The sequence below is a fragment of the Misgurnus anguillicaudatus genome, chromosome 8, assembly GCF_027580225.2.
Source record: "Misgurnus anguillicaudatus chromosome 8, ASM2758022v2, whole genome shotgun sequence".
In the NCBI taxonomy this organism is placed as follows: domain Eukaryota; kingdom Metazoa; phylum Chordata; class Actinopteri; order Cypriniformes; family Cobitidae; genus Misgurnus; species Misgurnus anguillicaudatus.
Window position 1 is genome coordinate 18,446,162 of NC_073344.2, and position 62,072 is coordinate 18,508,233.

Consider the following 62,072-nt stretch of genomic DNA (forward strand, 5'->3'; position numbering starts at 1 on the left):
CGCACCTGATAGTTTCACATGCACACGCAATAGATTGAGGTGCCAACGCGAAACTAAACGTGTTAGTTTCACATGCGCACATGAAACTTTTGCTTTAATGTGCACACGCGATAGTTTCACGTGCACACGCGATAGATTGAGGTGCAAACACGAAACTAAACGCGTTAGTTTCACGTGCACACGCGATAGTTTCACGTGCGCACGCGATAGATTAAGGTGCAAACGTGAAACTAAACGCGTTAGTTTCACGCGCACATGCGATAGATTGAGGTGCAAACGTGAAACTAAACGCGTTAGTTTCACATGCACACGCGATATTTTCACATGCGCACGTGATAGATTGAGGTGCAAACGGGAAACTAAACGCGTTATTTTCATGTGCACACGCGACAGATTGAGGTGCAAACGCGAAACTAAACTTTATTTAATTTTTTCTCCATGTCCCCTTAGGGGCTCCATAGTATTGCAGTTCTGTAGCTCTGTTTAAGTTTTTTGTACGGCTAACAAATGTGTTATTTGCAGCTTAATTGATTAAAAGGGCGATAGAGATGGTACTGGATCAGTATCAATAGATTCTCAAGGTTGTGGTATCCCTTCTGTGTGGTATCAAACATGAAAAAGTAGTATCGGCCCAGCCCTAGTTTAAATTAACGCGTGTCCATGTTAATGCCGAAAGGCATGGTCAGTTCATCACATGTTTTTAAATCATTTGCAATACCACATAATTTTTTATTTATGTACTATAATGAATTAAAACCTATATTTATGCATGGTTGGGTGTTATAGACGGCCTTTAATGCCATTAAACCATTCAGTAAGACACTGACATTGGACTCAAATTACTGATTGTCATCACTTGTTGACTGGTGGCTAAAAAATCCCCCAAAATAATCACCCACCAATCTAGTTTTATATATAAGACTGTAGAAGGCTGATTATAAGCAATAACACAACATATGCTAATCTCTGATTGGCCAATTAATATGGAATCTCACAAAACCTGCCAGAGATATATTTATATAATATGTGTGTCATGTTTCAACCCAAAATTATAAATTATATTTTGCATAATGAATTCATATAGTAAAACCTGTTTATATGGCAACGTAGCACCCCATTAGTGTTACAGCGAAAAAGAAAATTAAATTGAATGAAATAATTAATTTATTTAAAAAGTCATTGTGTCATTTCTTTTACCCATGAATTATCACAAGACACAAGGATTGGCTTCAGGGCATAGCTTCACACAAACATGGCTTTTACATGGCTTTAGTAAGAAAACAGCGTTGTGATTGTGTATGAAGAGGGCATTGGATGTGGATCTCGCGCATTAAGCTTTCATAAAGCATTCATCTGTCTCTCAGCCGCACCGATTGTATCAATCATGAATTATTTCATACTGAGCAAAGAAAGGGAATATACCATACTAACCTAGATACCATCCTTCCTCTTTCTCTTTTGCAGAAATTGGTATTCAGTTCACACCTCAAATAAATCGCTGAGACAAGGATGTAGGGCTAGCGCACACCCAAGTCTCAAGAGAGGCCAATAACCTTCGCACCCCCAAATAACACACACACACACACATACATACATACATACATACAAATTAAATCCCATTTGTGACATTTTCATTTATTTCAGTATTGGTTCACCCTGATGCAGTGTATGTTTTTGATCTAATTTAGCCCTCTCTATCCCGCTTTTCAAAACTAGATATGAGCACTGGCAGGGAGGGCTTGTGGTCACCATGGAAACTGGATATATAGTTGTCTTCAGGACATCGTCCGTCTACATACCTGTGAATACATGCTGGACTGTTTATGGTGAGGACAGGCGTGATAATGATCTTTTTTTTTTAAAGAAGGGATCATATCTGTGATGTAATTTGCAGGTAAACAAGCCCACAGAGCTCTTGTATTAAAAGTGATGAATGTTTTTATACTTTCAAAGTGATCATCTTGGTCACTTAGTACTTTGAGCCTGAATTACAATTTGGGACACAAAAGGTCCCATAAATCTTTATACTAAATCAACGTTTGAAAATAAACATTTTCACCGGCTATGTAAAAGTAAGAGACCATCTACCACACTTCACAGGATCTTCTAGAAAATACTTTAGAAATATATATCTATGCTTATTTATTCAGAAATATTCGGCATCATCTGCTATGAAATTGTCAATCTTACTGAAGTGTTGAATTGACCTGAAGTTTTCGGTAGTTTCCTCTATCTTAAGGTTTGCAGGGAGAGGTACGTTTCCGTTCACCGTGGTTCTTGCTTCGGTTTGGGCTGCCGATCTGCATGTGCAGTTTTTTTGATATGTGATAAACATGGCCATTGCAAGAATGATACACAGATACAGCGTGATGCGTACCTTCTGTTACTTTTAAACACACAACGTTGTTTTGTGAATACATTTTGCCATAACAGAACATGAAAGAATGGTAAATTTAAAGATTTTGGTCTCTTCTAATAAGGTCATTCTTACTGGTGAATTTGAAACAAGAATATTTCTAGAGATAATCTTCATGTCTATATAAAAATAAATCAAGTTAGAATCACACACTATGTGAATTTGGAGAGTGGGTATGTTTGCAGGAATGTAACTTATATACGTTATACCAACAGCCCTCCCTATATCATATAGTCTTATAGCACACTATCACTCATCAATGCAGTTACCCAAGGCCAGTTTATTAGGTGCACCAGTAAACAGGGTGTATTGTATCTAATGATAAACTTTAAGGTGGGCTCTGGACAGTGGCTAGCTAACGTAGGCAGTGACAGACCATCCCCTTGATTTTCCATACACATGTGCGCTTTAATGTCTGGTAAGTTTTCGGCCTTCAAGCTTTACAATAAATTCTATTCTTGTCACTAACAACTACGTGCCAGATCTGTTCTGGCTTGATCCTGGCCCTGGGACCCACCAATGCAGGGTTGTTTACAGAGGAGAAAAAGGGCAAGAGGTGTAGGCAGTGGTACATCCTCAAGATCCTGTTTCTTAATGATGTAACATGACCTCTGTTTTCCAGTGATCTCTCCCGCATAAAGTCACCAGGGTAGGCCCTTTGGTCAGATGCCTGTAAAATGATTCTCCAATGCACATTAGTCTCTGTTTCCTCCGGTGTCCTTGACTGAACTTGGCCTACTTTACCTTCTTGGACTCATGACTCGGGGGCCTCAGTGGCCCTTATCAAAAGTGTTGGAATGTCCCCTGTCCCCTTTGGGTCTTTGTGAGTTTTCTGAAGCCACATGATTCTCGTGGCTAACGCCTGGGCTACTTCCTAATGGAAAAAGGCAGTTCTGACCTAGCAGCCTCTGGGCGGCTTCCAGGTGGTTGGTGCCCCCCTGGTAAGCGCTGAGCCGAGGCTTGGAGCTCAGCAGGCGCTCCGAAGGGGCGCTTTCACGCAAATGCTCCTCATCGTCTGTGTCGGCGTCGATGTACTTGCTGATGGAGGCGTCGTGGAAAGTAAAGACTGCAGGGGTGCGTGCCTTCTTCTCAGGTGTTTTAGTTGGAGTCCTGCTGCTGGCAGTTGTGTAGACTGACACCTCTGGACTTAAGATGGAGTGGTCTGAAAGAATTGAGCTGTCGGACTGAGGACCACCTGATAGGCTGGTCTCCCCACAACTGCGATGATTAACCTTGACTGAATGGATTTTCTGAGAACTTCCAAGTGTATTTTGTTGGCGTAAACCGTCTATGTTAAGAGGTTTAGCACCAGAACATGGTGGTGCGAGCATGGTCTCGTGTTCCATGGTGGTTTGCAGACTTGGGTTAGCACTGACTCGACCAGAGAGGCCAGAACCAGGGCTGTGGGAGAAACGAGAGCTCTCTAGGAAAGACAAGCCACCTGCTGGATTGTAGGGAAATCGTGGGTTCTCTTGAAAGTCTGTTGCACAGCTTATATAGCTCTCAATGCTGGAAAGACTTTTCATGTCCACCACTCCTTCGCGACCCCCATTCAACGGGTCTCCTCCTTGACCCGGCAAGGCTCCAAGCTCAATTTCATCCCTTCTGTGTCCTGCTCGGGATGTATTTTTGTCTTTGGTGTTTAGGTTGGGCTGTGACTGAGTCTTAGCCATCTGGTTGTACATTTCTTCTAGTTTCTGTGCATTAAGCCTCTGTGGACTAGAAGACCTTGGCTTGTTTGGGGAACCTTGCTCTGGGTTAAAGGAACGATTAGAGCTGGTCTCAGATGTTGCCCGTTTGGATGACCATTTCCACCGACTGGGTGAGAGGTGGTTGTCATTGGACCTCTCGCCCTTGTCCATCACCACCACATCTAGAAGATCTGCCCCTCGAGAAAATGCTTCTCTAACATTCATAGACACTATACTGCCATTACGCTTGGCTCGTTCTAGAGCCTCGCGTCTCTTGATGGCTTTTTCCTGTCTTTTCTGTTCTTTGTAGAATTCGGAGAAGTTGTTAACGATAATGGGAATGGGTAGGGCGATCACTAATACTCCTGCTATGCAACAAAGACCACCAACTATTTTACCCAGTAGCGTCTTGGGGTATATATCACCATATCCCACAGTGGTCATGGTAATAGTGGCCCACCAGAAAGAGGCAGGGATGCTCTTGAACTTGGTGTCATCCTCATCCTTTTCAGCAAAGAAAACTAGACTGGAAAATATCATGATCCCCATTGCCAAGAAGAGGATAAGCAGGCCTAGCTCATTGTAACTCCGTCGCAGTGTGAAACCCAGAGACTGCAACCCAGTGGAGTGACGTGCCAATTTGAGGATTCGCAGAATTCGCATGATTCGAAAGATTTGCACCACTCGTCGTACATTCTGGAACTGCAGCACACTCTTGTTGGACTCTGTCAGGAAAATGGTGACGTAATACGGTAAAATTGCCAGAAGGTCGATGACGTTAAGGGGACCTTTAAAGAATTTCCACTTGTTTGGTGATGAAAGGAAACGAAGAAGATATTCCATAGTAAACCAAGCGATGCACACTGCCTCCACGTGGGCTAGCTGTGGATTATCAGTAGTCTGACCAAATTCATCTGTGTCTTGCAGCTCCGGGAGGGTGTTCAGGGACAAAGCAATAGTGGAGAGCACAATGAATAGGATAGAGATGATGGCCAAGATCTGAAAGACAAAAATCAAACAAAGTCCATTATTAAAAATAAAACCTGCAAATTAAGGAATGCTGAGGCAGGACCTCATTAAATTTTGGTATTGTGAAAGTTTGATTGTTTCTTCTACTAGATGGAAAACGCAGCTCTGAGCCCTGTTGCATGAACATACATAAGTGAGGGTTTCCCTGAGACAGGAAAAAGGGATTTCTTTAAGAGTGTTGCAACAAACGTCTTAACTGTCATCCTTACCCAAGTATTTATACCAAGTATTTTACGGTAGTCTCTGTCAAAACACGGTATTGGAGAAGTGGTTGCAATAGTTACAAAATCTTACACTGTAAAAAAATCAACGCACAACAGATGGTGGATTTGTGTACAATGAAACATCACAAATAACAAATTGTAAAGTACAGCATGTATAAAGCCTTAAAGTAATCCAAATTTTTAAAGCACTTTGGATTGACTGACGATCAAACTGATATTCTCCTAACTAGTGCCTATCACTTTTTCCAAGGGATTATTGCGTTCATTAGAAATGCGCATTGGTACTTCCTTTTCTTAAATAACCATAAAATCAGCCATTGCATGTGACATTAAAGGAATAGTCTACTCATTTTCAATATTAAAATATGTTATTACCTTAACTAAGAATTGTTGATACATCCCTCTATCATCTGTGTGCGTGCACGTAAGCGCTGGAGCGCGCTGCGACGCTTCGATAGCATTTAGCTTAGCCCCATTTATTCAATGGTACCAATCAGAGATAAAGTTAGAAGCGACCAAACATATCAACGTTTTTCCTATTTAAGACGAGTAGTTATACGAGCAAGTTTGGTGGTACAAAATAATACGTATCGCTTTTCTAAGCGGATTTAAAAGTGGAACTATAATTTACGGCGTAATAGCACTTTTGGGAGTACTTCGACTCAGCGCACTAACACCCTCCCTCTCCGATTATGAGAGGGAGAAGGGGAGCGGACTTTTCAGGCGAGTCGAAGTACTCCCAAAAGTGCTATTACGCCATAAAATATAGTTCCTCTTTTAAATCTGCTTAGAAAAGCGCTACGTTTTATTTTGTACCACCAAACTTGCTTGTATAACTACTCGTCTTAAATAGGAAAAACGTTGATGTGTTTGGTCACTTCTAACTTTATCTCTGATTGGTACCATTGAATGAATGGGGCTAAGCTAAATGCTATCGAAGTGTCGCAGCGCGCTCCAGTGCTTATGTGCACACACACAGATGATAGAGGGATGTATCAACAATTCTTAGTTAAGGTAATAACATAGTTTAATATTGAAAATGAGTAGACTATTCCTTTAAGGGACCTGCTATGGTCCTTAACATTTTAAAGGTAAAATGGGTACTAAAGACTTTGTAGCAACGCATAGCAGAACTTAAGGGAAAACTTTAGCATTTAAAGGTGAAGTGTGTAAATTTTAGCAGCATCTAGTGGTGAGGTTGCGAATTGCAAACAATGGCTCAGTCCACTGCTCACCCCCTTGCTTTTGAAACGCATAGAGAAGCTATGGTAGCCGCCACTGGAAAAACATGTCATCAACGGAGACAACTTAGTAAAAACGTTTGTCCGTTAAGGGCTTCTGTAGAAACATGGCAACTTCCACGTAAGGGGACCCTCGGTGTATGTAGATAAAAACCTCTCATTCTAAGGTAATAAAACCATAACGGTTCATTATAAAAAGGTCATTATACACCCCTGATAATATAGTTTTGTATATTATTTAGCATTTCGGTCAAGAGATACTTTTAAAAATTACACACTACACCTTTAAGGGAAAATATTTATTAACAGCATAATGGTTCCTTAATGTAACGTGCAAACCAAAGCCTTTACGCCCGTGGCTGGCGAAAGGTTTTTAATTGTTTTCTATGGAGGCGTTTCGTTTTTTTACAAAAGCCAGCTCATCAATGTCACTTCTCACTCGCCTGTCCTGGGGCGGGACAAATATCACAACCACCAACTGGTGTTCAATGACTGATAAAGCAGAAGTATCATAGCAATTAAAGCGCTCAGCTGAAAAAAGCTGACAAGCGCCTACAGTCGGCGTCTGCCTGGCATTTTCAGATGCTCTTAAATGCTTTGGTGTGCACGCCCCCTTAGTGAACGCTTAGGTTTTTTCTTGCAACCCATGTCTCATTAAAGATACCATTAATCTTATCTCTAAACTATATCTAAGGGCTTTTACGCAACAGGGCACTAGTACTTAGATCTAGACAGTATGCATGTTGGAATAGGCTTTATGCACATCTGCTCTACTTCCTGAACTTCAGCCAGCTCCTTGTTTCCTGTCTGCCATTATTGGTCAAACTGATTAATCCAGGAGTGCCTGACCTCAGTAGTCACAACAACAATAATCAGACACACCTGGATCAATCAGTCCGTCCAATAATGGCAGACAGGAATCAAGGAGCTGGCTGAAGTTCAGGAAGTAGTGCAGCTGGGCATAAAGCCTATTGGATATAAATCTTCCACAGAGGAATTTTTGCTTTGATTAAGCCTGACTAGCACTTATAGAGAAAATTAAAAAAGAGCAATGACAAGATAGCACTAATTTTACCCTAAACCAAAGAAACCAAACTGCAAATTGTCTTCTACGCGAGTAGGTGAATAACTGAACAACATGTTGAATGGCAAGATATTGTGACATAATGGCTTACTCATAGGTCAAAAGCATTGTAAATTAGTAAATGAGCAATATATTACTTATATGTGCATGCCAATGTAGATCAAGACATAACCAGTTAACAAGAATATTGGTTTATAAAGCAAATGCCACCAAATAACGGATAATTTTGTTGGTCACCAACAGCCTCGTGGCATTTTCGTCCCTTCTGTTTCATCCTGCTAATCTCTATTTGTTAATATTATCAAATAAATGTCTTTTCTATGGATAGCATTGAAAATCATTTGTGAATCAGCGCGTTCACAGGTGTATCCCTGTGTGTATTAAGGTGTCTAAGAGGAGATGATACCCTCCAGTCATGTGAGTCACGAGGGAAAAGTTAGAGGTGTTAAGCAGATTATATATCGCCCGTAACCAATAAACAGCAAAGATTAGGCCTTTATTTATAAGCTTGCCAAAGCTTATTATTTCACATGGGTATCAGTAGCCACAATCTCTAATTCACATTAGGGCTTTCATCCCCCTCCTAGTTGTTCTTTACAGTCTCATTAAAAAGACTTGGCTGGCTTTTTGTAATGTTATTGACATGTATTGATTTACATTTTATGTTGGTTTAAATGATCTTTTGGTCATGAAGACTCCTCTATAATCGCCAATAAGCAATTAGTGTAGCAAACCATTATAAGAAATCCCTTTAGAAAACCAAACAACAAAAGCTTTATCTAGAGAGCAAATGCTTCTCGTATTTTACCCAATTGTCTCACCTAGAAAGATTGTCCATTGCCCTGCAGAGATTAGAAAGAGGTATACGTTAAAATTTATAGCTTTACACCCTTACAACTGTCTCATTTGTGTCTGTTCTCAAGGCTTTTTACGAGAAACATCCGAGACAGACTTGATGCTTTGAAGAACCAACTGAGCACGCCATTAAGTCTCTCGAGCCAGAAAAAAAGCACCTTTCAAGCAATAACATCCTTTCTATGTGCTTTACTACAGCACTGAGCAGAGCAGACAAAGTGATTCTGAACCCTGGAGGTAAGAAAGACTCCTTTATAGGCCGAACATTTGTGTAAGTGTGTGCGCGTGCATTAAAATGCATTCTTAATGTGCAAAACTGAAAAGGGCAGCTACAAAAGACAGTCCAAGAGATTGACAATGTTCAGACGTTAAACTGGGAATTGCATTTTAAGAGGGCTTAGCGCCAATTCCCCATGCGCAATCAATTGAGCCATTGACCAAGTGATAATCTGTAAATAAGGCTCATGCTGAGCAAAGCGTAACAGGGTCAGCTCCCTGCGTGGAGACGGCAAAGGATGCTCCGGGAGAAATCCCAGGATTTCTGCGTCATCACAGGTGAGTGGCTCATTATCACATCCAGTAGGGTGCTCATACAAATTATGCTCTACTGGGACGCATGCACCAGATATACTAATATGCATAAACACAAACACACACACACCAAAATCTGCTGGGCACAGCATGGCATCCTCTAAAAGGCTATTCAAACCTGGCATCCCGAAAGAAAAATCACAAATGAGATTTTTTTAATAGCCGAGTTGTTTCTCTTATTAAAAGAGCAAATAGAAAGTTTTGCTCAAGTCATCTGCTTCCAGTACCAGACAGAAATGTACTCACAAACCGTGTCACAATTTTTTCAAATTTCAAAGTGGTACATATACACTGTCGAAATGTTATTGTCACTGGGGTGGTACCCACAGATGTTTCTTTTTATACCTTTCGGAGTACAAAATTATGCCCTAAGGACCTATTGTGTATCTTTAAAGGCGGAGTCCACGATGTTTGAAAGCCAATGTTGATATTTGAAATCACCTAAACAAACACGCCCCTACCCCAATAGAATCTGGACCTTCTGTTGATAGACTCGCCCCACACATACGCAACCCGGCAAGTATGTCGGTTAGTAGACACGCTCCTTACTGCTGATTGGCTATAAGTGTGTTTTGGTAGTCGGCCCGTCTCCTTTTCCAAACATCGTGGACTCCGCCTTTAAAGGGACACTTCACCCATTTGCATAAAGTTTTGTATAGTTAGAGACCTAGTCATGTTTTTGAATGGTCGTGCATTATTTCCTCAGTTACGGCTGAGACAGGAGAAATACAGATTTCAGTGTTGCACTTCCTTCTTTCAATGATGTAAAAATCATCATATTGCATCATTGAAAGAAGGAAGTGCTAAATCTTTGTTGAAGGAGTGAGACTACAAACACCCCTTTTCTTGGTCAAATAGGCACCAAATTCTAAATGTATCTTACATATCAACTACAAATATAACACACTTTCAATAATGATTAATGTTTTTATGGGTGAAATGCTCCTTTAAGGACCAGTTAAAGGAAAACATCACACTTTTTCAATATTTTACTATGTTCTTACTTCAACTTAGACAAATAAATACATACCTTTTTTTCAATTTGTGCACTTTTAATCTTTGTACAGTGCCTCGTAAATGTGTTAGCATTTAGCCTAGCCCCATTCATTCCTATGGATCCAAAAAGGGATGAATTTAAAAGCCACTAAACACTTTCATGTTTTTTTCTATTTAAAGACTGTTACATGAGTAGTTACATGTATGGTGGCACAAAATAAAACTTTTGTTTGAAATCATAGGAATGAATGGGGCTAGGCTAAATGCTAACACATTTAAGAAGTGCTGTACTAAGATTAAAAGTGCATGTATTGAAAAAAGACAGGTATGTATTAATTCATCTAAGTTGAGGTAAGAACATAGTAAAATATTGAAAAACGGTGGTGTTTTCCTTTAAATGTTAAGGGTACAAAACATTAAACTGTACCTTTAAAGATGCAGTGTGTCATTTTTAGAAGGATCTTTTGACAGAAATGGAAAATAATATACAAAACTATATTATCAGGGGTGTATAAAAACCTTTCATAATGAACGTTATGTGTTTGTTATCTTATAATAAGATGTTTTTATCTACATACACAGAGGGTCCCCTTACATGGAAGTCGCCTTTTTGGGCACCCATGTTTCTACAGAAGCCCTCAACAGACAAACTTTTTTTACTAAGTTGTCTCCGACAATGACATGTTTGTCTGGTGGTGGCTACAGTAGTTTCTCTATGTGTTTCAAAAGCAAGAGGTGAGCAGTGGACTGAGCCGTTGGTTGCAATTCACCAGCTCACCACTAGATGCAGCTAAATTACACACTGCACCTTTAAAGGAACACTTCACTTTTTTGAAAATATTTGCTACTTTTCCAGCTCCACTAGAGTTAAATAATTGATTTTTACCGTTTTGGAATCCATTCAACCAATCTCCGGGTCTGGCGTTAACACTTTTAGCATAGCTTAGCATAATCCATTGAATCTGATTAGACCATTAGCATCATGCTCAAAAATGACCAAAGAGTTTTGATATTTTTATTTTTTGATATTTAAAACTTGATGTAATTACAGAAGAGTCAAGTTTTAAATAGGAAAAATTTCAAAACTCTTTGGTCATTTTTGAGTGTGATGCTAATGGTCTAATCATATTCAATGGATTATGCTAAGCTATGCCAAAAGTGGTACCGAATGGATTCCAAAACAGTAAAAACTTATTGTTTAACTCTAGGGGAGCTGGAAAATTAGTTTTTTTTTTCAAAAAAAGTGGAGTGTCCCTTTAAAGCTCACAATAGGTCCTCAAGGTACAGTAATGTACCCGAAAAGATTTTTCTGACGTATAGGAAAAATAAACAAGGGAGATGAAATATCAGGGCAATTCTTTCTTCAAGATTGCAGTAAAATTAAATAGGGAAAACTGCTAAATAACCCACTATATAAAAAGCAAACATGTAACCGTATTATATGACCCTCTTGTGATTGGAAGAGAGGTGTCCCGTGTTGGTGATTACTCTCAAGGATCGTTATCAGCACTGCTGCTGATCCCATTGGAGAAAAATACAGATATATTATCAAAACTCGATATATGGCACTACTCTGCTTTACAGTTTTTCCCTGAGATCAGATAACATCATGTATGTCTTCTTTACTCATACTATGCACTCTTAAAAGTAAAGGTCCTTCCAACTATGCCATAGATAAGAAAAAACATTTTTTGTCTGTAAGGTTCCACAAAAAACCTTTTACATCCGAAGAACCTTTCAGTTTACAAAAGGCTCTTTTAAGTAAAAAAGGTTGAAAAAAGAACTTTTGACTGAATGGTTCTTTGAGGAACCAAAAAAGCTTCTTCTATGGCATTGCTGTAAAAAACCTTTGAAGCAATTTTAATATTGTATGTCAACTATTGTCACCTTTGCTTGCATTTCTCCATTCTAGATAAATCTATGACAAATACTGAAATATAATTATATAAGTCTGAGCTATGAAAGCGTAACCTTGGTCTGGGTTAAAGCATTCATAATAACTGAGGGTTTTAGAGGTCTTATTGAGTATTTCTGTCTGTGTAATAGAGAAACAGGATAATCGTGTGCATCATAAGTACATACAGGTATACGCCATTTTTATCATACACTTCCTTTGACCTTAACTTCTGACATTCATCCATTGCTGCAGTATTGTCATGGCAACCATTCAAGCTCGATCGGAGACAATCACTTGAAAAGGTTTGTTGTAAAAGTCTCTTATAATCAGCTCAAACATCATTTTCAGTTGGCTACTTACAAACATAAGAGGTCAAAAAGTTAATTGAAAAAATGATGAAAATGTCTTCTAGTAAAGCTTTGGTAGATTTCCATGCTGTGTAGCTTGTAGCTTACATACAGCTTGTAGTATACAGTAATGTATGCAGTACTCACTGTTAGTGGAAGATGTGATGGGGCAAAAAAAAAAAAAAAAACGGGATGGATTTTATCAATATGTCAAGGCTGCAGCTTTCACAACATGTACCGTTGACGTTAATACTGTAGTTTATTTGAATCATTTGAGATATCCCAAATAAAGCACAAACCTTACAGATGGTTATTAGTGATGGCTCACTAGTGACTATCTTTACATTTGCTCCTACACCAAAAAAATGAAAATTCTGTCATCATTTTCTCATGTTGCTACAAACCCGTATAAATTTCTTTGTTCGGATGAACGCAAAGGAAGATATTTTGAGGATTGTCTGTAAACAAACCGTTTATGCACCCCATTCACTAGTATTATTTTTTTCCTACATTGGAAGTGAATGGGGCTTATGAACGGTTTGTTTACAAACATTCCTCAAAATATTTTCCTTCACTCAAATAATGTATACAGGTTTGTAACAACATGAGAGTGAGCTATCCCTTTAAAGGAATATTCCATTTTCTTAAAAGAAAAATCCAGATAATTTACTCACCACCATGTCATCCAAAATGTTGATGTCTTTCTTTGTTCAGTCGAGAAGAAATTATGTTTTTTGAGGAAAACATTGCAGAATTTTTCTCATTTTAATGGACTTTAATAGAGCCCAACATTTAATACTTAACTCAACACGTAACAGTTTTTTTCAACGGAGTTTCAAATGACTATAAACAATTCCAAACAAGGCATAAGGGTCTTATCTAGCGAAACGATTGTCATTTTTGACAAGAAAAATAAAAAATATCCACTTTTAAACCACAACTTCTCGTCCAGAGCCGGCCGTGATGCGCCAGCGTGACCCCGCGCAATACGCCATGACGTCAAGAGGTCACAGAGGACGAACGCGAAACTCCGCCCCAGTGTTTACAAGTGTGGTGAAGGAGGACCGTTCCGACGTTGTTGTATGTCAACTGATACTAATTAATGTCTTTGTGTCATTTTATTGTTTACAATGGTCCGCAAATTTGCGTTTTATATATGTAACACGTGACCTCCCTACGTCACTACGCATTTACGTTAGGTTGCGCTGGACCGGACTTAGACGAAAAGTTGTGGTTCAAAAGAGCACATCCTTTACCTCTCTTGTCAAAAATGACAATCGTTTTGCTAGATAAGACCCTTATGCCTCGTTTGGGATTGTTTATAGTCCTTTGAAACTCCGTTGAAAAAAACTGTTAAGTGTTGAGTTAAGTATTAAATGTTGGGCTCTATTAAAGTCCATTAAAATGAGAAAAATCCTGCAATGTTTTCCTCAAAAAACATAATTTCTTCTCGACTGAACAAAGAAAGACATCAACATTTTGGATGACAAGGTGGTGAGTAAATTCTCTGGATTTTTCTTTTAAGAAAATGGAATATTCCTTTAAGATAAAGACCTTACTGTGGGTTTACACCAGATGCGAGTTCAACGATTTGTGCGAGTAGATTACATACAAAGTCTACGCAAAGACGCGATCAGACGCGTTGTCGCGTGGGCCGATGCGAATGACGCGATATGGGCGTCACGTTTGCCGTTAAAACACGCGCTATTCGCCTCAAACCCGCAAAAATATTCAACTCGTGCGAAAAATTCGTATGACACGAAGTTATATCCCGCGAGTAATCTAGAGTGAGCAACGCGATGCGATTGAACACTTTGCATTTGATGTAAAATTGCGGCGTGAATAAGGAGTTTAGCACGGCGTGGTGAACGCGATTCCGCCTCATTTGCGCGTCTAGTTTGCGCAAATGGCGTGAATTGAGCATTGCCGCGGGAAACGCGCAAGATGAAAAATTTGAACTTTGCCGTAAAAAACGTGCCACGTTAACCAATCATGAGCTTGCTCTAGTAGTGACGTGATTACATGAAGCGAGCGGAGTCGCTGAAGTCCCTCCCATGACGCGAATTTCCACGTGAATGTCTCGATGACTAGAATTTCACGTGCAGCTTACACGTGCAGCTTTCACGCACGAATATAGCGAGTAAACTCAAAATGTTCAATCGGCAAACTACGTGCGGCATACACGAATTTGACGCCTCAAACTCAGCTGGTGTGAATCCACAGTTAGAAAGAAAATCTTAAGAAAATTGCAGTTTTTTTCAAATTCTGTTTGCTTTATGATTAGATTTTTACACTATAGATGATAGAAATACAACAGGACTTAATTGTAGAGATTATTACACATAGGCCAGCAAGCCACTATCTGTAAACATCCTGTTAACCTCACACTCACTATCAGCTTGCATACAATTACTGAGTTTTACTTCCAAATAACTAACGTAATATATAAATAAATAAATTGTAGTTATTATGTCACTTTACAACATTTAATGGGCCAGGTAAACGCAATTAATGCAAAAAATTAAACCGACCCCGGCGAGCCACTGTTGTGTTTGGATGGTTAAGGGAGAGATGGGATTCTGATAGTGTTGCCGAACCTCCCTTCATGTCCCTTTGAAAGTGACACTATCGCCATGGTTACCAGAGGAGACCATGTCTTCCACATTTTCCACCGAACGATGCTGTGACAAATAACTACGAATACAAACAAGTCATTTCAGAAATCTTGATGAATCGTCCAGTCTTAAATACAGCTAAAAGACTCTCCTGCGTCCATATATCCTTTTCACCTCTCCGAACAGTTTTGGCCCGATCTACAAAGGACCTTCAGCTTTTGTCTGGATAGCCCTTGAGATACAAAGACAACAGAGAATTGCACCTGGGTCCTAACACGCATACAGTATATGCAAACAAACACACACACGCAGAGCTGACCAACCTGAGTGACTGGTTCTTGGCAGGGCCTTATATTTTTCCTTTATTATTCATTTGTCAGCAACGAGAAGGAAAATCCAGTCGCAGAGTCTATATATAAACCTGCCCAGCCCCTAACACAGTTATTAATAGCACAGTCGGGCAGCTTTGGGATGTTACAGGAGCGATTTCTCATACTGCACACAAACTCACGCAAGTGATCCAGCAGACTCCAAAAATTGTACACGTTTGTAAAATCGTGTGAGTTTGTGTGCAAATTAATGCAACACACATCCAAGGTAACACTACAATACTAAAATCCTGTAAGCATGTCATCTCTGTGTCATTCATCTAACAATGAGAAATCAGGCACAGATTTACCACAAATACACAAACTCAGTGACACACCCAGGGATATATGCGCACACACCTGTTAGTATATGAAACATTAGACGTCATTAGAGGCGTAGACACAAAGGATCAAACATAAACCAAAAAACGGGTTCACTAAGCAAACACACACGCCGCTGCTTATCCTGGCAGAGACAGCTGTGCGTTCAAGCGTCGCACAAGACACAGTTGCTATGGTGACAATGACGACACACTTTTTAGCATTGCAGGGATGGCAGAGAAAAAAGAATGTATGTGTGTGTGTGTGTGCAAGTGTGTATTGTGGAAAAAGAGACACTGGCGAAAGCATTTACACAAACAAACAATCAAAAGTTGCAAAGTAAAGGGCAGATTGTGCACAAAAAAAAACAGACTGGGTCTTACTATTAACATACGGCATACACACCTAAAAGAGCTGTCAAAATAAATCATGTAATATGAGTCTTGACCCGACTGTTTAAAGTTTAAAGGCATCGTGCACAAAAGAGATTACGTTGGGAAACAGTCATTAAGAGATGAGGTATATGAGAAATACGCCTGGTCTCATTTGCCACATGAAACCTACATTAGCAGTTAAACAAGCTTGACCGTTACCAGCATAAGGATCATTTTCAGGGTGTCATTTGTGTTTACATGACCTAGGCAAGTGAGTAGTAGTTCTGGATAGAGATCTTAGTTATTGAATTTAAGCTGTAACGTTTAGTGCGAAATATGAAAATGCATTTTTATTGGGTGATTCAAAAAGCTAAATTTAGTTAAAAATGTGGCCTTAGTTGAAATTTGCAGATTCGACAAAATTCATTAATTTCTCTCCCTATTGCTTAGAAAGTCCTTTCGAATGAGGTGCATGCTGATTCATCATATTTCCCCTCAAATCAAATTTCATACAATATCATATGCCCTATATTGAGTTTCCCGATCATTTCATTTAGTCTCTGATCAAATCAAATGCCTATGGTCTCTCTCTCTCTCTCTCTCTCTCTCTCTCTCTCTCTCTCTCTCTCATAGACGGTTTCAGTTGTAAAAACATAAACAAGCGGCTGTCGCGGTCCGCAGTAACTACTGATGAACTCCGCTAATAATAAATAACAACAACGTACTTTAAACGTAGTTTATTTATATAACAAGCAAAACAACACCACTTATTACACGGCTCTCTGGAATGCTTGATTCTGATTGGTCAGTTGAGACATTTGCAGGTTCGTTCTTTTCAAATAATAACCGCTCCAAATTAATAACGCATAGCCGGACTACTTGCACGAGTGAAATCGCTCCGCGCCAATAAAGATCAATAAAGATTACTGTCTGTTTGGCGCCATCTTGTGACAAACACTCGACAACCACAACAAGACACAGACAGCTTACTGAGACTGAACTTGACAAAAGAGCATGACAGCTACGAAGCCAACACACAGAAAAATACAGAATGGGGATTAAAACTTCTCAAAGACTGGCTAAAAGAGAAAAAATGGAGACAGACAAGTATGAAGCAGCGGATCTTAATAAGGTATTACGATCATTTTATGCATCTGTGCAAAGTTTCGCGGAAGGATAAAAATGTTAATTTAAAACAAATATGCCAATAAAATGTTTAAAATTCATATTCATGTCCGGTTTTTTTCTTATGTGGCAAGTAGCCGTGTAATAAGCGGGATAATGTAGAGGCAGCCGGTAGTTATTGGGAAATAAGCCCCTTCAGTGTGATACAAGACCCTCCGCTTCGCGTCGGGTCCTGATCACACTGTCGGGGCTTATTTCCCAATAACTACCGGCTGCCTCTACATTATCCCTTACATAGATTACCTATGAAACCAAAACATTTGTTATTTTTGACGAGGCATTTGTTCAAGAGATCAGTTTAGCAACTAGTTAGACCATTAAAAAAACGAAACCGGAAGTAAGGTTCGGATCCAGCCGTGTATCACGTGCGTCCGATGAAACCGTCTATACACACTCAATCAGGTATACATGTTTACGGGGACAATTCCATAGACGCAAGGCATTTTACTGTACAAACTGTATATTCTATTCCCCTACCCAGTCCCTAACCCCAACCATCACAAAAACCTGTTTTTTTTTTTTAAAAAGAAGTCTTTAATCTATGAAAACGTACCATTTAGTATTTTTTAAAGCTTTTCATTTTTTAAGCCATATATATATATATATATATATATATATATATATATATATATATATATATATATATATATATATATATATATATATATATATATATATATATATATATATATATATATATATATATATATATATATACATATATATATATATATATATATAATATATAATCGCGATTAATCACATACAAAATAAGTGATTTTTTTTGCATAATATTTATGTATTTATAAATACATAATAATTATGTACACACACAAAAAAAATCACTTTTATTTTGTATGCAATTAATCGCAATTAATCTTTGCCCACCACTTATATATATATATATATGTATGTATGTATGTATGTATGTATGTATGTATGTATGTATGTATGTATGTATGTGGGTCAATGACATGACGTTAATAATTTTGTGTCCGTATGCTTAAATTAAATGTAAAAGGGTTGACATTTCAAAATAAATTTGCAGATTACTTGCATACATTCTTGTTTTTGAGGACCAAGTCTAAAATTTCTGGTTTTGTTTCATTTTGAAAGAATATTTGGGGGATAATTGCAAAAATGTCTATGTCTGTGTCAATTGGTGTAACTAGTATTTTTTTATGAAAATATAAATATATTCATAAAAAATTTGGAATAAAATATAATCATCTAGTTTAGTGTAATATGATTTTTTTTACATACATTTTTACATAATTTGTCAGAGATTATTGAGAAAACAGAGCTATTTACAGCATATATCAGTACAAATATTACAAAAAATGCATTAAAATATACATTTAGAAATAACTAATGAAATGATATTTAAATAATTTTGATGATTTTGCTTACATGCCATCAAGGTGGATAAAATATTAAATATTTCTCATTCTTTGGCGCAATTGGCGGTTACACCATTTGACATTTTCAGGTCCATTCAATCTTAACTTTCATAAAAATTGTGCAAATGTCATTTTTAAATTGCAAAAATCAACAGAAATACCCTATGTGCATTAAAATAAACCTGATGCATGCTTTTAAAACAAGTTTTTTAAAAAGATTTTTGAATTTCTCATCTTACCAAATTGTTTTTGTCACCGTATGTATGCATGTGTGTATGTATGTATGTATGCATGTAATTATGTATGTATGTATGTATGTATGTATGTATGTATGCATGTATGTTTATTTTATAAAAGCATTAAGGTACTAGTCCTATACCACCAATAAGTCATGGCTGAAGGGTTTGCAGTACACTGCGCTTTGCATCATGCCTATAACACACCCTTCAGCCGTGACTTATTCCAAGATATATTCAAGGGATGTCTGATTCTAGCTAAAAAAATTAGATTAGTATTCTCTCTCGCCTTTATCTACCTCTTTCTATCTCTCTTGCTTGCCTCACTCTCGTACTCTCATTTGATAAACCTTTCTAGTACCTGAATGCCATTTATTTCACAAGCCTGGCCTTTGCTTCCTTGTCAGATCCATTCTAGCAGCAATCCAATCGTTGACAATCAGGGAAAGGTCTGCACTAAAGATGGCTTCCATGCATCAGCAGGCCTTGTGCTTTGTGTTTTATGGCCGTTTCTATTGATCGCACTGACAATAACATTGCACAGTGAGACGCACCTATCACCATAAATGTGACAAGCCAGATAAAAATGATAACATGGAAAACAGTTCAGCCAACACTGCCTTTATTTTAGGAGTGCCTACGATGCCAGAGAAAAAGTACTAAACTGTACCTTTTCTGTCCTGGGGTGGTCCCCCAAGGATCCGTTTCGGATCTTTACAGGTGTGCAAGCATAATACAACGTTGTACCTTTGTGGGTACGTTACTGTACATTTGGGACCTATTGTGTACCTTTAACGGTTCAGTTAAATGTTTTTTACCCATAACATTTAACTGGTACAGGACAGGTCCTTAGGGTATAATATTGTACTCAAAAAGGTACAACATTGCAAAGTGTTGTTACCTATAAAGGTACAAAAGGAACCCCCTGAGAAGACCACACCAGTGACAAAATTTTTTGTACAGGAATATTATGGATGGCTATTTTTAGGCCTATGAGATATGAAATACCATTGAAATTTCTATGTGTTTCTCCTTGACAGCAACGAGATTAAATTGAGAATGTTTTGATTCAGTTCTCATATTTTTCTCCCGTTATGAAGGCCCATGTGATTGCAAAGAGATTACAAAAATAACGCCAAACAGAAAAATCACAATGTCAGAAAGTTTAATGTGAATTTAAATTCCTAAATTCTTCCTAGACCAAATGAACACACACCTTCTCTTTATCAAACACTCACAATCTATTCCTGTATCAGACAAACTCATTTCTTGACAGTGTTAACAGCCTGGGAAAACTTGAATAGAAAATGAGACATCTTGTTCCTCTGTGATACACTTACTGCAAGCATCTTTGATAATCTCTCTGAAGATAAGCCTTCTTATAGATCAACTTTCTCATTTCATAATCACTTACATACCAGATTCATCTGCCCTTTAAACCAGAGTTCATATTAAACTGAGACCAATTAGCTTCTAGCCATCAAAGAGATGTTATAAACATAGTTTAACCATTTCAAAACCCATCTGTTCATTATGCTCAATTTCCTAGAGAGAGAGAGAGAGAGAGAGAGAGAGAGAGAGAGAGAGAGAGAGAGAGAGAGAGAGAGAGAGAGAGAGAGAGAGAGAGAGAGAGAGAGAAAAGAGTAAAGTGTATTTCCAAGTACTGCAGTATTCTGGCTTGTTTAATCATATTTTTTTTTCAGGAGAAACAAACATCCCCTACAAACATCCCCTAAACCCCCTAAAAAATCACACATGAGATCTTTTTTATATCTCAATTATTTCTTTTAGATATCATAGTGAAACATTTGCGTTGTTTCCAAAGTTTCTCATGACAAAAAGACCCACTAATCACACAAATGCCTCCATTAGTTTCAGAGGAGATCAATGTCAAAACAATGTAACAAACAGAGCTCAGATTTGCAAGTCTGCAATCCAAAGTCAAAATAATTGAAGATTTCAATAAGAACTCAAACATTTATTATCATATTTATCCAAATCTAGATTATTTTACCTATAGACTCTTATATATAAAACTGCTTATATGTTATTCACAGCGGTGCCAAGAACCGTTTTTGATTCCTCAAAGAACTATTCAGTCAAAGGTTCTTATAAGAACCATTTCTTTCATTCCTTTTCATAATCTAAACAATCTAAACTAAAATTAGTAGGGCTGCAGCTATCGATTCTTTTTGTAATCGATTAATCTAGCACTGAATCGATCGATTAATCGAGTAATCGGATAAAATTTTTGTGTGTGTTTTTAAACAACCAAAACAAATAATGCATAACGAAAATGACATGGCTGTAAAATGTTAAAGCATTTGGCTTTTATTTCTAAAACAAAACAGAGGTATTGGCATTTGGCTGCAAAAAATAGCCTATTTATTTCCATTTTTACCCATTTAGTGTTTATAAGTGCCAGTGCCAACAATTAAGCACTTTAATTTATTAATATGCACAACAGGTTTCATGCTGTATTCTAGCCCTTACATCAAAGTAAATATCTGGTTAATGTACATTTCTACACCTGCAGCATTTACCATTACTAACAAATAATATATCATTTCTGGGTTGAGCCTATTTGCTATAGTAACAACCTGTGTGTGTGCGCGCACGTGCACACACACACACACACACACACACACACACACACACACACACACACACACACACACATGCACGCGTGCTGCGCATGAGGAAGAGTGACACCCCAGTCAGACGTTCAGTTGCTTCATTGCATTTTGTTACGGCAGAAATACATACATTCATTTTCAATAGAACGCTGCATTGGGTTTGCATCACTTGCATTGCGGTGCATTTTAGTTTAAGAATCCGTTCGAAAAATCATAACATCACGTCCCGCTCTATACAGTGAATGCATGCAGCTGAAATTATTGTTGCGTGGCTACATAAAAGTTTAAGCATATGTGATGCATTACGCGATCGGTCTGACTCGCGTGAGAGAGAGACAAGGGTGCATGCATGTGTGTGAAGGGGTTCTTTTTTAAGCTTCTCTCTTGCAATTGACCGTGAATACGTTTAGTACTTAAAAACATCAAAGCTAAACATCATATCTAGTCAAACCGCATAACGACATCGCTACAAATACATTATGAGATTAAAATCAGCGGAAGCTACGTTACCTTGTTTCAGAGACGCTTATTGGTGACACACCAGTGGATGTGTTTCATTCCTGCAAGCCATCCGTTTTCATTTCAGATGCTGAATGTAATGTAATGATAAGAATAATGATCCCAAACTTTAGACTTTCTCTCTCTCTGCCGTTTATGGACATATTTACTCTCCGCCATCGCGCCAACTAAATTCAAAATGTATCACGCGCTATCATGTACTTCCTGAACATTGAACAACGGTCCGTGTGAATCAGATCTCGGCGCGTGTAGTGCCCGTCATAGGAATTTAACGAGGCTTCGAGGCAGAATTTTTGCCTTGAGGAATTTTTGTAATCGAGTTAATCGAGTAACTCGATTAATCGTTGCAGCCCTAAAAATTAGTTAAAGATTCTTTGTGGAACCATTCACCCAAAAATGGTTCATTTTGGACACTGTAATTTTACATTGTAATTATACTTTGAATGTATTTCTGTTTATATTTCTCCTAAGCAATTTTAGGAAAAACATCTGAGATTTAGTTGATACTTAAATAAAATACGACAAACGGACAGTTCATTACGATTCAGTAAACTTTTCTCCGCCAGCAATGCGATTTTTGCTGATACATCAAACACTGATTACGATTCGATCCAATTTGATTAAATTATCAATATTTTTATATACATGCCTACATAAGCGATTACATTTTTACTTATAAATGCTACCAAAATATATAACATGAACATTTAATGGAACTCTTTGATAACGGCACAATTTCTGTCCTAATTGGAACATTTACAACAACAAAAATACCTTTTTTTTTAATAAAGAAAATGAATAATGAGCAGTGTTGGGGAAAGTTACTTTTAAAAGTAATGCAATACAATACTAAGTTACCCCCCAAAAAAGTAACTAATTGCGTTACTTAGTTACTTTTCATGGAAAGTAATGTTTACGTTACTTTTAAGTTACTTTTGCGTTACTTTTTCTTACTTGGCTGAGGCTTGATTTCTTTCAGGTTTTTTATGATCCCAAAAATGTCAAGCTCTGGCCTGCCATCTCCGTTTCTGACTCAATCTGTTCCCGCTCAGGTGCACAGAGTGCATAATTTTACGTTAATATGTTCAGTTTAATTCAGTACATTATTTTATTTTTAAATCGAATTAGTTAAACTGAAAAGTAACTTGCATTACTTTTTTAAAAAGTAACTCAATGTGTACATTTATAAAGTAATGCTTTACTTGTTACTTCAGAAAAGTAATATTATTACGTAATGTCCGTTACTTGTAATGCGTTACCCCCAACACTGATAACAAGTCACATCAAAGTGTCACATACAATCAAGCTTATGATGGCAACAGTCAAAGTCTTTCAGTTTTTTGTGCCAAAATGGGCAAAAGTGACAAACACTGAGGTAGTTAGATTTACATTTACATTAGATTTACATAAAATGACATTCCTACCCAAACACAACTCTAACCCCAACGCCAGGTGACAATTGATTAAAGTTGAGAAAATATAAAAGAATACATCAGAAAAAAATTGTATTAACCAATACTTAAAGTGACATACTAACGCAAACGCCAAATCAAACCCTAAACCGAAGCGACAATGGTTTGAAAATAGGAAAAAGCAGTTGAGTAACCAATCCGTGAGAATGCCACGGAAAAGAAAGTCCGTGGCAGGGCCACGGAAATATGCGAAGATCCGTGAGAATGCCACGGAAAAACGAGCAAAAAATTCAGTGACTATCCCACAGAAATTCGTGAGAATTTTTTTACGTGTGGCATCGATGCATCGTATCGTTAGAAATAAAATCGATGTATCAATCCATATCGGTGTATTGTTGCACCCCTAGAAACACTTTAAATTGCTATAAAAACCAACCTCCTTTAGAATTGTTCCCACAAAGTACGTTTTTAGACTTAAAGTTTGCTATCCACCTGTCAAGACAGATATACCAGATCTAGGGTTGTTAATAAGTCTAAATCTTTATATTTAAAATAATCAGAGATCGAATTAATCCATTAACATCTTATAAGGCTTGAGGCTGATGAAGTTTGAAAAGGTTAAGATTGCTGATTGAGAATAATAATGACAACCGAAAAAGCTGTTTTACTTTACTGTAGGTCTGCAGTCACTCCAACCTACTGTACTGCTGTTGACAGTAAGGTTTTCCAGTTGATTTTAATTAAAAGCTTTCTGTCTGTATCGGATAGTCTGCTTCTGTTTATTTTCATTGACGATTTACACGTTATAAAAGCACTTCGCTCATGCATTATGCAAGTGCTCACTTTTCCGGAGGTGGCAGTTCATGTGAGGCAATCAAAGGTGCTGTAAGATTTATTTTTGGAATACCACACAAAAATTGTTCCTACCAACTGACAGATATCACAGAAATAAGTGTCCTGGGAAATCACACCTGTCCCTGTGACGGTCCTCCTTGGCTCTGCTAAAAGCTTTAGTCGGAGCTGCAGAAGCACTGTCTGGTAATGATTTAGCATTTTTGGGTGTCTTCATTCACCATGATTCAGCAGATCAGCCAATTTAATGGGTTCAGAAAAGCACGGCAGTATTGGCTTGATAAGTGCAGTTCTTGGGAAGGAAGTTTAAGTCAGAATGGTTCAGAAAGGGACAAAAAAGTTATAATTTAATTAATGCTGGATTGTTTTAACCCATGGGATAAAATAGAAACATCTTTGGGGTTAACTGAACCCAACGACTGTGTGTCTCTTTTTAATTCTGCACTAAATTAAAAATAACCCAGCATTTTTTACAGCAAATACTGGGTCTGGCCAGGTTATGTTGACCTTGCACAATACCAATCCTAAAGAGAAACCCTGAGCCTGTCCCAGTCAACATAGTGCAATATTCAGACAGCACAGTATTGACATTTTGTCATCAGAGACATTGAGTACAGGTCAACCAGGGCTAACTGCGAACCTGAAACTCTGCCGATGTGCAGTAGTCCTACCTAATTTGTTTCGTGTTAACAATGCTATACTTATAGCACCGTATCAATACTTTATACTTACAATAGAAAGTATAGAGTTCTTGTAGCTCAATGGTAGAGCACGCATGATCCCAGTGAACACACACACAGACTGATAAAATGTAGGCTATACCTTGTAATGCACTGTTAGATCTGACAGATAAAGATTTTAATTACATTTAAAAGAGTCAAATTATACAAACAAGCTATTAGTAATATTGATCTATTATGCATCCAAGGTTCCAGTTAGAGCCTGTTTGAAAAGTCGCTAAATATCTTCAGATGATGTCAATGCTAATTAGCATATTTGTGATGTCATCACATCATTCCTACTTCTTTCCTACTCTCTGTGCTCACATATTGTGTTATTATATTTTATGTTGTCAGTCAACTAACCAAACGAGACTGAACATGACATTAAAATGACGTGCACTACCATCTACTACACCACAGCCCACCAATAATGGTTTAACCCTGGAGAACCCAGGAAAATCCAAAAACCCATTTATTCTATTGAACAAATTTGACCCCGTGGGTCCTCCAGGGTTAAAAACAATTTAGGACCACCTTTCCAAATATGATAGTCACCAATACAGAATAACAGAGGATTGAAAACTGATGCCTTTCGTATTACTATGAAGTCTATTTAAGGTAAAAGATACACCCTTAAGGTAAAAGATACCACTGCTTCTAATGGGCAACCAAACCACAGGTGTCATTTTCACTGGAAAAAAAACACATTTATTTTAAAACTCATATTTTTTCATTGGGCATTTTCAAAATTTCTAGTGGGGCCCCTGAGTGGACTGAAACGGTTTAAATACATGCAGAAATGATGAAAGACAAAAAAAAGTATCTTTCATGTATTGTCGGCTGTATTAAAGAGCACCTATTTCATTGCTAAAAAACAACGTTATTTATATATTTGGTATAATACAATGTGTCTGTGGGGTTTATGGTTAAAAAGCACATTATTTTCCACATACCGTACATTTTTGTAGCTCCAGATTTCATTCTCTTCCTGCATGGATTTGAAAAGCTCTGTGTCCCTGATTGGCCAGCTAATCTGTACGTTGTGATTGGCCTGAATACCTCTGATGTCAGCCAGAAATGTGACGCTCCTTACAATTTTGGAAAAATTCGCTCACAATGCAATGCTAACAGGAGTTAATTTACAGGCTGTGAGTCCAAGCGGGAGAAATTATGATTGTTGTAGTCCACGAAAAGAGATTAACGTTGAAGACGATAACACGCGTCATCGTTTACCTTGGGGTTTGTACCTTTTGCATATCTTTAACATGTACTAATACACACCTACACATCAAGAAAATGTAAAACATGAATCGGACAATAAGTGCTCTTTTAAAATTATTTCTACTTGTTCACATGCAAAGAATTAAATATGTCTTTATGTGACGCATAAGCCAAACAACTAAAAGTAACCGGCACGTAAAAAAATTACGGTAAAGGGAAAAAACCCTGAGCATCAAATGCGCGATTCACGTCAAAAAGTGGTACAAAGGGAGGGGATACCCAGTGTTTTTAAAAGTGATCTACACTGCATGGGTGAGGCTTTTGCTTCTTTTCAAGGTATCGCGTCAGCCGGCAGTGTTTTTGAATGTAAAATGTATGTATAATGCGAAGCAGACGTGCGGTGTGCGACCCCCTTAACGTAATGTGTGTTGACTGCATCTGAATGAACAAACGTTTTATCTGTCATTGCGACATGATTGTTGTTGCGATATTCAAACATAAATTGGCTTTTAGATTATGCATCATGAATGGGCGTTTTTGTTTATATAAATTTATAGGAAAAGTTTGATGCAAAAATAACAAGATTTGTCAATTGAAAATAAATAAAAATCATTCGTCAGTAGTCTACCTCTGCCTACGCGGCCACCCGATTGACGCTCCAAGGCCCACCGATTAAAGGCAGGATAGGCAGGAATTATCTAAAAAAAACTTTTTTACAAATTTGTTTAAACTGTCTTTATATATCAATACACAAGTAAAATGTAAGTACTCTGAAAAAGAGAGTACAAAAATCGAGTGTCTGTAGACCTCTCAGCACCGCTCCAAACACAGCCAATTTTTCCATTCACTCCACCCCCTCCCTTCTGGGTTTCTTCTTAAGCCACGCCCCCAAAACACATGAACGCGCAAATTACCTCAGACAAGCGGAGAGGAAGGAGCGCGGTGCATGTAATAACATCAAGTCACAATCACATGTAATAATACACCTAACTTTATCACTAGGAATATAAACAGATGGCTTTTATAAACGGATGGCTTTTAGTACTCACTATTAAGCCAGTGTTTTGCATGGAAGAGTTTCTGTGATGAAAGCATTGTTGACTCTGACGAGGACTACACTCCGCAGACAATTCCACTACCGCATCATCGACTCGAGGAAAAGCCACGCGATATTTACTCTCGTTTGATTGCTTCGTTTATTCCTTTTTTGCCTTCGCTGACTGGATATACAGGTACTGTAAGATGTGAATGCAGTTTCTGTGAGTTGTGAATGCTATTTCTCTGCTGTCCTTTGGCTCTTCCTATTGCCTTGTGCACGTTCAAATCAATCGGGTGTGCGCATGTCTTGGCAGATCCCATAGCAACGGGTGGAGCCATGGTCGCGAGAGAGAGTGATATTTGAGCAAGCTAATCATATGTTTCGTCCCGGATGGAAATAATTAACTGTGTCTAACACAGTCGTGAGAGGCCTACAGACACTCGAATTTTACACTCTTTTTCAGAGTACCCACACTCCAATCATGCATCTGCATACAAAGACAGTTTAGACAAACTTGTAAAAAAGTTTTTTAGATAATTCCTGCCTACCCTGCCTTTAAGAATCACTGTACTAAATAAATCTAAGGTTTGTCCAAAAAGTTCACTAGATTTGTCGCTAGGCACTTAAAAAAAATAAATAAAGTCAATAATAATAACTCCTTGAAGAACAATAGGGTCCTCACACCCCGGTGTGCTCGGGCCCTAAATAAAGGAGTCTAAAAAAGTCTCAAAATCTAGTGATAAAGCTACTAATGGCGCTTTTCCATTGCATAGCACCCCACGGTCCGGCCCAGTCTGGGTCGGGTCAGCCCACTTTTGGGAGCTTTTCCATTGGGATCACTTCGTAGTACCCGATACTTTTTTTCGTACCACCTCGGTTGGGGTTCCAAGCGGCCCGAGCTGATACCAAACGTGACGCGTAAACACTGTAGTTCACTGATTGGTCTGAGAGAATCGTCATCGGCGCCGTCATCCTATTATGTAAAATATTAGCTTTAGCTTAAGGCTTGCTGCTAGCTTGCGCTGTCTCGAGCAAACATGTTGTCATCTGTGCTCTGTTTTAAGTTTCCAAACACCCTTTTAGCGATTAAAAACATCCACAGGTTGTGAATCAGGAACACATAAAAGTTTTTTCCAGACTTGCAGTTGGTGGCGGCACATTCGCGACGTGCACGTCAGTATTATTTATGCTTTAATGCAACTTCATTGAGGCTCAGCGGAGCGCCGTCAACAGACGCCACGGGTGTTTGAACAGAAACTGTTATGTGAGAGAGAGGTAGTTATAAACGCGATGTGCAAAGTAAACATCTATTTGTGGTGGCCAATTTTAATTTTGTGGCGGACTGATAAATAAATAAATGTATGGGAATGTACAAGGACGCTCTCTCTTGTATGATGTCACAGCCGTATGCAGCGCAAATATAACGACACGCCTATAATTCCTCCCACTGCGAAGAGATACTAAACTCAATGGAAAAGCTAACCACGCCAAAGTGAGGTGAGCTGAACCGACCCAAACCAAACCAAACCGTGGGGCACTATGCAATGGAAAAGCGCCATAAGTTAGCAACACTAAATGCGTCTTTCAGATGTACAATGCACATAAATATAGATAATGGTTAAGGTTTCCCAAAATTCCATTAGCTCCCCTTAAAGTCCCTGAGAACCAAAAGTCACGATGGACTTCTGTGTTCTGACATAAAACAGCGAGGGAAATAGTGTGCTTTGACTGGATATAGAAAAGAAGGCGTTTTATTTAAAAATGGAACTGGCATCAGACTGACAGTTGGAGGGGGCGGAGTTAACGGATGCTCCCGCCCAAGCTGTCTAGCTTGATGTCATCAGAGAATTATCGACAGAAGAGTGGAAAAACATTTTCAGATTTTTATTTAATTAATTTTTTTAAAATAATGACTTACATTAATAAATTGTTTATAATAAACAGTGCAATATTATGTTAAAATGTTTAAAGGTCACATTCTTCCTGATCCAATTTTTTAAACCCTAGTTAGTGTGTAATGTTGCTATAATAGCATAAATAATACCAGTAAATTGATAAAGCTCAAAGTTCACTGCCAGGCGATATATTTTCTTTAACAGAATTCGCCTTTCAAAGCCTACAGCGAACGGCCGGTTTGGACTACAGCCCTCTACTTCCTGCTTTAATTATGTCACTAGAACAGTTTTTTGACTAAACTCCGCCCACAGGAATACGTCAGTCGTCAGCTAAACTAACGGTAAGCTAAGCTGCTATCGAATCACAACACACTAAACAAACTACACAATCAGAACTCGTTACGTATTTCTGAAGGAGGGACTTCATAGAACAAGGAAGACATCAGCCTGTTTTGAGGACAGTAAAATTTAACAGACAGTAATATACAGTATATATAGACAGTAATATATTTTATATCGGGCAATGTAAACACAATCAAAGCTTTAAAAACACAGAAAGAACGGGACCTTTAATTTTATTGGGACTTTAAGGATACAGTAACAAGCAAACACTAGAAAGAAAAGCATGTGAGACTGCGGTATATAGTTTTGTGATATAGCATGCCGATCAAACTAGCAAGTTTCAATGAGGAAAAATCAATGTCAGCTTCATTATGTACTCACTGCACACTACACACTCTTACTTCAACACAGACACAAGCCATCGCCCTGGAAACCGATGAAGTTTGCCATGGCAACAGAGGCTCGGCTGCCAATTGTGTGTAGGTGAATGGGAATGCTGTGATTAAGGATGGATTAACACATGTATAGACCTTTTGGGACTAAAACAGTTTTATCTTTTTGAAGTTTGTTACTTTTGCTTAGGGCTGAAACGACCGTTTGAAAAAGTAACTTAAAAAGCTCGGAGCTTTGTGAAGTCACGCTTATAAATGGTATCAGATTCATTATGTATGCAAAGTAGGAGAGATATTTCCCATAATTCTACGGTGTATAAATCAAATGAATTCAGGGGCCTTAGGTCCGTATAATTGGAAAGTATCTTTAAAAACTCCGGTACGAACCGGCTCTTGAATGTCAAAGCAAGACGCACCGCTCTAGAAAAGTCACTTCTGTTCATGCAAATACACTGCGAGCCAGCTTGCATTCATGACTCGCGGCATGTTTTGCTAACTGAGAAAGGAACACGGAGAAATATGCGTCGTTTTTAAAGCTTTTTAAAACTATTGTTGCTGGATGGTGGTACATTTCTCTAGGGCTTGGTGAATCTGCTGATTAATCTGAACAATAATTACTTTTCTCTATTTATTAGATTTGAAGACCGCCTAGTCGCCTTAATGCTATGAATGACCTTCTAATGATTTAATTAAAGAATTATTCATTATATATGCAATCATATGGGTTGTTATTAATAAAACAGGGCCCGAGTGCCGAAGAATATCATCTGCTCAGGAAAGTCAACAGCAGAATTTTACAAAGCTCTCCACCTACTATAAACTGAATTGTCACCAGTCACAAATGTTAAAAATGTGATCACATTTCTTCAACCCCAAAAGTCTGATCTTACTGAACAAGCAATGAATGATACTTTACTGACCCACATATTCATAAATAAGGTCAATCGGATGCAGGGCGATTAGACCTGAATGCACAATAACACACCAAATGGCTCCTAGAATGGTTTATATGTAAAGCTCGCTGAGCATTAGATGATTCATGAAACAATGTTGTGATTTATGAATCATAATAAGAAAGTTCTCATGTATGTCAGAGGTAATTGGGATATTCTAACTGGAAACATCCACACGTTAGGACCTGTTTCCATGAAGTGATTTAAAAAAGTGGCCAAGGGCACTGGAGAATGTTAGCATATAAAGCAGGGGCGTAGCCAGAATTTTATTTTAGGGGGGTCCTATCTTAAAATGAGGGGGCAACTTGTATATATATATTTAAGTTTATATAAGTTAAGCACAACAACGCGGTGACATGAGCTAATCCAATCAAGTTTGAAAATAGCTGCATTTTACCGCACAGCATTTTGATTGGTCAATCTATCAATCAGACTAAGAAATCAGCAATCTTATTTTATTTTAAGCAATTGGAAATCTGAGGAGGCTGGACATGTAAATGAGGGGGCCAAGGCCCACCCAGGCCCCCTCGTGCCTACGGCCCTGATATAAAGCCAGGATTTAAAGATTTATAATATCAATATAATAATACCAATACGCAAAAATAATAACAATGCATAACAGGTGTTTTAAATAATTTTTAGAGATGCACCGAAATAAAAATTCTTTGCCGAAACTGAAAACGAGGAAACCAAGGCAGAAAACCGAAACAATGAAAGAAATTATTATGCCAATTATTAGTACCATTGCATTTATGGCTATGACTGTGTACTAACTTTACTAGGGGTGTGACCGATCACAAAACTCACAGTTCGTATCACATTACAGTTTTTGAGGCAACTCTAATGAATCTAATCTAATAACAAATAAAGATATTGCAAAAATGTATACAAAAGAATTAAATGAATGTCTTTATTGTATATATTAAATATAATAATTATTTTTTAGAGCTACAGAAGTGATTTTTCTCTTTGTCTTGAATTGTTCGATTAAAATTAATGACACAGACTTAAGCAGGTTAATTGAGGTTACTGTCTCTTTAAGACCAAATAAGCACAGACTGGTTTCTGACTGTAATCTACAAACACTTAAACATAAACAAATGTTCTTATTAGAAAAGAATACTGTGGAGATCATTTTGTCAGTAACAGAAAGATTTTTGTTTGCTTGCTTTTTGAAACGCGTCTCTCCGTGTATGCACTACTGAGTGCACTTAAACGTGAGCACGCACATGGACGGAGGGCGAATTCCAAACGCCGCAGCATAAATAGTCGCCCCACATAAAAACGTTACTTTGTTTTTTATTGCTTAAATTGCCAAATGTATTTTAATAGACTACAGTATGAGACACATTAGCGCAGCTCTCTCTAAAGTTTACACATCAAGAGTTCTGATCTTTGAAGGGCATAGTGATGATCACGTCTGACTGGAGCTGGATCGGATACATTCAACCGCATGTGCGTCTGTGCGTACAGAAGGCTGCTCACTTTAGCCCCTTTTTGCCGTTAAATACGTCCACAGCTTTAGACAAGCACATGCAGGTCGTGGTTTCTGTTTGCGTCAGCACAACATTTCGGTCGTATAGTTTTGGTGATAAAAGTCTTTCTTTTATGGTGGCGGAATATTCGGTGCATCCCCAATAATTGTATATACTGTAGGCATATGTTCATAACCCTTGTTCACTTCTTAACTACACAGACACTGATATAAAATAAAACACTGGACTGTGCTTATTTATTATAGATACAGTATGATAGACATGCATTTCTACTACATAACTCTCATGACTTCAGTACAAGTTACGTAGGTACAGATATGTATACATTTGGTACTAAAACACTGTAAAAATGTCTGGGTTATTTTTTTACCCATAATGGGTAAATATTGGACAGAACACACCGCTGGGTTAAAATTGACACAACATTGGGTCATTTTTAACCCAGCATGTGTTCTGTCCAATGCTTACCCATTATGGGTCAAAATAACCCAGCCATTTTTAGAGTGAATGTGCTTTTGAGGTGCTAATATGCTTTGGTACCAATATGTCCCTTTGAGGTACTCTTTAAGTGCATAGGTGTACTTTTTAAATGGGTACTGCCCCCAGCTTTTCAATCATTTTTTTGGTTTTATAAGCATTATCTAAGGTCAGTGGTCATTATCCTGTTAACCCTTCACTAAAGTTTTAAGGATCTCAACCATGCATCAAACTCTGCAAAGTAACCCCGACTTTTATGAACTCTGCTACCCACACTGATTTATAACTGTGATGGATACAGAACAATAAAATCAATGTGGATGGCCCTTTTCTCCTAAGCAATTTGAGATATGGCAGACACTTGATACTTAGATGAAACATTATTCAGAACTCCATTTATCATAAGGAGTTTTTATAGAGCAGTCAACATAGCAACAAAATGTTATTTTAGGAAAGTTTGAATAGAGAAGTAACTGCAACATGAAAAGCATAAATGTTTTGAATTCTGTTCAATTCAATCCTTCAAGAGTATGTTGGGCCATCCATTTCTGAACTAGAAGTAGGTCATAAAAAAATTACAGCAATCCGTGAACAACACGTTTAAATCAAATAGGCTGAAAATAACCTAAATTAGTGTTTCAAAGTACAACATAAAGGTTTGAACACAGTATAGTAATGATGGCGTCAAACCGGCGATGAGCAGTTCATGCTTGACAGTCAGTGTTTCTGTAGTAGTACATTTCCTATGGGTAATATTAAAGGCTAATATTGAATTAAAGTTCAATAGTTATAGTTAAAGTGGGCATTAACGTTTCACACTGTGAGATGTGTTGAAAAATGAAATGGAAGTGTAAAGATGAATGTTATACACTGTAAATAGAGGTTGGTTGTTTCAACTTAAAAATAGTAAGTGTTCATGCTGCCTTAAATTCAAATTAATTCAACTAAGTTAAAAAATATAGTTAACTTAGCATAACTGTTGAGTCAACTAATATTTTAATATTTTATATACAATAAGTTAAATTAACTCAAAGTTTCAAGGCAGCATGAACACTTACTTTTTTAAGTTGAACCAACAAATCTTTTTTTACAGTTTTGTTTTGAAGTAAAGTAGCATTGCAAAATCGCACCTTTTAGATCAGAATATTACAATTTATTTAATTAAATTTTTAATTTTATATTAATCTCTGTGGGGTGGTTTCCCGGACAAGGATAAACTTAAAGGAATATTCCATTTTCTTAAAAGAAAAATCCAGATAATTTACTCACCACAATGTCATCCAAAATGTTGATGTCTTTCTTTGTTCAGTCGAGAAGAAATTATGTTTTTTGAGGAAAACATTGCAGGATTTTTCTCATTTTAATGGACTTTAATAGACACCAACAATTAATACTTAACTCAACACTTAACAGTTTTTTTCAACGGAGTTTCAAAGGACTATAAACAATCCCAAACGAGACTTAAGGGTCTTATCTAGCAAAACGATTGTCATTTTTGACAATAAAAATAACAAATATACACTTTTAAAGCACAACTTTTCGTTTAGGTCCGATCCAGCGCGACCTAACGTAAATGCGTAGTGACGTAGGGAGGTCACGTGTGACATATATAAAATGCACATTTGCGGACCATTGTAAACAATAAACTGACACAAAGACATTAATTAGTATCAGTTGACATACAACAACGTAGGAACGGTCCTCTTTCAACACACTTGTAAACACTGGGGCGGAGTTTCGCGTTAGTCCTCTTTGACCTCTTGACATGATGATGTATTGTGTCGGGTCACGCTAGCGCATGACGACCGGATCCAAACGAGAAGCTGTGCTTCAAAAGTGTATATTTGTTATTTTTATTGTCAAAAATGACAATCGTTTTGCTAGATAAGACCCTTGTGCCTCGTTTGGGATTGTTTATAGTCCTTTGAAAAAAACTGTTAAGTGTTGAGTTAAGTGTTAATTGTTGGTGTCTGTTGGAGTCCATTGAAGTGAGAGGGATCCTGCGGTGTTTTCCTCAAAAAGCATGGTTTCTTCTCGACTGAACGAAGAGGGACATCAACATTTTGGATGACATGGTGGTGGTGAGTAGATTATCTGGATTTTTCTTTTAAGAAAATGGAATATTCCTTTAAGCCAGGACTAGACCTTAGCTTAATTAGGAAATATAACAAGTGTTAACAAAAATGCCTTACTGAAAACATAACTTGTGTGCATTTTGAGGCATTTTAAGATATGTCAGTGCAAGTTGTTTTCAGTTGGGACAGCTCTTACATTTATTTTAGTCTAGGACTAGTCTAATCCCTGTCCGAGAAACCGCCCCTGTATGTTTAATATCTGAGCAAAAATCCTAAAGTTGTTTTCTGACAAAACTATAACAGGGGTTAATCTTTGCCTCTGTAATTGAAAAGTCAATGTGAGATACAACCATGTACATTGATATCTGCCATAATTTGTTGAATACAGGATTAATGGACAGGGTGGATTTTTAGAAATAATTATCAGCAAATTTCAAATGCATTTCACCATCAAATCATCCAGTCTAATAAAAGAAGTACATTGTCTTATAAATTTGTCTTACAAAAACTAAGCCCAGCTCTGGTTTCTAAATCAGGGACATCTCATGGTCTTATACTGTACACTCTCAGAAAGAAGGTACAAACATTATACCTTTTTTGTCACTGGGACGGTACCTTTTAAAAAGTACCATTTAGGTACAGATATGTACCTTTGCTGTACCAGTATGTACCTCTAAGGTACCAGTATGTAAATGTTGTATACTTTTTAAATAGGTACCCGCCCTAGTGACAACTTTTGTACCTTCATGTACTTTTTTTCTAAAAGTGTATTTTGGGGTCAGCTATCCTGATATGAGACCAGGTTGCCCGTCTGGGAGCTTCAATTAAATACAAAAGTCACAACATACTTTAACAAAATGTCCACCTTCAGTCTTGAGGTTAAATATTATCAAGAGCATCCAGTAAATATAGCAAAGCAGCGCAGTATTAGCGAAAGCAGAAAATATTTGAATTTTGCCTCTCAAATGTGACCGGACGTTAATTTGCAACGATATGGCGGTGGTCTGACATAATCTTATTGTGTGGTAGGACCATGCAGCGAAATTTGATTTGCGACAGATGTAGACAGAGCTCGGTTCCAGTGAGAATGGGGAAGAGGAGGGGTCGAGAACAGAATGGGACACACAGTCTCATGGAGGATAATTAATGTGACATTTGCCTGACATTTAGCCAGAGGTGCAGCGAAGAAGCATGAAAAAGAGGGAGAGAGAGAGAGAAGAAAGACAGAGAATAAGAGCGAGTCCAAAAAGAAGCGTGACTCTTTTCTCGTCGGTGTGCTTAGAAGACCATATGTATCTGGGTCAATGACAAACAATGATATTGCAGACGATAGAAGTTCTTCAAGACATAATATTTGTATTTATATACATTTTTGAAAAAAGTGCATAGTGTTTTCTTCAACAATGTAGATTAAAAGAATTAAGAACAGTACATATGTATAATCACTTGTAATTTTGCATTTTAATGCAATTTTGCACAAATCCAGACCACAATATTACGCTAAGCCACTGACCCACATGCACACGTGCACAAAGCAGTACGTGTCCACTTCAGCCGTGAGCCACAAACACTAACTTTGTCCTTTAAGTGACTTATACTCCTTCCTTTAAAAGTGATAGAGTCATCCATCTGTTGCCTGGTAACAGGAAGGACAAGTCTCACACTGAAATATCCCTCCCAATCCCATGTGACCATTAGCACAAAGGTACACAAGTATAGAACTAGAACAAGTGAAACAGAAGGCCATCACAGAGACGAAGCAAAACAAAGAGAGCTGGTTTGCAGATAAACACTGCACCAGTCGACCACAATGCGAAGCACTGTTCGGTGTTGATCTAAGCACACTTTTCAAACATTGTCAACCACAAAGCAGACCTCAGGCAATATTAGTAATGTTAAAGTGACTATGATCACCCAGCATGTTAGCTGGCACATGCATGCCAGGAACGTTTACATGGAAATGTGTTTGGAATTCAAAGAAACAAGACTGTGTCGATTTGTTGTGATTGATTACACAACTGCATCAATTTGGTTCGAGTCCAGAAGCCTGAACTGCACTTTTACATTGCGCTTTTAAGCTAATTGAATGTAGATATACAGTTCCTAACAGTTGAGACTGCATTTTTTCTTGGCACTTGATGATGTTTGACACAGAATGGCGAGCCTGCAGGAAAATTAATGTTGCATGGCCAGAGATTTACACCGCTGGATGGTTTCGAAAGATTTAACAAACTATAGAAATCCGCAAGAACCAACACATGCATTACTTTCTATTTCCCTGTAACATATATATTATATAGGAGGAGTGATGTTTACCTTGGCAGCTACAGATGATCCAGGTTTCTCTAGCAGATCCCAAAGTTTCTTCCTTTTTTCTGAACAGCACGTATTATCAAACTCTTCCCCGTCCCTGTCTTTCAGAGTGTCGGCTTCCCGTTTCAGCTCCTCATTCATTTGCTCTTTCTTTTGGTGGTAGCGCGCCTGGCAACAGGACTCCAAATAGATCTCATCCACACCCCAATAGTCCAACTCTTGGCTGAAGGACAGGGCGCACATTTCCTCCATCATGTGCAACTTTCCAGTGCGGTAGAAGTTCAGTATAGACGTGAACGCCCCGGGGTGCCGGTCGAAAAAGTACTCGTTGTCGTCCAGGTTGTAGTCGTCGCATACTTCCATGAGCGCGTCGTGGGTTTTGCAGTCTCGTAGTTTGCCCAGCCTCGTGCGCGGAAGTCGGTCCAGGGTTCTCCACAGGACCTCGTGAGGCAGACCGCCAACGTTCAGCTTGACGCGCCGGTAGCACGACATACTCCGAATAATATCCACAGGCTCCGGAGGGAGAGAGGCCGTCGACCGAGAGCCAACTTTACTCATTCCCGCGGATGGTTTATCCATTTTGCTCTCAATTCATGTATGGACTGTCCTACAAATGTGTCCGTGGGACAGGGAATGTTTGAGGGGATTCATTCTATTTGAGCTGAAAAACAAGAAATGCGCTTTTTTTTAGGCGTATGTGTTTGCGTAAATCATATTTAAGGCAAAAACAGACGCTTACCTCCAGAGACATTGTGGCTGAAAGCTTAACTCAAGAAGTCGCTGTCCACTCCAGTGGTGCTGAATTGACTGCTGCTGTATTAATGGTCAATTTTGTCCACCATGAATCATCTGTTTCCACCCGAAAAAAAAAAAACACAAAATGCATTTAAATATGTGATCATAATTCTTTAAAAACAAGCTGGTATATTTTAAAATGCCAACATCGCTGCTGTTAAGAACTCTGCATGTTGATGTTGCTATACGCGGATTCAGAGTAGATTAAGAGTCCATCAACTGTACTAACAGTATAAAAGGTTGGATATTAAATTTCCCTACCTTGTAACTAAAGAGTTAAGCGCAGGGTCCGCTGTAGCCCACCCGTACAGCTGCATCAACACACCAGCGTGTTCCCGACAAACCAGAGGAAAAACATGATGACATGATCGTTAGACATTTTGATTTAGTCTATCTTGCAATGCATCGCTAATTGAAATGGATTTGATCGATTTTTAGATTTAAAGCATCGCACATCCTTTAAGGGATAAACACCAATCCAAGAGTCATCGTTGACATCCATGTGTCAATGCAGCCGCGCTTATAACACCAATTCACTGATAGAAATCCCGTGCAAAAGTGACTTTAGATTTGAAAAACAACATCATTTCACACAGCAGGCACATTAAAAGCAAAACATTGTGGGAGTGGCATTCATGCAATTCATTGATCCTGCATCACGAATCATAACAAAAATGCAGTATTAACGCCATTATTACACTATATAGCCTACAATCTGCATAGTTGTCACATAATAATATAAATGTGATGTATTGTGGATAAATGTATGTATACATATTAGGCTAAATATTTATTGCACCACATCAGTTTCCGATCATCAACATATATTTTCAATCAAACGATCAATACCAGATACTTGTCATCTATCAATTTTTATATATCTACATCTATATATTAGGTAAATGAATAAAGCAATAATAAATACATACCTCAATATGTGATGGCTCATTGCTGACAGCGGTGAGAAATAGTAAAGCATTAAATTGGAAAAAACACAGGGACGTCACAGTTTAAATAAAGCCTGTATACATCGCGTCGTTTATCTTTTTCAAACATAAACATTTCGCCCCGTTTCTTTTTCTTCCTAACGGAAAGAGATCAACAAGTCTCGTGGTCCATCCACAGTGTTTTCCTGCACCGATCTCTTGCGTGAAGGCGAAGGCGACAGCTGCTTTGCTTGCAGATGGCTGGATCTCCATACCGCCCAATGGCAGATAGACGCTTTAACCCTTGCCACCCGAAACAAAAAGGCTCCTGGAGCTCCTTCAGATTAACCTGTGTGAAAATGGCGCCTGGGGAGAGCGCACAGCAGGGATAAACTATAGCCCTTAATTGCATTAGTGTTTTTTTTTTTGGTGATTTATTGCTTTATACACAAAATCATCCTACATAATGCAAAGAGCATTCTGTGAAAAATAACCATGCTATATTAGATATTGACTGCATGGTCATGGTCAAAGATTGAAATCAATGACTGAAATCCATTTTAGTGCTAGAGCACCTTTATAGTACCATAAGTGGTGACTATAGCACCACTTATGGTTCAACATAGCACAATATGGTTCTACACAGGTGATACAAAGGTGATGTTTAGCACTAAAAATGGTTCCCCTATACAGTGAATCACTTTTAGTGCTATTCAGCACCATGAGTGTACCAATAAAATATTTTTAAGGTTGGCATAACTAAAGGTGTATATTTGTTATACCAAACACTAAGACATGTTTAAAATTTTAGTTGCTTTAGCTTGTTTGTCTTTTTTAAAATAATTTTAAAGGAGTCATAGCATGAAAATCTGACTTTTTCCATGTTTAAGTGCTATAATTGGATCTCCAGTGCTTCTATCAACCCAGAAAATGTGAAAAAGAACAACACAGTAACTTATTTTTGGTAAACCATTATCTGCAAGCATGTGAAAAAATAGCTCATTGAAATTTGGCTTCCCTTGTGATGTCAGAAGGGGATAAAACCGCCCCTTAATCTGCACTATCCAACCACGTCACTGCAATTTAGTGAAAATTGACAGCAAAATTATTATAAACCATTACTGCGATCAGTGTTTGCATTTGCATTTTAAAGGACACACCCAAAATCGGCACATTTTCGCTCAGGCCTTCCAAGTTGCAATTTTAACATGCTAAAATTAATGATCTGTGGGGTATTTTAAGTTAAAACTTCACATGCACATTCTGTGGACACCAAAGACTTATTTTACATCTTAAAAATCTCATATGACCCCTTTAAGTCATCTTGAGGTCTCCTTGAAAGTATGTTGTGGTTGGGCCATGGACCCCCAGTTGTGTTGGAGGGCATTCCAGGTTTTTGGAGACATATTAAAGCCATTTCTGAAGATACAAAGTAACCTTTAGTCACTTAGCAACTGAAGCTCTTTTAAATTTTGATTTTATATTGTACGGAGTTAAAGGAATATTCCATTTTCTTATAAAAATCCAGATAATTTACTCACCACCATGTCATCCAAAATGTTGATGTCTTTCTTTGTTCAGTCGAAAAGAAATTATGTTTTTTGAGGAAAACATTGCAGGGTTTTTCTCATTTTAATGGACTTTAACAGACACCAACAATCAACACCCAACCCAACACATAACAGTTTTTTTCAACGGAGTTTCAAAGGACTATAAACAATCCCAAACAAGGCATAAGGTTCTTATCTAGCGAAACGATTGTCATTTTTGACAAGAAAAATAAAAAATATTCACTTTTAAACCACAACTTCTCGTCTAGATCCGGTCGTGATGCGCCAGGTGACCCCACGCAATACGTCATGACGTCAAGAGGTCACAGAAGACGAACGCGAAACTCCGCCCCAGTGTTTACAAATGTGTTGAAAGAGGACCGTTCCTACGTTGTTGTATGTCAACTGATACTAATTAATGTCTTTGTGTCAGTTTATTGTTTACAATGGTCTGCAAATGTGCGTTTTATATATGTAACACGTGACCTCCCTACGTCACTACGCATTTACGTTAGGTCGCGCTGGACCGGACCTAGACGAAAAGTTGTGGTTTAAAAGAGCGTATATTTTTCTTGTCAAAAATGACAATCGTTTCGCCAGACAAGACCCCAATGCCTCGCCTGGGATCGTCCATAGACCTCTGAAACTCCGTTGAAAAAAACTGTTAAGTGTTGAGTTAAGTGTTAATTGTTGGTGTCTATTAAAAAAGTCAATTAAAATGAGAAAAATCCTGCAATGTTTTCCTCAAAAAACATAATTTCTTCTCGACTGAACAAAGAAAGACATCAACATTTTAGATGACATGGTGGTGAGTAAATTATCTGGATTTTTCTTTTAAGAAAATGTTATACTCCTTTAAAGTACATTAGCCGTACTAATATGTGACCATTAGAAAAACACTTATTTAGGACAAGTGTAGTTGATGTGATAGAAGCAGGAAAAATATCTGAGTGACTTTGATAAAGGCCAAATTGTGATGGCTAGACCACTGGGTCAGAGCATCTCCAAAACTGCAGCTCTTATGGGGTGTTCCCAGTCTGCAGTGGTCAGTACCTTTCAAAAGTGGTCCAAGGAAGGAAAAGCGGTGATCCGGTGACAGGGTCATGGGCGACCAAGATCATTGATGCACATAGGGAGGGAATCTGGCCCATGTAGTCCGATCCAACAGATGAGCTACTGTAGCTGAAATTGCTAAAAAGTGAATGCAGGTTTTGATAGAAACGTCTAGTGGAGTCCGGTCAGGGCTGTTTTGGTGGGGGACCTACACAATATTAGCCAGGTGGTCAAAATGTAATGGCTGATCGGTGTATAGAAATCAAATGCTCCGTTGTGTCTGCTGATTTTACTTGGTGTTCCGAAGACCGGCATATGTGTGTACACCAACAAGTTTTATTCTCCTTTATAATTATTTCATTATGTACTTCTGACCTAATCAAAACACATTTATAATATATAAAGGATTTTATTCTTTATTGTATTATAGACAATATTAGCAAGAACAACATAAAAACAGCTTTCGTGGAACAAACGTAACTTCCGGTAAACTTGTGCAATGAATCGAATGAGTCCTTTTAATTTAATTTATTTCTGTTAACGAGCAAAGTAGATTACCTTATCCGATGAAACGGTCTATAAAGGAAGTCATGTATATTTCAGTAATGTTTTTGTTTGTGATAATTATGACCCAGTTTGTGTAAAATACATTTAGCTAATTTAAATAGACAGTTGGCAGATGTGTTACTGCTACATTATGTATGCAAATTAGAAAACAGTGTCTCAGAGACAAAAAACTCACATAGTGCAGCATTTTTTAAAGTGTGGATTTGAGAAATGTTATATATACTTTTTATCTGTTCACTGAAAAAAATGATTCATTGAATTTAATCATTTTTTTTAAGGTAAGTGGTTGCAATCAATTTATTTAAGCTACATTTAAACAAAAAAGATTAGTAAGGTAAAATAAAATATAAAACTTTTGTTTAAATGTAGCTTAAATAAATTCATTGCAACCACTTACCTTAAAAAAATTGATTAAATTCAATGAAACATTTTTTTCAGTGTTCTCATAAGACTAGTCTTGACAAGATATCTTCTAAACTATGTTTTTGATATATGCATTACGAGCTGTAGGATCTTTAAGACAGAACCATTTTATAAAGCAGAAAACACTGTGCTAATGTATATATCATGTACTGGATGTCTTTTGCACACTAGCAACACCAAGGTCATGGATTCTCCCTGGGAATGCACATAGAGTACTGATAAAAAATGTATAGCTTGAATGCACTGTGAGGTGATTTGGATAAAAGCATCCGAATGGATTAAAACGTCAGTCCATGAGAGACATAATAAGTGACAGTAGTGTATTTATTAATGCAATAAATAATCATGACATTATTCAAACATGATAAAACATAGTAAAACATTATATGTACAGTTTTAATCAAATTAGTGCTGTTAAGATTTTGCTCTGTAGCGAATCTTGAGATCTCCACTTGGTTGTAGCATACCAAAGCCATATCTGCTGGTGTCTACGGACGGCATGACGGCGTTCTTGTCACACAATTCCAGGTCAAATCGAGTGAGGATTGTGAACACAAACCTACAAAGGTCAGAAAATAATGTTTATTATTTTTATAAACTATACATTTGTATGCACCATAAATGCTGAATAGTTTCACACTCACTCTTTAATGGCACTAACTGCGAAATCGCGTCCTGGACAGATGTTTTCTCCTGTGCCCCATGGCATGATGGGATACTTCACTTTTCTTCCCTCCTTGAGGAATTCCTTTTTCTCCGTCTTATTTTCAGTAAGAAAGCGTTCAAATATGAACATCTGAAACATGAATAGAATTTTTTTTTATTATTCATACTATTTGCATGGCTACAGTATTATTTTTTACCAATTTGTTAAAGTGTCTTTACACCTTCTGACGTTATTTACAGTAGCTGTCTCAATGATTCATGAGACATTGATATACAATACGTTTTGATAATGTGATGTGTTTATGAGACACGTCTAATGTTTGCTTCCTTGCAGCTCAGGAACTTGCTGTGCATCTTGCTGTGCTGTTAATCAATTTAATATAAATCAGTTTGTCAGAGCTGAAAGCTTGAATCAGTTTTTCAGTTTACAATGCCAATACAAAATGCAATGGGGTGCAATGTCAGCCTTTTGGCATGCAGAACCCCATTAAGGGTTTGAGCTTTAGTTTATAATGTGACTGCCGACAATGATAAACACTGTTTCCCATTGTGTGCCTATGAAAATACTTTAATAGATAATCCCAGATATCTTGCTAGACTGTAATCCAAGTTTGAACACAGTGGTGGATGTCAGTGACGTTCAGTGTAGAAAGCACTTTCATTAATTTTTTTTCAGCTATGGTACCTGTGATATTTATGTGACATTATTGGACAGTTTGTTTGCTTAAAGGTGCAGTGTGTAAATTTTAGCGGCATCTAGTGGTGAGGTTACGAATTGCAACCAACGGCTTAGTCCACTGCTCACCTCTCGCTTTTGAAACGCATAGAGAAGCCATCAGCCAAACATGTCATCATTGGAGACAACTTAGTAAAAAAATTCCGTTAAGGGCTTCTGTAGAAAAATGGGTGCACAAAATGGCGACTTCCATGTAAGGGGACCCTCGGTGTATGTAGATAAAAAGGTCTCGTTTGAAGGTAATAAACACATTATGAAAAGTCTTTACACACCCCTGATAATATAGTTTTGTATATTATTTTGCATTTCTGTCAAAAAATCCCTCTAAAATTACACACTGCACCTTTAAAGGAAAAGTTCACCGAAAAATGAAAACTTTATCATTATTTACTCATCCTATGTCGTTTAAAACCCCAATGTCTCTTGTTCTTCTTCAGAACCCAAACGCAGATTTTAAAAAGTGTTGTTTCTCTTTTTTTTACTATGCTAGTGGATAGTGATTATCTTGGTCACCATCCACTCCTATAGTAATCAGAAAAGCCTTCAAGCTTGGAAATGACCCAAAAGTGTTCAATTAATCTCCATTCAACATTGTGTCATATCTTTTAAAGCTGCAATATGTAGATTTTCACCACTCTAGAGGTCGCTATTATACAGAAACAGATGCGAAACTTAATGGCGTTATAAAGAAGAGTGGAATGTTAGGAGATTATGGCCCTGTCCCAAATGGCACCGCAGTTTGTGTGGACATTCGGTCTCTTTGCCTTAAATTGTGCATGCTTGGTTAGTCTACGAGTCCTTAAGGTGTCCCGTCTGTCATTTTTACACTCCGAAGTGTGCTCATCAGCACCCCCTTTGCACCCTTGATGCAGTCTTTGGCGAAGCCCACCTTGCTGCAGACTCCACGCACTTTACCTACCCAAAAGTCCTTGCGAAAGGGCAATCAGACCAACCAGACGATGGATGGGAGGAGTTCACACTGATGGGCAACTTCTCTTCCTATTTCCGAGGTGACGCTCGAGTCTGTCAAAAAAAAAAGACTCCGGTGCGCCCTCCTGGACTCGCGTCAAGGGTCCCTAAGGTCTGCACTACATGATGTACATCGGTGGTTCCCTAGCAATATAAAAAAACGCAGCTTTCCTGAAGTAACTTAAAGGGACATTCCACTTTTTTTTGAAAATATGCTAATTTTCCAGCTACCCTAGAGTTAAACATTTGACCCCCCCCGTTCCGGAAGCCCTTCAGCCGATCTCCAGGTCTGTCGCTACCACTTTTTAGCATAGCTTAGCATAATCCACTGAATCCAACCAGACCACCAGCACCACACTCAAAAATGACCAAAGAGTTTTGATATTTGTCCTATTTAAAACTAAAGTTTTAAATAGTTTTAGTTCCTAGCCATATCGGCCCAAAAAATGCAACTTAAAATTTTCCGTCGGTCTTAGTACACAATGTAACTACAAAAGAGTCAAGTTTTAAATAGGAGAAATATCGAAACTCTTTGGTCATTTTTGAGCGTGACGCTAATGGTCTAATCAGATTAAATATGCTAAGCTATGCTAAAAGTGGTCCCGCCAGACCCGGAGATCAGCTGAATGGATTCCAAAACTGCAAAAATCAAATGTCCAACTCTAAGGAAGCTGGAAAATGAGCATATTTTGTGTCTCTTTAAATAAAGGCATTCCAAAGCATTTAAAATGTGATCGGCACCAAAAACTGCCTAAACACTCACACACTTTTTTTTAAATCTGCATTTGGCTTCTGAAGAACAAAGAAAGACATGACAAAATGTTAATTTTTTGTTGAACTGTCCCTTCTGAAATGTTTCTTTTTTCAAATAATGAAGCATGTTTGGTTGGTTTAGTCTGAAATCTGTACCTCTGGCTGTTGGTGGATCTGTGGGTCCATCTGAGGGCTGAGGAAGGGAAAAACACAGAGCCGGTCGCCCTGTCTGAGATGGTAATCTTGACCGTTGCTTAAACGAATCTTCGTATCTCGCATCACTTCTCTAGTGATGAGTGCGGCTGCAGTTAGGCGCAGTGTCTCTTTAAGAACACTATCTGCAAAAATACAGTTTTTTTTACAATTTATAAAGATACTATAATTTAAATCGCACCTTGAAATGCCTGTCTGTAAAATCTTATTAAAACAATGAGTTTAGGAGCAGCAAAGTTTTCAGAGTCATTACTTCCTAAACATCTTTGACATGACCTTACTCAGTTAAAGATATCAAGGTTATATTTTCATAGAATGTTCTTTACATGTAGGATGATTTTATGTAAAAAAAGTAAATAACAAAAAATTACTTCAGATATTTTTTACAGATTATATGGAAATCTTTTAAAACAGCAATCAGCATTAAATCTCTTGCAGAATTAAATATGATATGCATATAAATAAGATGTTTATGTCACCTACCAAAGACTGGAGTGTGTCTCTCTCCTGAAGGAAGATGCTGTACAGCTTTAATTTCCTCTCTCACTGCCCTTAGAGCTTCAGGGTGGGTAAGTAAGAAGCCCACTACCCAGAATGCCGCTGGTCCAGCGTTTCCCTGAGGACATCAACATACCTTAAATTACTTGCAAATTAGGCATAATGTCTTACATAATGTTTTCAAACTAGAAATACCACAATAGGTACTGTGAAATATTTATTACATTGAAGATAATGTCCTTTTGTACTTTATCTTTTCAGACCTTAATACAAGCAACCATAGGTTGATTTTGCCAAAAATTGATTGTAAATACTTTGAAGATAGCTGGATTTGTTTGAGTATCTTGACCAGCCCAACACAGAAACATTATTGGTTCGACCAGTTGTTTGAGTTTAAGGCGGGACTCTCTGTTTGTTTAACCAATGGGAGACAGGGAGTGTTTGAAAACCATGATTTATTTTTAAAGTCTGTTTGCTAAAACTAGTGGCTCAGATGTTACGCACTTCACCTTTTGTTGCTATATGCTGAGCTATGTTTTGTGATATTTATCATGTCGAATGCCAGCAATTTAAACAGTTATATTAGTTGAAATACAGATACAGTACAGAACTAATAAGTGCCATTTCTTTTTGTGTTTACTGTAGTTATACTGCTCTCATGTGGTGAAATCGAAACACTGCCCACTGACAATTTAAAAATTAAATGTCCAATATAGATCTATGACATAACACTCTAAAAATGGTTGAGTTATTTTTGACCCATAATGGGTGAATATTGGACCGAACACATGCTGGGTTAAAAATGACCCAATGTTGGGTTGTTGTCATGCAACCATGGGGTATAATAACCCAGCAGTTGGGTTAAAACAACCCAGCATTATGGGTCAAGAATAACCCAGTCATTTTTAGTCAAAAATACTTTAATCAAAAGCAATTAACAGTGCATTTAATCTGTGACTTCCTATACTGCAAAAATATATTTCTCTGGCCAAAAATATGTGTTAAATATATGCTAAATGAATGTGGAATATTCTATATAAATTTTTTGAATTTGAAAATAGATTTAGTTTTAACATTTATGTATTAGCATTTTTTAAATGTATTTCAGGGGCAACAAATACATTTCTAATTTTCCAACCCATAGAGCAGAAAATATATTTTTTCTCACCAAAATTTAAGTTTGTATAAAATGCATATGTATGTTAATTAAATTATAAGTATATTTTTGTAGTTTATAAAATAAAATATATTTAATGTTAACTTTTTCAAACCTGAAAATAATGTTTTTCTAATGTGATGAGAATATAAAAGCTTTAAAATACATTTATTTATAAAATATATTGGTGAACATTACATTTTTGTAAACATATTTCAAAATATATTTCAGCACATATATTTTTTGGCCAATATATTTTTAAATCTATTTAAAATTATATTTGAAAATATATATTTTTTGCCATATGGGTTGCCTGGGATTTGAACTCATGACCTGGTAATACAGGTAATATTTAAGATGTGTTAAAGACTCCAATCCTGGTTCCTCTAAGTGTATGTTATTTAATTCTACAGAAATCGTTTGGATTAAATCCACTTCTTTTATTTTTTTCTTCAATTACAGTGGAAAACATTGTGTACTTGAAGACTGGCCTCAGGCTGTGATGTCTCAGGTGTGTGCTTGTCAAGATTTCTTTTGTTCGTGTACTCTGTAAGTGACAGGAACTCGAGCGAATGAAACACTCGTGCATTCCAGAACTGTCAGGCTCTGTAGTTTATGCTAATATTTCAACCAGCACAAAACAGTTTATCCCTATAGCAACCTTAAGGTATTAATGTGTCACCAGAACGTCAAGTACTGGTTTTAAGTGATTAATATGTAAGGAATCAGAGGAAAGGGATCCCTAAAGGTGAAGTTTATGTCTTTCAAACCCTGTATTATTTTTTCCCACATTTAAGGCATAATGTTCTAGTGTCTCTTTTCCATATAAACTTAATGGTTATTTATATATTATTTTTTACATTATATTATATTTATATATGTATACATTTTATCATTGTGTCTTTTTATTATAGTACTTTTTTGTCATTTTTAGAAGTCGTTTTTGTTCTTGGCACACTGTCAAAAAAATATAAAAAAAATATAAAAGGTACCCTTTAAAAGGTACTAACACTGTAAAAATGCACTATTAAAACAACTTGGTTTTGCAAGTCACTTCAACCTACTATTCTGAGTTTTGATTTGTGACAAGTTGATAGAACTTATAAAATCACGTTGAAATTGTTCAACTTAATTTTAATGTTGAATTGACATAATTTTTACAGTGAATATGTACCATATAGATACTGATATGTATACATTTGGTACCAATATGTACCTTTAAGGGACTAATATGAACTCTTTGGTACCTCTGAGCTACTAATATGAACTCTAAAGGTGCAAAGGCGTACTTTTTGAAAGGGTAGTGCCTCAGCTAGGGACCATTTTTTGACAAAAACAAAAAAGTCTTATGCTGCGTTCACACCAGCCACGGTATAGGCGTCAAGCGCGAGTGATTTCAATGTTAAGTCAATGTGAAGATGCCTTGACGTGCGTCTGGAGGTCTTGCGGCGTGAATGAGGCGTGAAGCGCAGCACAGTAGACGCGATTCCGCCTCATTCACGCGTCTGAATTTTTTTTTACTTTGACGGAGAAACGCATCGCGTTAACCAATCAGGAGCTTACTCTAGTAGTGACGTGATTACAGGAAGCGAGCGAAGTCGCAGAGGCCTCTCCCATGACACGAATTTCCGCACAAATGTCTCGATGACTAGAATTTCACGCGCAGCTTTCACACGCGAATGAAGCGAGTAAACTCAAAATTTTTAAGCAGCAAACTAGATGCGGTAGACGCGAATTTGACGCCTCAAACGGGGCTGGTGTGAACGCAGCATTATAGTTAAAGTAACATAAAAATAAATGTTGATTTGACATCATTTTTTACAGTGAAATACAGATATGTAAACATAATCTTTTGATTTCTCTGTTGCATTTTGTTATGGTATTTAAAATTATTTGACAATTATTAACACTTAATACACTTAATGACATTTTAATGACAAGTTCAATTTGTACCACTGTAGTTGAGGTCAAGAAAAATATTCATGATGCTGTTAAAAACTATTTGACAGAGTATTAACACTTAATTACATTTAAATGACAGTTTAATGTAATGTTAACCCATAAAGCTAGTTAGTTCCTTAAGTTTTATAATTATTCTCCTATGTCATGTTAAATTTATGACGTTTTGATGTATTGGTTTATGTCTAGCTGTCAAAGACATCTCAAACATTAAAAATGCATTAAAAATGACATAATTGCGCAAATGACACTTAATGACAGTTGTCATAAATGCGCATAAAATCTCCTTCATGTTCATGACACGTCATTTCATGATTATGAAGGTGTCATGTCAGTCTTATGAACACCCCTTCAAGTAGTGCTCGGACCCTTCCGTCCAAAGTTAAACACAACGATAAAATGTATACCTTGCAATTCACTGTAAGTCGCTTTAGATGAAATATAAATTTAAATAAATGTAAAAAGGCAGGGACTTCCTTGTGTGACCCATAGCTGAAGTAGCATGGCTTTCCTCTGAGTCTCAGTGTCCAGGCCTTCATCCTGAAGATGACGTATGTAACTCTGCAACCACGACTCCTGCTTTGCATCTCCTTTTATGCTGGATGGAGTTAAGATTTCCCAAAGCCTCTGCCGTGCCGAATTTGCCACTTTTGTTTCCTCTAATGAATGCATGCAGGTTAGTTAAAAAAGATGACTAAACAAGACTAAAAACAAGTGACCACAAATGAACCTGCATTACCTTTGCTCTGGGTGCCTCTTGCTAGTTTAGGCAAAAGCTTGTCAAACCGGCGGAACTCCTCGTAAATTTCTGTCAGTTCTTCACTATTGTTCTCTGTGCCAAAAACAGTGAGATAAGCAGCCCTGCGGACAAAAACAGACAGACAGAAAACGAGAAGTGAGTATTTACATGAAATTTAAGACTGAAAATGATAACATGTTTTCAGTTGGAAATCCTGTGCACTTAATCAGGTTTTTCTTGACAAAACAAGGTCTGTTTTTAGTTTAACAGGCTGACTCGCAAATACCAAACTTTACTGGTGACCGGCGAGGATCTGCACCTTGTGGAGATGCAACAAGTTCTGCTACGTGCGCACATTATTGAGTCATCGAGGGATTATTATAGTGCCAGCTTTTGGGTGGGACAGCCTCAGATTCTAGATAACATTCACATTTATGCATTTGGCAGACACTTTTATCCAAAGCAAATTACTGTGCATTAAATATTAAGTATACCCATTTTATCAGTACGTGTTCCCATGACCTTTTGCACTGTTAATGCAATGCGGTACCACTGAGCCCTTAAGTATATAGCAAGGGAGATTTGCCTTGAACAACTGTACGTGAGCCTTCTTTGTTTGAATAATCTTTGCATAAATATTGGATGGATTACAATTGCTAGTTTTGACTATTTGGGGGGTTACCTACCCCTTATCCCCACTACGCCAATGGTGTACAGATTAAATGACAAATCTAGCATTATTAATGAGCCGGGACAGCATTACTGGACTTTGGATAAAACAGTTAAAAGAACAGAAGGCCACGGGTTTGATACCCGGGGAACAGACATACTGATAAAATGTATATTTTGCAATGCACAAATATAATTGTTTGCCTAATGTCTATATGTAATGTAAATACAGTACAGTGATTTCTGTTACTATATTAATATTTTTTTTTAAATGACAGTGTTGTAGGAAAATAAAAAGGGATAAAGTTGGCATACTTGAACAGCAGGCTGTAACAAAAATGAAAGAGTCCATCTTTGTTCCACTCAGGTGTACTAAGGCCTGTTTCTGAAGAGGTCAAGAGCGACTGGAGGTTGCTGTGCATTGAGGTGCGCAGTTTGGTTAGACCGGTCCCCTGAAAATGTCTAGTGAACACACACAAAAACACGATTCATATATACAGCCATAATGAATGGAAACACAAATAAAAACTGAAGGTTTAACATGATCAAAATAATACATTTGTGCTCTCCTCCTTTCAGACTCTGGGCTGTGATTGGGCAGATCAAGGTCGAAGATCTTCTTCATCAGGAGCTTAGCGTAGCCGGTGGCGTCCAGAGAGACGTCGTCTGACAGGACAGTATTATAACTGTTTGAGTCCAACAGCACAGTGACGTATTTTCCAGCCACATGAACCTGTTAACACACATAAACATATTATTCATGGTAACTAACAGAAGCTATTAAACAAACTAAAAAAAGTAACTATAGATAAGGATCACACAACAGTCTGCAACTTTATATTAAGTGTCAAATTTCACTCCTGGGTAGAGGACATTTTTTTGTTTTTAACGAATATCTCTGAGACGACACATGTCTTGAGGTGTCAGACCTTTTGAAGTGTTTCAACATCGACTTTTGAGACTATTAATGTATTATTGTATTTATGATCTTACTGTAAATATGTCTCCATGTTTCTGTTTCATCCGTGTCAGGAATTTAGCAGCATCTTTTCCAAACTCAAGTGCATGGCCAAGCCATGGGATTACACCGTTGTCAAGAGGAGGTTCATTTCTTCGGCTGAAAAATATATAAGCACTGTTAGCAATTGTTGAGTTACACACATAAGTGAGGCCTGTTGTCCCACTAAATTTGATAACACGACACTCATCCGGGTATTGACCGGGACTACTCGTTTATTGTTTTAATGTATCACTCAGATATCTCATTTGTCATGACAGGTTTAGATGGGTTGCAATTTTTGCAAAATAACAATTGCATCTTTAGTGATTTTGCAATTGTTAACTAAAGAAGTGGAGTTTTTAAGAAGTGGAGATTTTTCTAAAAAAAAAAAACCCAGCGAAAAATGACTAAAATTACATTTGTGAATGTGATGATAAGGCATTTCAGTAATTCAGGTACTGACTAATAACTTTTTCTGTGCCATTCAGTTTCATTTCAGATTTTTTGCATTTTTTTTTTTTTTAAATATCTGTTAACTAAATGTCAACATTTTTACACTACAAAATGTTTCTTTAACCTGAGGACAAATTTATAAATTGTTAAAAAGTTTGTGTGACATAATAAATACTCAAGAAAACATGCTGAGGAGGAAACATAAAAAAGTTTTGTTATTTTAAAGCCATCTCACAAGTTATACCCCCAACCCATTTCCAGCCCTGTGTATAGTAGCCTTTAGGCTTTATTAATGTATACAGCATGTAGTAGTATTAACTAGTAAACTGATAATCTGTAGTAAATACACTTGTACACAGTAAGTTCAAAACCCTACAGTATATCTAGGACGTTTACTGTAGTAAAGACTAAAGTATACTGCAGTATTTTAACCATGTGTGTATTAAATGTTAAAAATGAACTCATAAATGCTGTAAAAAATTGCTCATTGTTAGTTTATGTAACAAACGGAACTTTGTAAAGTTTGATCACATTTTTAGGGGATGACATGCCCACTTTTTAGACCTAAAAAATGCGTCCTGGCTTCTAAATCGCCTAAAATGGCCGGGATTCAACTTTTTCCAGTCAGAATTCATTTGCATGGCTTTAACTTTTCTCTTTAGGTCTCACCTGCAAACCTGGCGGTGTCAAATAAAGGTGCGACCTTCTTAACTATGTTGTGAGATGAGACCATGTAACACAGAAGATCGCTGTCCTGCTGTCATTAAAAAATATATATATACTAAATACTAAATTATTGTCACCCAACCACGTTATTTTTTATCCTGAAATTTAACATGAAAGTTAAACTGCAAGCTTTAGCACTTCTTACGTTGTCATAAAGAACTTAAAAAGTTTTTAAACTATCCTGCAGCCACTTTCATCAAACGCAAAGAGAGTTTATATATGCTAATAATGACAGATCGTAAAGGTGCTGACAGCTGAATGCATCACAGATTAAATCTGAGGTAAAAGAATTACTCTGTCAGATACTGTAAACTCACCTTCTGCGTCTCGAGTACACCAACAAAACAACGAGTCCCAACAGCAGAAGAGCAGCAGTCCAGAACATCATGAGCTGACAATGTAAGCAGAAGCGATGCTTCAGCAGTCAAATACTCCTCTGAAACTAAGGTAACAACACGTCACTATTACGACATTCACTGCAATTACAAAGCAGAAGGCGTGTCTGTGTATGTGTGTAATCGCAAGTTTCGCCAAATACAAGCAATGACGTTTAAGTTACAACTAAACAAACATGAAAGTAAGTTATGAAGAGGATGATGTGATAAAGCAAATTAAATAATACACGATGTCGAAAATGACGCAACTTGATCGTTATATAACAATTATGGTATCACTTTACAATACGGTTGTGAACATACATGAACAATATAGTTTTTCACTATTTATTAAATCTTGTTAATGTCAATACAGTCATTCATGTTAGTTCATGGTGCATTAACTAATGTTAAAGGGACATTCCACTTTCTTTGATAAAATATGCTCATTTTCCAGCTCCCCTTGAGTTAAACATTTCATTCTTACCGTTTTGGAAACCATTTAGCTGATCTCCAGGTCTGGCGCTAGCACTTTTAGCCTAGCTTAGCACAATCAATTGAATCTGATTAGACCATTAGCATCATGCTAAAAATAACCAAAGAGTTTCAATATTTTTCCTATTTAAAACTTGAATCTTCTGTAGTTACATTGTACTAAGACGTCCGACAGAAAATTAAAAGATGCGATTTTCTAGGCAAATATGGCTAGGAAATATACTCTCATTCTGGCGTAATAATCAAGGACTTTGCTGATGTAACATGGCTGCAGCAGGCGTTTTACGCACTGCCCGGAAATAGTCCCCTGCCATTGAAAGTAACCAAGGGGACTATTTTCGGGCAGTGTGAGATATAGTCCCAACCATATCTGCCTAGAAAATCACAGATTCTGTCTGTCTTAGTACACGATGTAACTGCAGAATAGTCAAGTTTTAAATAGGAAAATATCGAAACTCTTTGGTTATTTTTTAGCACGATGCTAATGGTCTAATCAGATTCAATGGATTGTGCTAAGCAATGCTAAAAGTGCTAGCACCAGACCCGTAGATCAGCTGAAAGGATTTCAAAACGATAAGAATCAAATGTTTAACTCAGGGGGAGCTGGAAAATGAGCATATTTTCAAAAAAGTGGAATGTCCCTTTAACAATTAAAGCTTTTGATTTTAAAAATGAATTTAAATGAACATTAAACTATATAAAATAACGGCCTCGTGCAAAGCATTCTGGGAACCAGAAATCCCCTTCAACCTTTTTTTGTTTGTTCCTTCAGATTTGATTCCCGGAATGCTTTGCATGAGGCCGTTATTTTATAGTTTATTCTGTAAAGATAAAGACTTGTTCATGTTTAATGTTCATTTAACTTTGAACAAACTGTTGCCAGTAAGTAACATACATTTTAATCTATAGTAAGTTACTGGCAAACAGTCAGTAGGGTATAAAATGCAGAAGTCACACAAGGCTTTCAACATTTGTTTAAAGAATATCAAAAGTCAATGTGTAAAAATACCACAACATAGTAGCCTTCTTTATCCACACTTCCTCTTCACTTGTTTATACACTGACATGGAAAACTATTTATCAGTAGGCTATTTACAGAAATATGTTGATTCCACCATTTTCTGTATCTAGATGTATTTCTACAGACTTTTGCCATAATCTCATTGAGTATTCCTGGAAAATGTTTGGCATGAATCATGTGAAGTGTTTCTGGGTAACCATTTCCTTGCTCAGGTATTTCGGGAGATGAAGGGTGTGTGTTGTTTTAATGGCCTACTTTTCTGATGATGAAGCGTAAGTCATTTAGATGTGTTTGCTAAATGACATGCAGGCACTGATCAGTCACATTAATGTAATAATAAAGTTTCCTAAGTGTCCTGTTTCGTAATTGTCATGTCCTTCTGGTTTAAATACAGTTGTAAAAGTGTGGGAGCAGGGGCAGTTAACCAAAAAAGTATTGTATTTGAATTGTTAACTAAAACTTTTAAGCGACCCAACAGTGTTTCTGGAGTTGTCTTGGTAAGGATGGTGCTACAGTAGACTAAGTTTAAGGGTTCAATTCCCAAAGAAAACGATCTTGACAAATATGTATGGTAATTTGAACAAAAGTTGTTACCAAATGCATTCTGTAGATGTTAAGATATAAAATAATTGAGTCATTATTCACTGGAAAGGCCTTGAAAATCCTGTTTGACAGCCGTGGTTACCATTCAGTACTGTATATAAATGAGCTTGCAAACTGTTTGTATATGTAATGCTATCATTCTGCATTCTAGCTTCATGACTCTAGAGAGGACCGGAAGTCAGACTGGTTTCAGAAGACATCAGGGTGAGTAAAAGGTGAAACAGTTGCCATTTTTGGATGTCTGCCGGCTGGCCTTTGACTAAACTTGCTAGACAGAGATGTTTATAGAAAGGGTTATAGAAAGTTATTTGCTTTTCATTCTATAGGCACGTATGAAAGTTGGAAAATTGTTGCATGAAACAATCCATAAGGGGGCGGCTGAGTCTCATTTTTGCTGAGTTTTATATTCCAGACTAGTTTTTATTCATTTCTACGAATTGTGCATTTTTTAAACCATAAAAAAGACAAGAAATTGAAGAAACTTTCACTGAATGTGACATTTTTGGTGGAACAAATTGTTTTTTATGGAATTGCTGTAAATAACCTTTTGTAGCAGTTTTATTTTTAAGAAATAAATCTTGATTTCAATATAAGAAACACTTTATTAAACTGATACCTGTGAATGCATGATCATAATATGAAAGGATTTCATTTAGTAAAGTGATTAGTGTATATTTTACTGCCTTTTCTCAGCTTGCCAAACAGACAGGTTTGATAAGTTAAGCAAATTTGCATTTTATAGTTTTAAATGATCCATGCAACAATAATTTCCCGTTCTCAGATGCCCGACCTCTGTATTCATGTCACAGCAACTTCTAGGTTGCAAAAGTTTTAATTTTATTAAAAGAGAGTCTGTATATTGTGCCAAAGTGTTTCAAAGGTCCATTGGGTAATGATGGCTGAGAGTTTTTATAACAATGCCCAGCAAAGGTTTATTGAATTCTGACAGACATAATGTGCTTCAGGACCAATGCCAATTTTTTTCAAACAGAAAGATATTTACTTTTATAGACTTTAAAACTTTTAAGGGAAAGTGGTCAATGGACTTGGAAAGTAGCCCCCACTGAACACACGCACTGATAGTCGTGAACACACCCAATCACAACCTCACAAAACTCAGACACAACCTGTCATGAGACTCCAACCCAGTAAGGCAAGACAGTAAAATGACAGCTAACTATAAAACCAGTATAGACCCCTTCACGGTTCACGTCACAGGCGGTTCCCACTGCGCATGTCGGGGTCAGAAAAGTCATTACAGCAGATTGAGTTGCGTATTATTTGGTATCGTTCGAAAATGCCTAGTTGCGTCGTGGGCTTTGAAAATCGCACCAGGTCTTCCGTTAAGTTTTCGCGATTCATGCAGAATCTCAAAAACAAAAAAAATACAACATCTGTGGCTGCAAGCAATTAAACCTGCAGACTGGGACAATGCAAATATCAAAGAGGCTTGTGTTTGTAGTGCTCACTTTATTTCAGGTAAGTCATCATTTTTCAGCCCTGTTAGATTACATTATAAAGCCTGGATGGTATGAACAGTTTGACCCCATGCTGCGCGCGCACCCGATAGTCATTCAATGTTTACAAACCTTGAAGGGGTCTATTGTCCAGCTATAAGTAACCCACTTTTACCCTAAATAACCTTGAATTTGGTTACATGCGGTTTTTGCCAAAATAACTTGGAGAAGTACTATATTCCATCATGAAAGCAAAGTCAACAGGTGTTCAAGGTGTTTGCTTTCTTTTTTTACACATTATCTATTCTTGGGCTATGGTTAGACGTCGCCTATTGGACTTTCACTGACAACCCAAATTTATCTTTGTTAGTCAAAATTAGTATTGGGATAGTTAACCCAAAAATGAAAATTTTGTCATCATTTAGTCGGTGTAAAGTTGTTTGAAACCTGTATACATTTCTTTGTTATGAACACAAATTAAGATGTTTTGAAAATGTTTGTAGCCAAGCAGATCAGGGGCACCATTGACTTCCATAGACTTCTGAAAAAGTACTATGGAAGTCAATAGTGCCCCAGAACATTTTTCAAGGTTGCTATTAATGCTCGTCATCTCAGAATCTGATTTCGATACTTTAGCCTGGTTTTTACAAACCAACTCAATATAACGAAATTATGTACCTGTAGTCACATACATTTTTGATTCATTTCCGTTACACTTTCACGTTTTTCCACGTTTTTACATGACCGTATCATGCATTTCTTTACGTGTCACTGTCACGTATTTGTTATTTAACTGTTTTGTCCTATTTTCTTACCATTGTCGCTTCGGTTTAGGGTTAGATTTACATAAAATGACATCGTTACAGAAACCCAACTCTAACCCTAATGCCAGGCGACAATGGTTTAAAAATCAGAAAAAATAGTAGGGGTGTCAACAATAATCGATTCGGCAATGCATCGCAATGCGCGCATGCACGATTCAGCATTGATGCAGCAAAGTGCCATAATTGATTTATTTATTTTCTGGCCTCGAGTGGACAATAAAGTTGTGAAGTTTCAATTACGTCCGGGGGCGTAACAACAACAATCAAGATGGCTGAGGCGGAGAGAGATGACAGTGATAGACGGGTAAATAAAAACGCACCCTTTTCCATGGAAAGTGGACATATGGGCACTTTTCGGATTCTACGAAGTTAATGGGAAACTAAACAAGACTTACGCTGTGTGTAAATTCTCATCTCAGGTATATAATTGTCATTGTCTTAAAGCTGCTAAGTTTCTCTTTTTGTTGAGAATAGTTGCACTTGCCTTGTTGTGTACAGTAGAATTCTGATGCATCACAATGCATCGTAAAATCAAATTGAATTGAATCGTTACCTGTTGAATCGTAATTGAATCGAATTGTGAGGGCAGTGCCAATGCACACCCCTAAAATATAGTATAAACCAATACTTAAAATGACATCCTAACGCAAACACCAAATCTAACCCTTAACCGTAGCGAAAATGGTTTGAAAATAGGAATAGCATTTGAGTAACTAATACGTGACAATGACACGTAAACAGAAATGCGTGATACGGTCATGTAAAAACGAGGAAAAATGTTACAGTGTCATGGAAAAGAATAAAAAATTTACGTGACTATTGGTACATAATTTTGTGATACAGGGTTGCACAGACAGGGTCACATTTAGCATTAGACACATCTAACGAATCTCGTTCAAAAACATAAACATGAATTGACTTGCTAAGTAGTTTAATATGGTTAATTAAAGTGTATCTTTCAGTTGTCCTCAGAAGTTCCACGGTCACACAACAAACAGCAAAGTTACTTTCAAAAAAACAAAGTAGGTAATTGGCAGATATGAATCTTGTAGACAATAAACTAATTTATATTTGTCACAGTGGTAGCATTCAAAGTTCAGGCCTTGAGATACAAAATACAGATAACTAAATCAATTACTCTCCAGACTCAGAAGCATCGCTGTTATGAATCGCAAATTGTTTACAGCTATATTGTTACAATCAAAGCATTACAACAGAATTGTGCTGAATTGCTGAATAATTCTTAATTTATTTTAATAAAATTTTTTTTGTATAATTTATTAAGTAGGGTACATATGATTTTTTATATAAAATTATTAACTTACAATATTACAAATATAACAATTCTAAAAAGTAAACTTTTCTCATCAAAAACTACTTTTAAATATCATACTGTACACTGTCAAGCACATACCCTTAAAAAGATCATAATATGTACCATTTAGATACAGATATGTATACATTTGGTATCAATATGTACTTTTGAGGTACTAATATGTACTTTTTGAAAGGCTATTGCCCCAGTGACAGCTAAGGACCATTTTTAACTATTTGTCCTGATAGTGCACTTTTTAATTTGTTTATTTTTCAACATTTACAATGGTGACGCATATATGATTTGATTTTAATTATCTGTGTCTTCCCTATCAACAACATTGTTGTGTTGGTCAATACAGACAGTTCATCATGTACCTACATTAAGACATGGGAGTGGAGCACGTAAATCACAACTTGACAGAAATCCTGTTTATGTCTCTGTTCTGTAATTAACGGACCGCTCATCGTCACATCTGCCCTCCAGCAATCTGAATTATATTAGCATCTGCTCCAACTAATGCAAGACCAGTCTAGTTTCCCATCTCTGTCCCATACAAGACTACACACTTAAAAACAAAGGTGCTGAAAGGGTTCTAGTGATGCCATAGAACAGGGGTCTTCAGCGACTCTTCTTCGAGGGCCAGATTTTAAAATTGTAAATATGATGCATGCCAAATATTTACCCCTATTTTTACCTAATATATTTATATATATATATTCGTTATAACTTATGTTATTTCTGTTACTTTTTGTTATAGGATATATATTAAAAACATGCATTTTAAAAAATATATGCACACTTTCTTATCTAGTATTTTATCTTTTAATTACTGAATTTAATTACTGAATAATTACCTATTTATATATTTTAAAAAGCAATTTAACATTGAGCCAAATTTTAATAGTTCAACTATGAACACTGCACATAAAAGTGCAGGTGTAAATAATCAACTTTTATTTTTGATAACAATTTTTGTATAGCACTATGCAGAGCTCCTAAACATCTTTTGTTTAACTTTCATAAAATGCTACCTTTGAAGTATTCACAACATATAGCTAATCTTCTCAGCTAAAATAACATTCCTGTTTTTTATATATTTTTAAGATATATAGGCTAAACCACCTTTCTATTGTACACTACATTCAGATGCGACTGTGGGAGTTCGCCCCCTAGTGGCAGTCATAATTAAATTTCAGTTTAATCGTAAGTCCGTCAACATGGAAGAGAAGCTCATTACAGCGCAAAAGCCTTTAATCTATGAATATATTTATAGTTAATAATTTACCTATCAGTAATCAATAGTTTTAAAGGATTTAAGTGTTACTGATAAAGTTAAACAAAAAAAGGATTGATAATTTTCACCTTGCACACAATGTTTTAATTGGAACACACTAAAATATATCACTTTCGGTCAGCGTGTCTCATTCGGTGAGTCACACAAATTTTTATGCATCCAAAGCTCAAATCATTTCTTTCTTACATTAAAAAAACAACAACTAGCTACTGTTAACACTTTCTCGACAAGCGGATGCAATGAGACCTGTCTCCTCTATTTTGTTCATATGACGCTCGGTATACAGGCTATTTCTGTTAGTTTTTGAGTCAGACTAATTTAAGATTAATGGATCATGATTAGCCAACTTATTTTAATTGTCTGACAAGGCTGTGAGGTTTACATGGCTGTTAACACTTCCTCGACAAGCGGATGCAATGAGACCTGTCTTCCATTTTGTTCATGTGACGCTCAGTAAAAAGCCTGTTCCTGTTAGTTTTTGAGTCAGACTAATTTAAGATTAATGGATCATGAATAGCCAACTTATTTTAATTGCCTGACGAGGTTGTGAGGCTCACATGGCTGTATTTAAATCTGTAAAAAAACTAACACCTCATTAATTTCACCACATGGAACTGTGCAATGGAATTGACATGCATGCAATAAAACAATTACACAAGTCATTTACTTGTAAAACCAATGGTTAGGGCTGTGGAAAATGAAAACATTTAGTTGGTTAAATGTGTACCACACTATTGGCTTTTAAAAAAGACCAATTCCTTCGATATGCCATCCTCCATACGCATCTCAACTTATAATACATTACAATCACTAAAATAACACCACGACCGTGGTATAATAACAAAAGCCAATTATAAATAACTGCAGCCATTAAATACATATTAAATATACACATTTTACACAATATACTTAATGCACATAACAGATATACTGTAACACTAGGATAACACATCACAAAAACTAAAAGAGAGCTGAACAACTCCAAGGCAATGTAAAACAGTGAATAAAGCCAAAGTTATGATCAAAGAAAGATTGATTTTGACATCAATCCGACGTTGGGTTTTGATTTCAGACTGACGTCTGGTTGTGACTTTAGATTGACGTTGGGTTTTGACGTCAGTCCGACGTTGGGTTATAACATCAACATGACGTTAGGTTTTAATGTCCGATTAATGTTGGGTTGTGGCATCAGATTGATATTGTGTTTTGACGTCAGGCTGACGTCTTGTGTTTATGTTAGCATGACGTTGTGTTGATATTGGGTTTCGATGTCAGATTGACGTTGGGTTTGACGTCAGATTGATGTTGGGTTTTGATGCCAGATAGACGTTGGGTTTTGACGTCAGATTGACGTTGGGTTTTGACGTCAGATTGAGATTGGGTGTTGACGTCAAATTAACATTGGGTTTTGCCATCAGACTGACACTGAGTTTTGAAGTTGGGTTTTGACGTAATATTGACATTGGGTTTTGACGGCAAATTAACGTTGGGTTTTGCCATCAGATTGATGTTGGGTTTTGACGTCAGATTGACATTGGGTTTAGACGTCAGATTGACGTTGGTGTTTCACGTAAGATTGATGTTGGGTTTTGACGTCAGATTGACGTTGGGTTTTGATGTC

General features: G+C 37.2%; 2 protein-coding genes across 2 annotated transcripts; both read right to left on the minus strand.

Annotated features, from left to right (window-relative positions):
- Window positions 1-2,676: 2,676 nt before the first annotated feature.
- Window positions 2,677-39,327, minus strand: kcnb1 (potassium voltage-gated channel, Shab-related subfamily, member 1). The gene is made up of 5 exons (XM_055213922.2): window positions 38,939-39,327; window positions 38,271-38,320; window positions 37,954-38,063; window positions 37,218-37,875; window positions 2,677-5,106 (listed from the first exon to the last, which is right to left on the minus strand). The coding sequence occupies exons 4-5, from the start codon at window positions 37,791-37,793 to the stop codon at window positions 3,187-3,189; spliced, it is 2,496 nt and encodes an 831-aa protein (XP_055069897.1). The 5' UTR covers window positions 37,794-37,875; window positions 37,954-38,063; window positions 38,271-38,320; window positions 38,939-39,327; the 3' UTR covers window positions 2,677-3,186.
- Window positions 39,328-42,834: 3,507 nt separating this feature from the next.
- On the minus strand, window positions 42,835-54,050 carry ptgis (prostaglandin I2 (prostacyclin) synthase). Its single transcript, XM_073870416.1, has 11 exons — window positions 53,927-54,050; window positions 53,383-53,507; window positions 51,880-52,003; window positions 51,444-51,619; window positions 51,202-51,348; window positions 50,218-50,339; window positions 49,952-50,137; window positions 46,349-46,477; window positions 45,809-45,990; window positions 43,173-43,324; window positions 42,835-43,087 (listed from the first exon to the last, which is right to left on the minus strand). Exons 2-11 carry the CDS (start codon window positions 53,451-53,453, stop codon window positions 42,943-42,945), a joined length of 1,434 nt encoding a protein of 477 aa, XP_073726517.1. The 5' UTR covers window positions 53,454-53,507; window positions 53,927-54,050; the 3' UTR covers window positions 42,835-42,942.
- Window positions 54,051-62,072: the final 8,022 nt, after the last annotated feature.

Bases quoted from the DNA above. Each gene is read 5' to 3' on its own strand.
- ptgis (XM_073870416.1), bottom strand. From the start codon at position 53,453: ATGATGTTCTGGACTGCTGCTCTTCTGCTGTTGGGACTCGTTGTTTTG. The intron at 50,340-51,201 runs GTATGCCAACTT...TTTTGTCCGCAG, and splicing joins TGTTACAGCCTGCTGTTCAA to GGCTGCTTATCTCACTGTTT. The intron at 43,088-43,172 runs GTGAGTGTGAAA...TGACCTTTGTAG, and splicing joins GCAGTTAGTGCCATTAAAGA to GTTTGTGTTCACAATCCTCA.
- kcnb1 (XM_055213922.2), bottom strand. From the start codon at position 37,793: ATGGATAAACCATCCGCGGGAATGAGTAAAGTTGGCTCTCGGTCGACG. The intron at 5,107-37,217 runs GTAAACATCACT...TTTGTCTTTCAG, and splicing joins GATCATCTGTAGCTGCCAAG to ATCTTGGCCATCATCTCTAT.